The sequence below is a fragment of the Thermobia domestica genome, chromosome 16 (genome assembly GCF_964235325.1).
Source record: "Thermobia domestica chromosome 16, izTheDome1.hap1.1, whole genome shotgun sequence".
Lineage (NCBI taxonomy): Eukaryota > Metazoa > Arthropoda > Insecta > Zygentoma > Lepismatidae > Thermobia > Thermobia domestica.
Window position 1 is genome coordinate 86,686,469 of NC_137469.1, and position 72,089 is coordinate 86,758,557.

Sequence of the window (72,089 nt, forward strand, 5' to 3'; positions counted from 1 at the left end):
GACACCTTGCACGACACAGTCTTTCGACACATAGTGTTAATATTTCAAAATTCCATACAAGCAGCGTCACAGTCGATTTCTCACAAACACACACATGAGCCCTAGGCTACACTTCCGGAGCCGCCCTTCCCAAAAAATTAATGTAATTTCAAATATATTTAATGAATTCGAAGCTGCTGGTGTTGCTGTTGCTGTTGCTGTTCCTCATTCTATTTTGATACATGAAAAAAAGTTTTGACCGAACATTTAGACTTTATTGTAAGTTACAACGACTCAATACTTGTAGGTAATAAATACTCAAAGTTGCGACTACACGAAGTCTCAATCTTTATATATATATATATATATATATATATATATATATATATATATAGGGGAAAGGAGCCATATTTGGGGAGGGTTCCTAATTTGGGATGGTGGCGTATCTCAGTTGAGGAGATTCTGACACCTAGTATGGCGCACTGAAAGCATTGTACAAAGGCTTTGTGGTAGATTCCAGAGTTCAGGAGCCGCATGGCTGTTATAGTGGAAGCAGTAGTGTGAAGTGTGTGTTTTTGGACTATGCGAAAGTTTTGGACTATCGTCAATGCTTTTAATTTGCAGAACAGTGATACTTGCTGGGAAGGCGTGAAGGACCCTGAGAAATAAGTAAAGTCTGTAGAGTTGTTATATATTGCTCTATTGTAAGGAATTGTGCTTTCAAGGACTACAAATATATGACGAAAGGGAAAATAGGAGGGAGCCTTATTTGGGGAGGTCGTGCGGTGCCTAATTTGGGGAGCCTCAAGTTTGGTAACCATTCGCAACAGAGAGTATTACATGACCTTTTTACGTTTTCCAGATGGTTCCGAGAAGAGAGTGGGACCTAGGTCGTACGATTGGCCATCGAAGCAGTCAGAAAGGAAGAAATGGGAACGTTTAAAGCAGCACGAGTGTTTGGGGTGCCACAGACTACGTTTGAGCAATATGTAGCTATGAAGAAAATACCTGCCAATAGTAAGAAGACCGGTATTCCCTATAGAACTGGTAAAGGACTTAGCAGGTTATTGCAAGATAATGGAAGAGCATTATTATGGACTCACCAGACGGGATGTCAGACGTCTGTCCGATGAACTAGTGAAGAGTAATGACTAATGACATTCCTAATTCGTTCTCACAGAAAGATGGAGCAACGGGGGGAAAATGGCTGAAAAATTCATCGCTCGAAATCCAACACTTTCCTTTCAAAAACATGAAGGATTGTATTTCAATAGCTGTGGCACAAGAATCGGGTGCAGTAAACAGAGAATGATACAGTACAATTGTGTTTGATTTTGCATGTCCTAAAAGTTTATGTTCAATTTTTAGCTTCCTCCCCAAATTAGGAACCTCAAAATCTACTAACAAAAACTCCTAATCTGCTATCATTCAACATTTATCACAAAACCTTGCAACGATGTCACTGATTGGCACTTTGTATTTGTTAGTTAATTTAACCACGTACACCATTCGTATTTTGCTAGAACGCTGTTACAAATAGGGAATGTTTTATAGCTTCCTGAAAAAAATCTCCCCAAATAAGGCTACTTTCCCCTATATATATATTTCCGTGAGTGTCATTAGACCTTTTTCAATAGAGAGGAGTCGTAGGACCACCACAGTTTGTACATTGATATTTGTTGTAGGATCCAATCGTGTACGAAGCCGTTCTTTCAATTTTTTGACTTGAGGGGATTATTAGGGGTCAAAATTTATGCAAAATATAGCGCCCCGGAGGTAAGCAACTCAATCGTTTCTCCAATGTTCCAAGTTGCCTATCTTTTACATCTTTAAATTCTTTTACATTAACTTTAATCTCTCCGTGAAAAGCCGGACACTTCTGCTAATGTAGAATAAATTTATACGATAGGATCACTTGAAACAACACAATCATATTATTTATGATGCAGAAACGCTCACATGGGAATTTTCTGGTGCAATAAACTAAATGTATTCTCTAATATAGCCTATAAGGAGGAAGGGAGCTAAATTTAGCATCCCTAGACTGCATGTCACTCTAGGCTTCAAGCGATTCAGCTTAGACGCTTATCCAGGCTTACATCAATCGCCTGTTCGATTTAATGCCACTACATATATAGGCTCTGATTAAAACACATGAGTTTTTTTTTTTTTTTTTTTTTTGCCATACTGATTTATAACAACACCTACCATTTAGGTAGTTGTTAAATTGTAATTACGGTTTTTAAGGGCTGTGGCCAGCAATGCTCTGCTAATGTTTTACTGCACTTTTACTCTACACATTTTGCAAATGTGGTGCCAATCTGATGATTTCGTCTTGACGTTGCACGTTGCACATAATTAGCCATATGCAGAGTCTTTCTGACGCGTGATTAGGACCATACTAAAGAGTTCGACTAACATTTGTTTCCTGCAGTAGTCAGACATTTAGTATGATGCTAATTATACGTCAAAACGACTCTGTATAAGGCGGAATGTGTTTTCTACATACTAGAATAACGCTATCACGTTTTATATATATATAAAATAGGGATTTTCTTATCAATTGATTTGAAAATAGTGCCAAAATAGTAGCTAGTATTAATAATCGGAATCTTTTTTAAAGACGAATGAAGAAAATACACCAAAATGTTAATTATAGCTAGTAAAATACGACTTCCGATCCTAGATTGCATTCACAAATATCTAACATAATTATAATGTTCGTGAAAGCAATCACTGAGCAATAACCTACGAGAATTATACACATTAGAAATTAAACACATATGATTACGTTGTAAGTAATATCATTCCCCCTCTGTGTGCAGGAAATGCACACGATGAGGGTACAAATTTACTCATCGCTATGATCTTCTTTGATAATTAACGATGGGAATCACAGTAAAGCATCAGCCAGCTTATTATGTAGTCTCTTTGCAGTGCAGACGCGTCTGTTAGCTTAGATTATTCAACACCATTTATGGTATCCTCTCATTAACTAGCTACTACACGTTTAGTTATCTGTCGTTATACGAACGCACTTAAATTGGAAGCCTAAATGAAATTAATATCCCGTATTTATATATAGAGTTGTTATTTCTTTAAACATTCGAATTTATTGATTACATACAGTATGTTTAATAAATTGAGTTAAAGTAGTAATATCTATAACCAAAAGAATTAAATTTAAAATAATAAGCGTATCCAATATTGCTGTACAACGTTTATTAGTTTGAGACTTCGAGAACTTAGAGAAATGAGCTTTGTAGTTGAGTATCTCTACAACTACTAGAGTTGAGTAGAGTTGAAACGGCATGTTCTCAGTGATGGCTTTTGAGAGAAGAAACTTTGCTTCAAAAATTTTAATTTGAACGTTGTAAGCTAAGGTAAGAAAGATTCATACGGTTTCAAAAAGCTGTATACAAGAATTAGCACACTAGACCGGCTTTTTTCCTTAATTATAAGCAAAGGAAAGAAAGCTTCATACAGCTTTAAAAAACTGTATACAAAAATTCACGCAAGGCAAGGTTTATTTCCTTAGATACAAGATAAAGAAAGAAAGTTCCATACAATTTCAAAAAATTGCATACAAGAATTAACACATTAGGCAGGCTTTATTCTCATAACTATAAGCTAAGAAAAGAAAGCTTCATACAACTTCAAAAAGCTTCCTTAACTATAAGCTAACGGAAGAAACGTTCATACAACTTCAAAAAGCTGTATACAAGAATTAACACACTAGACCGGCTTTTTTTCCTTAATTATAAGCAAAGGAAATAAAGCTTCATACAGCTTTAAAAAGCTGTATACAAGAATTCACGCAAGGCAAGGTTTATTTCCTTAGATACAGGATAAGGAAAGAAAATTCCACACAATTTCAAAAAAACTGTATACAAGAATTAACACATTAGGCAGGCTTTATTCTCTTAACTATATGCTAAGAAAAGAAAGCTGTATACAAGAATTAACACACTAGGCAAGTTTTATTTCCTTAGCTATAAGCTAACGGAAGAAACGTTCATACAACTTCAAAAAGCTGTGTACAAGAATTAACACACTAGGACCGGCTTTTTTCCCCCTTAATTATAAGCAAACGAAAGAAAGCTTCATACAGCTTTAAAAAGCTGTATACAAGAATTAACACAAGGCAAGGTTTATTTCCTTAGATACAAGCTAAGGAAAGAAAGTTGATTCGGTATTTCATGTGGTACTTTTACATTCCTCACGCATTTCAGATGAAATGCAAAGATATTGACTCAACTTAAAACCTCCTAAAACCATCATGTGAATCAACGATGTTCAACACCAAGTCTTGATCAAGTGGTGCATAAACCAATTTTAACCTTGAACGGCCGATTTTTGACGTTTAGCTTCGTTGATTTTTGTTAGTCCATGTAGTAAATCAAATGTACTGAACTTCAAAGGTTCAACAAAATTCCTTGAAGTACGTTTAAGTTAGAGAATTCAATTTGGACTCGTTTACATGGACGCTTATTTGAACTTGGTTGGTGCACACAGTCGTTAGAGATACAAGTAATGAACAGAAAAGAAGCACTTTACAATTAATTATATATTATTAGATAAAAGTATTCTGTACATACAGAAAGTAGACCGTTTTACTTTTTAATATGGAAATTGTTTCCTTATAGCAAATAACTACTATCTCATAAATAGTTCAGGCACTTTATTAGTTAAATAGTATTGTATAAATAGTTGTAACGATAATTTGAAGAAATATGTATATGTTATTAAGGACAATAATCTGCATTTTGTGATATTATTTCCTATGGTCTGTATCATATGGTATCATTCCTTCTTTTATGGCCAAACGTGTAGAAACTTGTTCTTTCTGGATAGTTCTGTATGATCTGGAGTATCATGCTCCTTCAATTGTGCAATTGTGAACTCGTACATAATTTTAAATTTTGACAAAATTTAGTTTCTTTACAATTTTTATATATTATTACATCTTTTTCATATGTCCTGAGCCTCTAACCCCCAAGTAATTTTACAAATTGTGTGAAAACAAATCTACTTAGAACAGGCGAAGTCGTCCATGTTGGAACGCGCCATTTTATTCAAATCTACGTTTGCAAAAATAATCTAAAACAAATTTAGTGAAGCAGTCCACTGGGCTATAAGGCCGGGACTTTCTTTATAAATCTCCCAAACGGGAGCTAACTAGAACTAGAACTAGTTCTGTATAAGTAGGGTAGTCATATGTCCTTATTTTGTACGGACTGTTTGTATTTTTGGGTCCGTGTCCGTGTCCATATCATACAAAGCATGAAATAGGTAAATATCCGTATTTGACAGTTCTTTGGAGTTGCCCAAAAGTTTCCGAGTCGGGAATCGTTTAAAATCTCTGGCGAAAAGGATTGTGTTTTCATAATATATTTTAGTTACTATTAATAAAGTAGATTATATTTTCGAAAAGGTCTCATTTTTCTATTCCAAGGTTCTTTTGGTTAAATTTAATATACCTACGTAATTTAATGGGATGATTTATCATATTTGTGTTAGTGAAAAAAAGTATAAAATATGTTAGTTTCCAATAATGTTTTAAGTATTACAGTAAACAATTGTATGATAACCTAAAAAAGTGATTTTTAGGTAAGAAATTTCAAAATATTTGCTTTGTGTTTGGGCATAGTTTCTTTGATAGGTCGTCGTTTTAATGTTTGTCCGTAGTTTGGATCAAAAAAATTATGCCAACCCTATATATGTGTGTGTAAAGAAGGAGGCACGTAGCCAGGATTTCGTGAAGGAAGTGGGTCCGTCACATGAAATACTGCGGTCATCACACCAGGGGCTCGATCATTCTAAACTATTTTACTATCAATATACCGATATGTTGGTTTGTTATTACAATAAAATGAGAATATGTTGGTAAGTATTTTAATAACAAACCATGAAGAAATCTCGAGTAAAATAATAATTAAAAAAGTATTGAAAAAGATTTTACAATATTTACGCCTTCCTCTGTTCATTCAAATACAACAATTTTCCTTTCATTATGACCTCAACTATTACAAAAAGTACATATTCACTATTATAAAAAGTACATACTCAATAATGTCTTGTAAAATATTTTTCAATACCTGTATTCCTTAAGAATCAGATGTTAACAGAACTTTCTTTCCACATATTTTTTTATTATTATTATTATTCCGTCAACTACTGTTTGTTCCAAATGACAGGTTAAAGGAGCAGTAGAAAATTGTTTTTGAAATAACATGTTCGATACTGCAAGGAAACGATGACGAAAAATTATGATAAAAAAATGTCCATGCTGTTACACAACGGCACTATGCTTTCAGAAGCTTGAAATCTCCCTGACTAGTAGCAGAAATTCTGAGAATTCTGTAACTTTTTTAGAAATTTCAAATTCCCTAACTTTTCCAGGATATTTCGCTCATTCGCTACCTTGTATTGCAAGTAATACAAATTTCCTCATAAGAGAGAGTAACCAAAAGCTTCCTGTAGTTTTTTTATTTTTAACGCTGATCTTTCTTCTCATTTCATTTTGTTTCATCCTTCCTTATTTTTATCATTTCTGGTCTCGAAGGGGGGAGGGCTCCGGACATCCCCCTTGGCTACGTGCATGGAAGAAGCCATACTGGATGTATATACGTAAGTTCGTTCACAAAGAAGGTTAACTATAAAAATACTACGTTAATGCAGGAAAATCCACGAAAAATACAGTAGATTAAATAAATTCAATTTCTTGTGTTACCATTTGAACAATTGGTATATGAATTACCTTCGAAATAATTCTATAATTTTAATATAACGAACTCAGGGCTATTATATAACCTGAAACGTTATACAGGGTGTTAATGAACTATATCGACAAACTTTAAGAGGTGATTCCTTACATCAAAATAAGAGAAAAAGTTCATATGGACCTAAGGCGAAAAGTGCATAATTTCACAGCTAGGGCTGTCCAAATATGCGAAAAAGCCAAATTTCAAGAGGCTATATTTCGAATTCGAGAGACTGTGGATGGTGATCCTTATGAACGTAAAGGAAGTCACGCACACGCAATTCAAAAATGCATATTTAATGTTCAATGGGTGTACAGAAATTCGCCTGCAGGGTGAAATTGTAAGACATGCCATCAACCGAATTTTGAGATATGCTCTGATTTCATGATTGGTTCAAAGCAAGCAAACGGTAAGCCTTGGTGTCAGTGAACACGGAATCCTTTGGTGCGATGTCGGAAGTGTTAAGGATTGTCAGCAGCACGGTCTCTGGTACTCGGGAAAATGCATGCTGCGATGTTTTCTTTCACGCTTATAAGTGAGGAAAACGTGAAATATACCGTGACGAAATACATATCATCACACGTTATTTCTAACACAAAGATACATGGAGCTACCTGTTCCTAACACTTCAGCCTTCCCTCCGAAACATTGGATGTTCATGGTTGCGAAGGTTTACCTCCTGCCTACTTTGGACTATTCTTGAAATAAGGGTATATCTGAAAACTCTATTGAAAACATACTGTATCTGAGAATTACACCCTGTAGGGAATACCCTCTATACCTATTGACAATTGATGAAATATACACTTTTGGATCGTGTATGTGTGGCTTCCTTTACGCTGATAAGAACCACCATCCACAGTTTCTGGTATTCGAAATGGGGCCTATTGAAATTTAGCTTTCTTGCGATTTTGGACAGCCCTAGCTCTGAAACTATACACTTTTCGCCATAGGTCCATATGGACTTTTTCTCTTACTTTGATGTGGGGAATCACCTCTTACAGTTTGTCGGTATAGTTAATTAACACCCTGTAAAATTTAAACCTAATACATTAGACCATGTAATGATATAAAAGACGGAAGTTTAGGATATGACGAGGTTTAACGTCAGACATCTATTATTTCTTATCTAACTCCAACAAAAAATTAATTTTTCAGATTGCGCTATGTATTCCGATGGTGTTAAATTACACAGTAGGAAATAAAACACGATTATAATATCTAGATTGCGCGGCAGAAACAGATAAGTCAAAAAACACGAGTTTTAAGAGGCGATTTTTTATATTACCAATCATATGTATGAATCACATACTAACAGTACCAAGACACGATTATTGAACTCACGTTTAGAATTGACTTATACCAAGATAACCGGAAGTGGAGCATGACACATAGATCTCCAATTTTGACTTATCTCATTTTGGACAATTTCTGACTTACACTGTTTCTCCCGCACAATCTAGATATATTAAAATGCAAGATCTACATTTAAACTATATATGTAATATTTTACGTATCCTTAGACACTAAAAAATGTTAATTATACTTATAATAACTTTATCAATTTATAGTACGAGCTCCCTCATGGCTAAGCGATTAGCGTGTGCACCTTTGGCTTGAGAGACCCCGGTTCGATTTCTGGCGGGAGCTCATGTGGTTCGGACCCCACATTAAGCTCTAGGTCAATATCTCATATGGCCTTACTGCTGAAAAGAATACTAAACCCCAAAATTCAATTCAATTGATAGTTTTACACTACAAATCATTCAACACTAAAACAGTGTTTGAAATTTAAGCCTCGAGTCAATTACTATTGCCTAGGATACTTGTAAAATTTGTTGTCTTATCTCGACTCCCGTGTCGTGGTCAACACCACTTATTTGATGCACTCTACAGACGATTTATGTAAATTGAACGTTGCTACGCGGCCTTTCTTAGTTTAATTGCTGACACATTTATTAAACTGTTTCATGGTTAGCATTTATTTAGTTTCTTATTATTTAAATTATGCAGAAAATATACTTCTGTTAATACGTCTGTGAGTCATTTTAAAGTCATAAAATGTTGTAATGTATTATTTTGATATCGAAGAATTTAACATCTCTTAATGGAAGGGTGTTAGAAACGGTGGGGTAGAAATTAACAATTTTAGATATTATTAAGAGGAAGAGAAACTGGTTAGGATATTGGATAAGAAGGAACTGTTTCATAAGGGACAGACTAGAAGGTGTTGTGGCAGGAAAGAGAGGGTGGGGCGAAGGAAACTACAATTAGGCTAATAGACGATATCAAAACAGAAAAAGCGTATGTGAAGACGAAGAGGTTATCGGAAAACCGTGGAGCATGGTAACTTCTCAATTATAGCAAGTGATCTGCCAATAATGACAGAATACTATGATGATGATGATGATTTTCTTTTCACCTATAATAACAGTAATTAATGTAGTATTAACGATTTCTTATAGAAATAAGAATTAGTCATCCTATCAGAAAGTAATTTATACCATATTTTATGCGTATTTTAGTATTCTCCAAACCATTTATATCTATCTTGTTATTCAATCCAGTTAAATGATTTGTGGGTGAAATATTAAGGGAAAAAAGGAGTTCTTCAGGATATTATGTCAGTAGCGGATTCGCGGTTACACGCAGAGAGCACGTTTCTTCACTATACCCCAGCACATTCGATAACAAAGGAAGATTAAGTCTTCCATTATTCTAAGAACCATTTATCAATGTTGTTCCACTTCTGTATTTTTCCCCTTTCATTTTATTCTTACGATTTTACTCCTTACAATACATTTATCAAAGTATGGTTCATTGCATTTGATTTCTCGGGGAATCCCTTTGATTTCTTGTTGCTTTCGAATTCCCGTTCCCGCTCTCGTTGTCTCTCTTGGAGCTATGCCACTGCAGTGTTGCCAAATATCTAATGGCATTATAATCATTTGAGAGGTGCAAAATATCCCTGTCCTATCTAAAATATGTCTATAAAAGATAATGAAGAAGGGTATGCATAATGAAAACGGTATTTCGGTAGGAGGTAAAATGATTATGCGTATACGGTTTGCTGATGATGTGGCACTTGTTGCAGAATCTGAAGAGTAAATTAATAAGTTGTTTGAAAACCAGAGATGCAGAGAATATGGAAGTCAAATAAACGTTAGAAAGAAACGCAGTGTTGATTAGAATGAAGCGTTTGGGACTTTGGGTAAGAAGGGCTGAATCCTGAAAGACGTACTGGGAAATATGATGGCAGGGAAAAGAGCGAGAAGGCGAAAGAGGCTAGAGATGATGGACGGTATTAAAACAGAAAATTTCTAAGTGAAGACGGAAGAGTTCAGCTAGGAACCGTAGCGTATGGAAACTTCTCAGTTTGCCTGTCAATAATGGCAGAATATGATGGTATCGAAGGTATTACTTTCGTAGTTGTACTTCCCGTATTTTAGCAGAAATTCGGCTATCTATAATACTGAATGTGTCATTCACTACTTTACCCGGCATTTTATTAATAACTTAATCAGTAACGAATAGGACCGTTTTAAAATGGCGAGGGTCTCGTCAGCTACCGGGAATTCCCACTCCTTACGCTAGCCTGATCTTTTACTATTTCTATTTAATAGACAGCTTTACGGATCGCAGACGTGGACATTGAGAAAAGCTGAAATATCCAAGCTGGAAGCATTTGAAATGTGGTGTTGGCGCAGAATGCTGCGCATATCATGGACCGAAAGGAAAAGGAATGAAGACGTATTAAAGGAAGCTAATGAAGGACGACAGATCATGAAGATAATAGGAAAAAGAAGAAACAATATGCTTGGCCATCTTTTTCGGCACTCCGAATGGATCACCGTATTGATAGAGGGAAAGGCCAAAGGAAAATCAGGAAGAGGAAGACCAAGGATAATATCTAGATGCAGTTACAAAGAAAAGCCCTTATCAAAGAATAAAACAGCTCTCCTAAAAGGAAATAAAAGTTTTAACATTTCCATGTTGCCCAGCCCACAAACCTATGATTGAGGTGAAAAAGAAGATTTAATAGACAAACAAACAAAATTTCAGTACTCAACATGGAAAATATTGCGTAGCTCTAATATTACTTACTTATTCTAATATTTTGTGAAAGTGCCCTGATGACAGAATTTAGTTCACTTTGTTATATTTCTTTGTTCAAACTTTCGATACAAAAAAATTCGAACCATAATCGAAACAGGAGCAAGTCGTAATTCCTATGAGAAAATTTATCGTTTTGAAGTAAATCGACACCTGAAGAAGTTTTCTCATATTATTTATTTCCAAGCAGAAGGAAAGATTCTGCTCTTTGATTATTCAAGTGTTAGATAAAAGATTTAAAAAAAAAAGTTCGTTGAAACTAAGGGGTAGTTTACATAAAAAGTGATAGTGATAACTGAAGAGATGAAATTATAAAGATACCATTTCTTTATGTTGAAGGGCTTCATGTTATTTCTAAGTTTCATTATAGTCAGCTCTGAATGATTTACGTATGTGGTTCAGTTTGTAGGAATTTTGGTAATTATAGGCCTGTACAATATTAGCTAAATAATATACGCATTATATTGGCCCTATACTTATTGTTATACGTTTATTATGCAGGGTGGCGCAAAAGTTTGTTTACCAATACATAAAGTTTAAGTGCCATAGAACGGAGCATTTGTTTGAATATAACGAACACATCACAGCACAACAAACTCAAGTCTCAGCTGTCGCGAAACAAAAAATTGAAATGAAATCTTCGAGTTTTACGTCCCACGCTTATGCCGGCTAGGCTAAAGGAGACGGTGATGATGAGAAATGAATGAAATGGTGGAATGAAGAAAGTGGAGTACCCCGAGGAAACCCACGCACACGGTGTTTGTCCACCACAAAGTTCACTTAGCGGGAGCAGGATTTGAACCCGGGACCCTATGCACCAGAGGTGAACGTTCTACCACTGAACCACCGCGGCTCCCTTGTCGCGAAACAAAACAGCAAGCGCACTTTTTGCTACGGTCATACGACAATGTGACCAACTCTGTTGCATTATTTTGCACGAAATGTAAGTAACTCATAATATAAATGTCAGCTTTTTTGCGAAGGGGAGTGTGATACTTTGACTACGCCATTTTGTATTTCTTTTAGAAGTTTTGCAGATCTTTAAAAGGAAGTTTAATGAAATAGTTTGCATGTATTTCGTCAAGCTTCGTTTGAAAATATCAACGATAACACTGATTCAACTAATTTGAAAGTTCATATGTTGCGACACAAACTTTATTAGTAGCCCTTATTTATAACTAGAGAACAAAATGTTGATAATCAGTGGAACATAATTCGTGAGAGATTAATGTAAACGTATTTCGATTTGACAGACCTGAATACTTTTTATGTTTATCATGGTTAATCCCATCACATTTCAAGCCTTGCTTCTCCGAATAAATTCTCTTCCAGCAGATAGAATTCCTTGTCCGTTTCTACCACCACTGGCAGAGAACTATCGTTGTTTTACAACTTTTGGTCACGTTAATTGTTCTTTAATTTGTTTCTAACCATTAGTAGATGCAATGAACAAAAGGAAAAGGGCGTTTGTGAACCATATGGTTCTACTCTCTGTTTCATAAGTTCACTTTTAGTTTCACTTTCGTTCCGCAGCATGGAATTATAGTCGGCGTTACGGATGCTCAGTTATAACTAATTTTTAATGAAAAGTTAAGACTTTAATATGTACAGTCTCAAGATTTATATGTATACGCACAAATAAATTACATACACATAACACACTTACATCCCTATATATATGTATATATATGGCTTGAAAAGCCCTGCCTACAAGTACTCGCTAACCCAAAAATCTACTACTCAGACCATTTTGCAATCACAATGTTTATACAAATAAAAATCACTTTGCATCACTGTAAACACATCAATATATCCTTTTGTTTATTGGCATGTCTTTCTTAAATAAATAAATCTGCTATTTGCTATCACAAATTGAATTTGCTATTTATCCTTGAATTCACGTTTTAGATTGATCGGACTTTATTCGCCAAAGGTAATAATAATAAACAAAAAGAGTTCTCGCCACTAGCGAGCAGGCGAGTGGATTTTTTTCAAGTCCTGTATATATACTAAATTCCAACTCTCCAACTAAGGTCTCTCCAACTCTTTTCCACAGCTAACGTATCTATTTTAGTAAATTATACTCCACAATGCTTCTTGATTTCGTCACACCTTATTGTACGTTTTCATATATCCATATATCCATGGTTATCAAAAATCTACCGAAAATGTGAAAACAATCAGTATTCGAATAATCTTACTGAGGAAACTAGGGACCTTAGAATAATCTGTGCGACTAATTATATAGGCAGCATTTTACGATATCTGAATCTCGATGTTCGGAAACCGTACTGTATGTACACAGTACACATTGTAGAGGAAATTGGAAGATTAAAACGATAACAGGCCTGAAAACAAACTTTTGTTATGTGGCATAATGTCAAACAGGTTTCCATATCTAATTTCATTTTGTTGATTTCAAATCTATTCCTACTATTTTGCCGTATCATGTAAGAATTTTCTACAATTTACAGATTAAATATTTAATGACATACTGATTCGTAATGAATATTTAGTATGAATCACGATATTAAGAAATTTAGAAAGTTTACTACCAACAAAGAAAAATAATGAAAACAGGTATAAAAATCATTGAAAAAAAGTTTGAAGTTATTTGGAACTCACTAAAGACAAATTACTTGCTCCTTTGTTTAATTACAAATGTGTTCTGTGTCGACTTGCGTTTGTAGTCTTTATGGGGTTATCTCATACTAGGCACCAACACTCAACAGTGATCTGTAAGCTCTGTCGTTCCCGATACCTCGTTTTATCTGTTCGATATCCTTGTTTTTGCTCAGTGTACCTAGGATTAATGGAGAGTAGAGAGCAGAGGAAATCTAACTTTTAACTTGTGGCATCGAGTGTTTCCTTTTTTACAATCTGTTCGTATTTTGCATTGGCAACTTTGTTGTTTATAATATCGAGAAACAAGTCCTGTATCTGAGGCTCCCAGTTGTTCATGGTACTTCTGATCGAAAAATCTCTTATGAGCTAGTAAATCTAAAGGATGACAAACATGTCCTCCTTAATCTTTGCATTGGACAACAAAGAAAATGTTGGAACTAGATATTATATTGGAGATGAGGGCAATCTTTTTCCAATACCTCGACAAGTTACTTTATTGTTCTTAACTTAATATGTAAGAGATATAACAGAACATTATGGGGGTCAGTTAATGGTTAATGCACTATATTTTTCGTTTCCAGCATTGAAGTACCTAGTTTGCATCAGCGCTCGACTTCGGTGCCCAAATTTGAAAACATTACGGTGATTAAGATTCTATTTTAAACCGTAGACTGTCTCATATAGCATCGATACGGAAAAGGGACGCTAAATTGCAACTAAGTAATTAATTTTAAAAGTAAATATTTCCATTTATTCTGGTAATAAATGTAACAAAAATTACCTAGAATTGGTTCTAAGAATAAAACACTGAAATAAAGAATTAGATACTCATTTACCTTAAAGATTCTCTATTCAAAAATCTTTTGATATGAAAATCAAAATCTATTAATATGACGTAGTATAATTAGTATTGAAATGTTCTTGGACGAGATGTCGTTAGTAATCTCAAATCTAAAGGAATATGAATCTCAGCGGGTCAGGTCTAACGTCCTTTATCAGTTGACATTTGAAGTTAGTAGATGTGCATAAGGTGTTGGAATTTATGTAACGTCCTTTATCAGTTGACATTGGAAGCTAGTAGATGTGCATAAGGTGTTGGAATTTATGTAACGTCCTTTATCAGTTGACATTTGAAGCTAGTAGATATGCATAAGGTGTTGGAATTTATGTAACGTCCTTTATCAGTTGACATTGGAAGCTAGTAGATGTGCATAAGGTGTTGGAATTTATGTAACGTCCTTTATCAGTTGACATTGGAAGCTAGTAGATGTGCATAAGGTGTTGGAATTTATGTAACGTCCTTTATCAGTTGACATTTGAAGCTAGTAGATTTTCATAAGGTGTTGAAATTTATGTAACGTCCTTTATCAGTTGACATTTGAAGCTAGTAGATGTGCATAAGGTGTTGGATTTTATGTAATCAGACGCAGGGCATTGCGCATGAAGATGAGTGGACATTCCGTTAAATTGCGTTACATTTTACAATTCCATTTTGATAAAGGCGCAAATGCTAAGAAGACCAGTGAATACATTTCTGCTGTTGTAAAAAGCAATAGCCAAAAGACGGTTCAATCACCTGCATTCTGAAAAGTTCGATGTCCAAGGTGCTACTCGCAATGAGCGACCAATCACAGCAAAACTCGATGCTCTTCTGGCAAAGCTCGAGTAAGGTAAGCAACCATGACGTCTCAAATGACCTAACTGTCACCAAGCAGTGTTAAATTTGGAGAATGCAGGCTTCAAAAACAAATTCGACAGTGATATCACTACCTGAATCAAAATCATTTACTCTATTGCAATTCTATCTGTAAATCTCTACTGAAACGTATAAAACTCGAGCCACTTCTGAAGCGGATGATTATGAATGATGAAATATGGATGACTTTGAAGCTGGTCGAAGCTAGGATAAGCTACAAAAACTGTGATAAAGCCCAACTGACATCCAGGAAGGTTAAGTACAGATGTTCAAATTATTAGACGCACTCTCGAAAAATGCAAAGTTGATGTAGTAGTCCTAATTTCAGAGTTCTAGAACATTTAATTTAATGGTTAAACCACCAATGTAGGATCCTTCATTTGTTTACTGTACAGTTAAAGTGGTGATATTAAGGTTGAACAGCAGATGGCATTAGTGCGGAGGGAAATAGTGAAAGTGGTGTTTCAGTTGTAGGTAGCTATTGTGATTTCTATCAACAGGTTACAGTCTGAAGTGTTGTGGTTGCTGTTGTAAGAAGTTACAACATTCAAAGCGTTCAACAGTTCGAATGGGCCAGTTTAAAATGATCATGACGTGTTTCGCGAATCAATCTTTTATTCTGTGAAGTCCTGTAATCGCAGCATAATGGGAAAAGCAAAAGGACCTTTCTCCGCTTAAAGTGGAAGTTAACAAAATACTTCTGGTGGGAATAAGATATACACGGCAATACATTGCTAGTAGAGTTGGGATAGAACAAAAATCTTTGAGTAGAATCTCTGTTGAAATGAACAAGAGCCAAAAATAGGGTTGTGAAGTGTGGGCAAAAATCAAAGCTATCGCTAAGAGGTATCAGAAAACTAAAAAGATTGGCTCTGGGAAACAAAGTGCAACTTCTAGTAGACTTAAGCATAAAAATGGCTGAGTATGGTGCAGACATTTGGCCTGAAAGTGTTCGAAGGATTCTTTGTGCCGAGGGAATAAAAACACTCGGTCAAGAAAGAAAACAAAAATTAGAGTCTACTCCAATCATGGCAAAGAAGCGCCTCGAATGGGCACGAGACCTAAAATATTGGACTGCTGACGATTGGAGAATAGTGTGTTTCAGTGATGAATCATGTGTCTTCGTGTCAGATGAATGTTCACAATATGTGCGACGTCGATCTGGGAGGAATTCAAGTTGGAATGTCTTTAATAAACCGTGAAGCATCCTATTTTAGTCATGGTCTGGGGTGTGATCTCTGTCTTTGGGTCTGGAAGACTATATATAGTAGAGGGGATGAGGAAGCATGACCAATACCTACAAATTATTTAGGAAGAACTGCTTTCTCAGACTGCAGTCTGGTTTGATCATGTACAATTCATCTTTATGCATGATGAAGCCCCACACCACCGTGACAAGGCTGTGACAAAATTCTTTCAGGACAACGAAATTTGTGTTCTTCCGTGGCAGGACTAGTCCTGATATGAACCGATTGAAAACCTTAGGAGCTTCATGAAGGAAAAGCTAAAGAAGAAGTACATTACAACTAAATATCAATTGTTGTTGAGGAGATCAACAATTTGTGGCATCATGATGCTGAATTGAAGGCAAAATGTGTTAAACTCGTAGATAGTATGCCACAAAGGATAGAATAGTTAATAAAGAATAAGGGATTTCATACGAAATATTAATCTTCGTGTGTGAGAGAATTTTCTTGTAAGTAATCCACTTCACTCTTTGTTTCCAATTTGTATATACCCACTATATAGTAATTATATTTGAATGCCATGTACGCATTTGTTTTATTGATATTGAAAAGCATATGTCACACCCACTAGAAATTAGGACAGAGTTACAAAGTAGTAATTTGGACTAAGTTCGAACTATTTTCTCACGTAAAATTGTAAGAACAGTAAAATATTCAGAAACTGAATGTTGAGTCTAATAATTTGAACACGTCTATATTGCGGCTAGAAATGCATCGTGCATAGCAAGATACTGCTGCCGGGCAGAACAATAGACTTGCATCTGTACTGTCAAAAATTAGCGCAAGTGCATCTAGCAATTCAAAAGAAATGGTCGGAACTGGTCAAAGAGAGTGGGTGTCGTGTTTCACGGTGATAATAACAGACTGTACGAGATGTGGACCCACAACTTAACGTGGAACTCGAAACATATAAGTTCCAGTGGGGAATCGAACTCGGATAACCCACGTCAATGACACACTGAAACATATAACTACGAACTACTGAGTTCCTAACTTGAGGAACTCCTAAGATATTATATTTTAGTATATATTTTAACCCTATTATCTCTTTACCTCCCCTTCCTCCCTCAAGGTAAGTGACTATATTCTAAATAGTCTCTTTCCTACAGTTACCTGAAAGTGTGCAAACAAATAGTATGAATTTGTATATAATACAAACACACAAACAAACATTGAGATTTATATATAAGATAACAGCCTTTCTTGTGTGTTAAGATAACCTTTAATTAGCACGTAAGACGTTACAGTTAAAAAAAGATTCCTTCTGATGTAACAATTTTTCGAACAATTTCCCTTTTTCCCTCCATTTTCGCCAAATTCTCTCGCATAATTTCCCCGTTGCAAGGAAAATGTTACGTCAATTGGCAACTGTGCCACTATAGAAGAAGTCTTGAGATTTTTTTTTTTTTTTGAAAGAGTCGTCCTCTGCGTTGGTAATGCTTCGTCTTAGGAGAAAGATAACGAAGGATGTCTTCTGCACTTTTTTTTCTCTCTTTCTACTCTTTGGCCCTTTCAGCTTGCCTTCATTGTTATGAGTCAAGGCAATTTATTATACAATCAGCACTACACAATAGAAATTGTGTGTAATTTTTGTGCTCTTTTCATTGCCATATCCTTCGTTTCGTATTTCTTTTTCTTTACTTTTCTTCATCATTCTTTCTTTTTTGTTTCGTTTCGAATGCCTCATTATTTTCTTTCTTCTTCATGTGCGCTTTCATGGTGATGCGTCTTTTATGCCTTCAATTTTAAATTGTGCTTGTTAGGGTTCAAATTTCAGGGTTGCTCTAATTTTGCTATCTTCCAAGAAAAATGTCTACCTGCAGAGTATTTTTAAAATGAATTTCTTGAGTAACATGCTACACGTTATATTTTTTTTCTTTCTTTCATTATATAGGGTTAGCACAAATGATTTATCGGGTAACAAAATGCACTGTATTCAGAAATATAAAACCTACAAAGTCGGGTACTACGTGAAAAGATACATATACTCATTTCAGGTACACACCACACATGTTCAATGTCCGTATCTTGATCACACAGCACACGCACAAACAGTAATCCTTCTCGTTCCTTATGATCAATAGCATGATCTCGTCAATGTTCGTCAGAGTATTGGGATGCATTCCTTCAATTCTTGCAGTGGTGTTAGCATTGGATTCAGATAAACTGTATCCTTCACGTAACCCCACTAGAAGAAATCACGAGACGTGAGAATTGTAGACCTGAGGAAAGGGAAAATGTCCATAGAGGAACGTTATGCAGACCAGGAACCACATTCCATTACAGTCTTCTCAAGCTTTTTTTGAATCACAGCTCAATGTAAAACATGCAAAAAATACTTATAACTGCTACATCGCTATCGCAAATATAACTAAAACACAGCATTTGTTTTGTGTTTATCAAACTGCTACGGAATGAAGCGCAAGCATACCTAATCCAGCGTTGTGGCAGTACCCTGCATTGCTGTCATCTTGTCAACTGCGTCACAAGCCTGCCATCTAGTGTGTAAACGCTCTGTACGTAGTACCATATACACTAGATGAGTGTATGAGCTAAGTGTTTGTATGTTAACATTTCATATCATCCATCTTTATAGATCTTATACTTTTAAATTCACAGTGCTTAGTAACACAATGAATTATTTTTGCTAACCCTGTATATTTAATATTTGAAAAAAAATGCTAAGGAATTACTTTTGAAATTTTGCCTAGCCGAGCTGAGAAAATAATAGCAAACATCAGCATCGTAGTGTTCATGAATACTATTAAAGCGCTTTCTAACCATACAAAATAATACATTAAGAATAATACATTAAAATAAATAAAGCAATCCTGATTTGAGAATATTGCACAGTATTAAACATAATTTATGAAATATTCAGAATATATACATTAAGGTATTAAGAAAGTTAATGAAGAGAATTGTCGGACAAACTGTCATTTCTTTAGTTAATGTATACTGTGGTTGATTATCAAAATCTGTTGTCTACTAAATTGTAGTTGATAAATGTAGAGTTTAGCAGAAGAAAGATATGTATCTATGTATGGAGCTTCATGAAGTTATATATTTAAACTTTTGTAATAAATAGTCATTGTGGTATAAGTGTTTGTATGCTAACATAAGGATGTAAGTTTTCTCTACAACAAACAAACGAAAAACACGCTACACCACTGATTAGCATTAACAGACATGAATAAGTAAATAACTCCAGTTTGAGAAACTTGAGAATTCATCACCATAGAAGCAAGTGCTGTCCTGAAGCTATCCATTCTTTCAAAGTTAAATAGTTAACGTTTTCGCTTTTTGATGTGTTAGACTCCTGTTCAATTCTTGACACGTGTCCGTCTGTTTCATACATATCATATAATCTTGTGAGAGAACATTGAAATTTGAATCCATCATTGTGGTTTGGATTCCATCTTAAAATGTAGGTTCACATCTCGTATAGCCTGGATGCTGAAACGGAACACTAGTCTCCAACCGACATACAGAAGGCCCAACATCAGGAAACGGTAAACCAGCTAACTCCCAGTATGGGGCCCTGTATTCTAATTGGTAGCATTGCCAAGCACCTGCCATGTAAATTAATTGCCATTGTAGTCCTTGCGAATGAAGTAATATTGTGATTGGAGTACAAGGCCGAAACTCTCGGATGAATGATTGTAAATTATTGGGTGGCCAACAGATATTCCAAACTTTTTAAAAAAACTTTATTGTTGCAATTACCAATTGTCAGTGATATCGGTCATGAGCTATGGTGTGAATAGTATAATTCTCTATTCACTAACTATGTGGTGATACGTATGTTTCGTATATATATACACAGTTACACACACAGTTATTTTTGTGAAAATTGCACTAAGAAAAAAATTTCTTCAAATTTCAATTCTCTCCGATCGGAAATCGAACCTGGGGCCCCATATACCAAAGGTGTGCATGCTAGCCACTAGACAAGCGTGAACAGCAAGTGTCCACGTGCTCTGTACGTCTTGTGGCATCGAATCAAACAGGTGTTGGTTGTGTTCTTAACAGATCGCCTATTACGCTGTTTGTATTTGAGCCCACTAGGTATCGCCAATGTCTGCTGGAAGATCTTCACGAATAAGGTACCATATCCCACACATATGCAGCAGGCGATATATCAAGCAGCTTTACACGGCAGGGAAGCAGCGGTGACCAGTGTTCTTCGTAAAAAGCTTGAAAATTCAGTGATACCTGGGTCGGGCATTTTCCTGATGACATGCGTTCTGAGTTTTCTGAAAGAAGGGTATGACTTCGATCTACATCTGTAGAAGTTCTCTGATGCAGCGATTTGTGAAGTTGCACTGAGTGCGTATCAGCCAATATCACGTGCTCAATCATACAGATGGTGTCCCAAACATCACACCAGCCATTGGGTCACTGCCACTGGCAGGCCATGATGATAATAGGAAAACATAATTTTTCTCGTTGTAGTCGAACATCACTGGTGAATACTGTTTGTTCTGATAATTGCCGAGTAATCAGATCAATCAGGAAAAAAGTCTTCAAAGTCACATTACCTCCAATCATTGCATTTTCAGACCACTAGACTGAAACTTAACCTTATTTACCTAATCTTCTCAAACTTAAATACTACTACTACTACTACTACTACTACTACTACTACTACTACTACTACTACTACTACTAATAATAATAATAATAATAATAATAATAATGAAAGTAAGCATTAATGAACCATTTATATGTTCCTGTTAATGCATTTAATTATTTTAAAATATGTATCAAAGAAGAGTTAATTTTAAACAAAGCATTGATTTCTTTACTGACGGAGATTAGTAAAGTAGCAAAAAGCCAGGGACCATTTAATTTGAAAAGCCTCTGTAATTTTTAAATTAATAGATAGAAAATGTTGAAATTTTGTACTATGTAAATATTGAAAGGGGAACATTTTTTCACATACTCTGCAGTAGTGCTCTCAACGGGTCGGGTCGGGTCGGGTTGAAGACCGACCCGACCCGACCCGTGACCCGAATTGACTGACCCGACCCGATGACCCGACCCGACCCGACTGACCCGAACCGTGATCCGACCTGATTGACCCGACCCGACAACCCGACCCGATCTGACCCGACTGACCCGACCCGATAACCCGACCCGAGTGACCCGACCCGATAACCCGACCCGAGTTGACCCGATTGACCCGACCCGATAACCCGACCCGAATAACCCGACCCGACAACCCGACCCGAGCTGACCCGATTGACCCGACCCGACAACCCGACCCGAATAACCCGACCCGACAACCCGACCCGACCTGACCCGACTGACCCGACCCGACAACCCGACCCGAGTGACCCGACCCGATAACCCGACCCGAGCTGACCCGACTGACCCGACCCGACAACCCGACCCGAGTTGACCTGACCCGACCCGACCCGTAACCCGACCCGAGCTGACCCGATCCGAGTCGGGTCGGGTCGGGTCACGGGTCGGGTCGGGTCAACCCGATCCATTTGAGAGCACTATGGTCACAACACTGGGTGAACACCAAAATGCACTCCCATTGGGAATTGAACCCGGACCACGTGTACCGAAGTCTTACACGTTAACCACTAGCTAGATCAAGCGGGGATTTGTATATGCATCTTAATGAATATTTGGCACTTTTGAGGTTTGGTTATTTCTTTTTATAACTGATACCAATGTCCGACGTGGGAAAAATTTATTTTTATTTTTATTTTATTTTATTTTATTTATTTATTTATTTTTATTTTATTTTTTTTTCTTTAGTTCTATGTGACGAAATTTTTCTTCAAGGTCAGTGTTCTCACCTGCTGGGACGGCAGGTCGTCTTCTCGGAAGGCAGTAGCAAGAGTCTATTGGCGGAGACAAAAGGAAATCATTTAACTACAATGATAAGGGTTGAGGAAACAGGAGAACACCTGTGGTTTTTTCCAACCCTTCAACTTTCATTCCAAAATAGGTTCTTATGATTCCGGGACCCGTACCACTTTGATTTTTCTTTCTCGGTAATTAAAACGTATTTTACAGTATATATAGTTGCACGTAAGAAGATACATAATAGGAATTTAAAAATACAGGTTGATATTTAATTATAAAGCACTAATTTTATTTCATCACTTTCAGCCCAACAAATGAAATTCAAACAATTCGCTCCCTAGGTCTTGGTCATCAATACTGCGTCTTATTCTTTGTCTTGCAGTCAAGTCTTGGTCTTGCATTTCGTAGTCTTGGTGATCTTTCATGCTATACAAGAGCCAAGAATGCTCACCTCATCGGTACAAATGAAGACCAAGTGTGATTTTGATTATGGTATTTCATACTATACGGAAAGCTAGAAAATACGCTCATCGCTACTTGGTGATCACCAAAACAAGGCCAAGAGCAAGATTACTATGCAATTCGTCTTGCATATCCAATCTTTATCTTGTTCTTGTATCGATGTCCTTGGGCTTGGTGAAATAAAATGAAATATTCACTTTAAGAGGGGTGTAGCCAGCAGGTTCGTGTAGGAAGGGCCCGTCGTTTTTGAAGGGGCCGGCTACAATGTACAAAGCAAAAAATGTGTTGCTGCTAGTGTTTTTCAGGCCTAAAAGAAAGGAAAATTTTGGTTTCCTTCTGGAAAACTAAAAACACTATTTTATCTTATTTATTATTATTATTATTATTATTATTATTATTATTATTATTATTATTATTATTATTATCCATAAATTAGTCTATATTCAAGATAGTTTTTATTATGCTTAATCAAGAACTACTGCCCGGGACCAAACGCTATACTTTTGTGCATAACTATAAAAATAACCAGAAAGTTCTGTCCCTTTTCGTGGAGGTCTGTGTTCAATTGGACCTCACACCGTGAGTTGAATGCGAGTGGAGATAAGGCGAACGTCAGTTGTTGGTGTGGGTATATCCAACATACTACCTGGTTGTGGCAATTCAGATACACAGTGAACTTGCGTAAAGACAGAGGGAACATGGGACATCCACAGAGCGTCATAAGAGCATGTATGCTGAACGAGTTCAAATGGAGGTCAAACGCCGCTGTAGCGGGACAGAAAATATGCCAGGCCTTTGTTGAGGGTGTCGTGACGACGCGGACAGTGCAGCGATGGTTTAACCAGTTTAAGAACGATGACCAAACACCTGAAAACACCACATGCCAGAAGACCAACACATGTACGTACAAAGAGGAACTGGGACTACAATTCAGTGTGTGAAGAAACCATTCGGCAGCACATCCATCAAGTTGGGAAGCACTACAAGTTGGGTCTCACATGTTTTGACTCCGGGCCAGAAGGCAACGCGGCAGTCCGAAACGTTTATTTACTGTTTCGGAGCCATTTCTGGACAGGGCGTTGACATGTGATAAAAAGTGGGTCCTATACGAAGCTCCACGGCGCCGTCATCATTGGTTAGCGTCCCATGAACCGATTTCAAAACAGCCGAAACCAGCACTGTACCAGAAGAAGGTCCTTCTGTGTGTTTGGTGCATCGTGCATCGGAAACTGCTACCAGCTGGTCAGAGTATCAATGCAACTGTGTAGTGTCAGCAGTTGAGCTGTGCTCAACAAAAACTCAAAACTCTGGAGCCATCACTTCTGAATTGCAAATGGGTCCTTGTTTACGGGACAACGCTAAGTCCCACGTGGCTAGGATGACTCAGGACACCATTCTCCGCCTTGGATGGGAAACAATATTGCAACCACTATATTCCCCGGGTATTGCACCGTCCGATTATTACCTGTTCCATTCTTTGGACAATCACCTTAGAGGCCGCCAATTCAAATCCCTAGTAAAAGTCCAAAATGCACCTGATACCTTCTTCGTTTCACGGCCCACCAACTTCTACCGCGATGAATTCCATGGCCTTCAGGAACGTTTTCAGAAGGTCGTCGATGTTGATGGGGACTATTTTTGATCTTCCAGGTTAGGTGACGTATCGATGTTCGAAGGTGGTGGGTGAAAAAGCAACAAAACTTTTCTTGGTTACCTTTTTATTTAAATTTAAGACCTTGTATACAGAACCTATGTACACAAGATTGATTTTCTTTAAATTTCACTTAATTTCTTTATAGTTTCCTGACAAAAATATTTATTTATTATTCGTGACTAAAAAAAAAAACAATTATTTTATTACACTGAGTAGAAATAAAAGAGAGCGAATGAAATCCAAACTGAATAAAAACATTGTTTCTCACCAAATTTTCCATTCTCTGTCTTTTAAAATACTTGTTAAAGCATATAAAAATATAATGGACTTACAAATCAGTTTAGTACCTTTGTTTTATGGCTGTATTTATAATATCTTGTTAAAATGTTTGTCTTTAAACTGTCAAATATAAATCGCAGTAAATTGTGTAATCTGCTGTCACAAAAATGTATCCTATTTTTCGATCGGTATGGAAAAACAATATTTCTCCATACTATTTTACCGTATATTATCAATTGTCAATAACTTTGTTACTTTTAAATGAAGGAAGCGAGATAATTTTACTATGATGTTTTTAAAGCTGGTCATTTGGGGGGGGGGCAGGAAACCATTTGGGGGGCCTGGACCCGATGGCCCCCCTTAGCTACACCCCTGAGTTTAAGGTCCCTCGATTCTGCTTCGAGGCTAAGGGATATGGTGACCATGAGAAATGAATGAAATGGTGGAATGAAGAAAGTGGGAGGAAACAGGAGAACCCCGAGAAAACCCACTACACGGTGTTTCTCCACCACAAAGCCTACTTAACACAAGCTGGGATCGAACCATGGACACCATGCACCAGAGATGAATTCTCTACCACTGAGCTACCGCGGCCCTGCTTGGGCTTGGTCGTCCATATCCAATCTTTCTTTTGACCTTGCTTAAACAACTTCTAGTTTTGTTCTAAATCCAGACTCCATATTGGCGTAGATATTAATATTACAGTCGATTGGTAAAATCAATCTTCCACATTTAAAAATTAAAGTACATACAACTACAAAAATAAGCATTTACCATAAAAACACTAGCTGCAAGTGTTCAAAATACATTTATGGCTTCTATAAAATCAATTGAAAATTGCTATTTTTAATTACGCAGGTAGTGTAAAACAGCAGTTTTCGACTCCAGCCGAGTTTAAGCTCAACCTAAACTTAGTTGACCAAAGTGAACTGACCCGACTGACCCGACCCGACAACCCGACCCGACTGACCCGACAACCCGACCCGACTGACCCGACCCGATAACCCGACCCGAGTGACCCGACCCGATAACCCGACCCGAGTTGACCCGATTGACCCGACCCGACAACCCGACCCGAATAACCCGACCCGACAACCCGACCCGACCTGACCCGATTGACCCGACCCGACAACCCGACCCGAATAACCCGACCCGACAACCCGACCCGAGCTGACCCGACTGACCCGACCCGACAACCCGACCCGATAACCCGACCCGAGCTGACCCGACTGACCCGACCCGACAACCCGACCCGAGCTGACCTGACCCGACCCGACCCGTAACCCGACCCGAGTTGACCCGACCCGACTCGGGTCGGGTCGGGTCACGGGTCGGGTCGGGTCAACCCGACCCGTTTGAGAGCACTACTCTGCAGTACCACCTGAGTGTTGGTAACTTAAAATGAAGTTTTCATTGACCCACGCCATCTCTGTCATAAACAACCATGAATGTTTAAATTTTAGAGGTTTCTACAACAGTAATAATAACACTAGTGAGACGGACAGAGCAATTCACATTAAAAACATGAAGATCATAATTTGACGTATTTTGAGTAAATAGGAACCAACTTACGAGAGCTGAGAATTTTACTTTTTATGAAAGGCTTTATTTCGAAAAAGTGTTGAAATAAGCATCAAATCTAATCATGTAGATAGCTTTTAATTAATGTAAACAGTGACAAAGACAGATTTAATTTCTTGGAGGACAAGCAGACGGACAGAAATGTGTTGGGAGCAGTTTTTTTTTTAATATTACATATAGTTATATATTACTTAACCTACATTACAACATCTGGTGCAGACCCGTAGCTACGGAGAGGCACACGGCGGTCGGAGCCTACCAAAATTTAGTTCTGAACCACAAGTAAAAGATAAACACAAGATACTTGATATGTTTTATATCAGGTTTATTATTTTAGAAATATCGTTCATTTATCGGTGCTAGAGTAGGTTTGTTTTATCTTGGCACGCTTCCCGCCAGTGCACTTGGTTGGATTTTAAAGTACTTTCTGCTAGCACTCACGGGAACGTTTTAATCCAATAGTCGTCTTATTGGCTTTGTCGTATAGGTGACGTTGGTTGTCAGCCAGCCCATCAAATGAGGTCATTGCCCTTTGGCGGGTATTTGAAGTGCTTAGTTGTCACACGCGAACAAGTGTGTTACAGGGATTTGTGAGTGGTGTGGCGTATAGCTGTTTCCTAGCCTATTGTAACTCGCAACTTAACTGTGGCGTGACAAGAACGCGTTGCAGGCAGATCCATCCTTTATGCGGGAAGCATGCCAAGATAAAACAAACGTACTTTAGTTTTCATCATTTCGGGGCTCAAAAAAAAAAAAAAAAAAAAAAAAAATCGAAAGTCAGTAGTATCATACAAGACCTTGGATAGGGGTCTAGGAAAATTCGGTGTAGGAAAATTCGGTGTAAGAAAATTCGGTGTAAGAAAACTCGGTGTAGGAAAATTCGGTGTACAGAAAATTCGGTGTACGGAAAACTCGGTGTGGGGAAATTTTGGTGTACGGTAGATTCGGTGTAATACATATTGAATATTACTACTTACAATAATTTACGACATTTCATATTGTGAAAACGAAAACCATATAATGTAACGAATAAAATGTTATTACCTATTTCAAGAAAAGCAAATTTATTTTTCTGCCTTGAGTCCAATACCTCTTGCATGTCTTTTGCGGGGTATTACTATAAACTACTTTTCATCACACAATGAAGCTGACACTTTTTGTCAGAAATAAAACAATTACAACTATAAGTTCAGAGAATAGTTATAGGAACAACTAAAAACACCTTTCCTATATAGTACATCATAGAACATATACAGGGTGATTCTTTTAAAACTCACGGATTTCATTTGGGGGTCTAGATTTTCTAACTGAAGTCCGATTTTCATGCGGTTTGTGGCAAATGATCAAGGAACGTTGGAAGATTGATGGAACTATGCTTACTGGTTTACATTCATTTGGGGCAATATAGGCCGCGCCTCTAGAAAAGCAGCAAATATTCGCCACTGTACCGAATTGGAATTAGGTGAGGTGCGGTATGGAGATTTGAGTTTCTTCGTTAGATGGTAACCTCGCGACGGTCAATAAGAAACAGGAAACTGGGCCTTCGTATTGAGAATTATGCTGTGCTACTGTACCAATATGATCAGGACGCAGTTACAATAATGTACTCTTTGGAGCAACGTGATTTTATCGTTAAAAAGATTTTAGAGGCCGGGATCTGTTGTTGCTACGCAAAGGGCAGCTACACGCAACTTTGCCTCACGTTCTACCCCAAACAGGAACATAATATGGTCGCTAGTGAATAAATTGCAGGAAACAGGATCTCTTCTGAGTAAGGCAGGGAAGCATCGGACACCGCTGGCGGATGTTGTTGGACATAAAACTTAAAGATTTCATTTCATTTCACTAACACTTAATTTGTATTCTCACTAACACTTAATTTGTATTCTTCAATTTCGCTTCAAATATCCAATATCTCATTCGAACTGTAACGTACAATGGCGAATATTTGCTGTTTTTCTTGCGGCCTGCTCGATATTACCCCGGATGAATTTAAACCAGTAAACATAGTCCCATAAACCTCCCATTCTCCCTTGATAATTTGCAACAAACCGCATGAAAACCGGACTTTAGTTGGAAATTCTAGAGCCCAATGAATCCGGGAGTATCACTCTGCATATACATATGTAAGATGCAAAAATATATTGATCAAAAAAGTCTTAGTGGAAAGGGCAATATAAAGCAGGATGGTTTTATCATATAATATTTGTACAAATAGTTTAATTCTCCTCCAATCAGACACTTTAGTTTGTTTGCCTTAAGGTAAACAAGTACTGCAACCCTATTGACTCCTTATTGACTTCTCCTCCAATCAGGCGTAGATACTTTAGTTGAGGCATTTATTTTTACACCATTGAGTAACATAAATAAACTATGTCGTTTTTGAAGAATTTAAATTTAAATATTTATTTATAAAATATACATAAAATCGTCAGAACATTTTTGAAAAATCTACAATTTTCAACTTTACCCGTCAAGTAACCTACTTTTTTTTTTTTTTTTGAAATATAAAATTCTAGGAGACATCCTCCAAAACAGCATAAAAACTTAAGTTTTAAAAGAAATGTCGATTGGTATCGATGATCGCTTCGCTAAATCACACAAACGGACATCAATAAACAAATTTCTCGTCATGTAAGGGCCATGAAATGCTAAAATCCGTCGAAATCTAGAATTCAAATTATTTCACGATCACAATTTTTCAAAATTTGGTATAGCAGACAGTAAAAGTACGTTCTACACAAAGTTTGAACTTAAAACTAATACGCTCATTTATGTTCAAAGTTAAGTTTTTAATAAATACTACTGTCTACTACAACGAATCTTTCTTTACACCGAACATTCCCCACACCGAGTTTTCCGTACACCGAATTTTTCTACACCGAGTTTTCTTACACCGAATTTTCCTACACCGAAATTTCCTACACCGAATTTTCCTGCTCCCCTTGGATAGAATATTTCATTTTAAGAGACTGCTATTCTGCTATCATTGTAGGAATTTTTAAAGAACAATGTAGGGGATCTACTGTGACAGGATTTTGCAATTTGGAGTCAACATTGGAGATCTCTCTGAAAAATCTCGCAACCCTACCTGAGGATTTCAACATAGAACACATTCTAAATAGATCAATCTATATAGAGACAAGAATATGCACAAAATCATTTCGTAAAACATGTGAAGACATTAAAGTATAATTTATAGTTACAGACTTCCAGGAAAATGAAAACACCGTTGGACATATGTCCTCCTACGCTGGAAAGAAGCAGCAACAATGCTTAATATCCTAAAAATTAGGGCATTCAGCATCAAATATTATACTAAGAACAAAGACCTGTTTCTGTAGCAAGTCATTTAGTGTGAAATATATTAAGACCCTTTTACTGATTTTACTTAGTTCATACTTTTTATGCAACTCAAAAGGCTTAATTTGTTTGTTTTAAGGTTAGCAACGAGGTTATATGAAGTATAGACTAACTGTTTAAGATGGAATCCGAACCACCATAACGCACTCTAATTTCAGTGCTTTCCCACTGAAAATCGAACGTGGAACCATGTATACTAAAATCACACATGCTACTTACTACACCAGCTGGGAGGGCAAATATTTTATTTGAGTCATACATTTCTCTTCCGTGTTTCTCTTATCCATATTTATTTGCTCTATTTTATCATATTTATTTTTTCTGAGTTTAAATCCTACGTCATGCATCAAGGCTAAGGGAACAGATATGTTAATAATGAACGCAATGGTGGAATGAAGAAAGCGTGAGGAAACCGAAGACATCACGGACGGTGTTTGACACGAGAAAGACAATTTTGCGGAATCTGAGATCGAACCAGAGATCCATAGACCAGAAGTGAGCATTCTACCACTAAGCTACCGGGTGTCCGTAAATTGGTTTCATTCAGACATAATGTTACTGAATTTAAAACTTTTTATACACTTTCAACTCTGTAAAGAATACCAATTGGTACAGTCCGCAACATGAGCATGTAAGTTTATTGTGAAACTACGCCTAACAGCCCAGGGAATCAACATAACGTCTAAGTGCCACTAATCACGCCAGGAGAAAACTCGGCGTCCTCCCCTGCACACTTATTTTGGAGCAATAGACTTCGTCGTTTCACAATAAACTTACATGCTCATGTTGCAGGTTTTTTGCTGCGGACTGTACATATTAATGCGTAAAATACTAGTTCGATAAAGAGATAGCTGCTCTCAATCATTTTGCCATGATTCGATTCGCCCTCTCTCACTCACTCACCCTCGTTGCCGTACATATTGAGGACGAGTGAGGGTAAGGGTATCACTGTTATTTGAGAGTGAGAGCATAAATATTGTTTGTAAATGAGTAAAGTTGAAGACATCAATATTATTTGAGGTTATAATGTAAATATTGTTTAATTGTAAGTGAGAATGAGAGCAAAAATATTATATAAGGGTGTGTTAACGAATTGAATGAAAGTGAGGGTGAGTGAGGTTCAGGTAATCAATATTATTTGAGATCATAAATATTGTTTGAAATTAGGTTGAGGGCATCAGTATTATTTGGGGGCATGATGACTTAAATAATGTTTGAGTGTGTGAGAATGCGGTTATCAATATTATTTGAGTGTGCGGGTGAATGAGTGTGAGGGAGTTTAGTTGGAGTTAGAAAATATGATCATATCTGGTTTGATGTAGTAATAATAACTTAGAAACTGTACGAACTATACTGTCGCAAGTGAGTAGATCATAGTATTCAGTAGTGCCTAGGTCTTGCTTCAATTTCAAACAGATAATAGTAGGCCTACATCGCAAAGAACCAAGTTGGAGTGAAGAAACAATTTGTTTTAGAAATTAGTTTCCTGAGATCAATGTACTATATGTAATATGTAACATCAATATTATATATATGTGAAAGCTATTGTTTTTTTTTTCCTTCTTTCTTTCCGGGGAACACACTTTTTCTATCTTGTGTGGGCGTGCAGTAGTTACGAGTAAAGCTCTGACCGTATTATGGAAACAAAGGAAACATGAGGTCTATATTTTGGATCAAAAGCGTGTAATATAAGACGAATATGCTGTAGGGGTCATATTTTTGTTTACCTTATGTTAGTAATGGATCTCGGTTCACCAGGTTATAACATAATATTATATAACATATCGGAAACTTCGAACAACCGAATTGACGAGCTGAAAATTGATATTCCTGATTATAACTATTCTACCTTTTCTGGAAAGTCACTGCTTTAAAAGTTTCTATTTAGCACAAGAATAACTATTCACATCGCCCATCAAGTCTTACCGTAATTCTTTTTCTTATTTATTTTACTTCATTTTATTTCTACTTTCAACGATACCTCCTATTGTATCTACAAGGTAATTTCTTTCAAGTAACATCTTAATCATATCCTCTGTTTGCCAGTATTGTTTTCCCACTTTCTAACAATTCCTTATTATTTCTCCGTTCTACCTGTTGTAGTTTCTAAAATTCCAAGATTATTTATTTTTCTCTCTGCATAGCCTTCTGTTACCAATGAAATTGCTCATAATAATTTTTTACCATAGTATCTAGCCATTAGAAATATAAACCCTTCTATTCATGCGTACCTTTAATTTCCACATTCATGCTTACTTCACATTATTGTTATTGCATTTCTGTGTAAAACACTATTATTATTATTATTATTATTATTATTATTATTATTATTATTATTATTATTATTATTATTATTATTATTATTATTATAGTTTATCATCTCACGGTTACGTCCTTTAGGCCAAAGGAGATGGATGATTCATAAAAATGAAAATTTTGAGATTAAATTTTTGTGACCCCTACTGGGAATCGAACCCGTTACCATATACAGAAAAGGTGCATGTACTAACCAATAGTCAAGCGCGGAGGACTTTAAGCACCGTGCATGGAAGCAAATTTCTTACAAACTCTACTCGTCACGCGTATATTACTCTTTTACTTCCATACTACTATAATAAATAACATTTTCAGAATTTCTATCTTGGGTATTTCAGTCCCACCTCAAACCCCTAGCATTCCATAACGACAAAATAAAGAAAAAGTGTTCTCTAAATGACGGCAGCCATTAAGATGTCAAAAGACATTAGAGATAACATATAGCATAAATTTCAATGCTCGCAGCTTTGTGTACAGCTAAAGCCATAACGTATTCAAGAGCCCGACAAAACTAATCTGACTTTTCAACTATGAACATCAATGATTATAAAATCTGCATATGTATCGTAAAACGGTTTTACTTTACACATCAGGGGTTACTTTGCACAAAATATGAAAAGGGTTGCACAGTTCTCTGTAGGTAAAACCATGAACTGTAAAGAGAAAGTTTCAACTGCCACCGTAAGATAGAACATCTAACTGTATTTTGGTTATAATATTGGCGGTGAACTTCAGTTCTAATTACCCGAGGGTTTGTTGTAAGAGTATGGAAAGCAGGCACTGTAAAGGCCCACAAAATTTGAAAGATGTCACGTACAAGAATTTCCGTCAAAGTTAAATCAGTTTTATAGAATACTAGTGTGCATATTGGGACTTTGAAACAATAGTTGAAGTGTGAAATGTTCAATAAAATAAAATAAAGTAAAACTAAAACTGGGAGAAGGCGTTTGAGTCTTTAATCGGGATTACTTTGCACTGGTCCAAATAACCTCTTAGATGGGAAATTATTACTGCTGGTACCTTCTGCCTTTTAATTTTAGGTAAATTTCCTATTTAGGTAGATGCTGGAGTGGGTTTCTTGCTGGAATATAAATTACGAACAGTGGAGGATCCAGAAAATTAGTTTGAGAGGGGCTTCACTCAGAAAATCTTAGCTTTTTTAGAGATCACTAGACTTTTGGGGGGCTTGAAGCTTATACGCATAGTAATGACTAACATTATATTAAAAAAAAAAAAGGAATCATGCAATTTCGGTGGGCTTCATCCTAACAGTCTCAAACCCCGTAAAAATTCCACTGATTACGTTTGGGATGGTATTCTGGTACATAAAGAGCAACCAAGGAAAATCAGTTTAGGGGGATATTTTCTGTCCCTGAGTTGGCATTTTAGTGGATATCTGCTAAACTATCAGAATGTGATTCTTTGTGTTCCTTGTGCCGATACCAGAAAATACATAATTTTCTTTGCAAAACTCGATAATTCGTACTAAGTACTGGTATCAGTACCATCATTCTAATATCAATAGTTGTAGAATGCATGTAGTTTTGTGTAGGAAGTGAACGTATAAAAACTGAAGGGAAAGCATTGCACAGAAACATTATGTTCGTATGTTCAAAATGTGTTTTGTATGTTATGCAAAGTATCCCCACCTATGGTGTTACTTTGAACCAAAGTTTATATTTCAATAACTATACTCATAGTGAATGTTTACTAACGCACTTGCACAAATGTGTTACATGTAGATCTAGCTATTATGTGTTTAAAATACAGTGTTCTAAATCATTACGTTTGTGAGTTGCCTGCGAGCTCCCGCCGGGAACCGAACCCGGGTCTCCCGCACCAGAAACGCGTACGCTAACCGCTTAACCAGAAAGGAGCTCATTTTTTAGAATTATTAGTAGTATTGATATTAATGCTAGAATTATATGTGTCACTGTTAGGAGTGTGTGTGTCACTGTTAGAAATACGTTTGTCACTATTAGGACTCTATGTGTTAGTTAGGACTGTATTTGTCACTGTTAGGACTCTATGTATCACTATTACAAGTGTGTTTGTTCCTGTTAGAACTATATGTGTCACTATTAGTACTGTATGTGTCACTATTAGGACTATGCACCACTGTTAGGACTGCATGTACCATTGTTAGGACCTATATGTGACACTGTTAGGACTATATGTGTCACTGTTGAGTAGACCCATGTGTCCCTGATAAAAATATATTTGTCACTGTTTGGAGTTTGTGAATCAGTGTTAGAAGTATGTTTGTTACTGGTAGGACCATATGTGTAACCGTTAGAAACTGTGTCACTGTTAGGTTTAAATGTGTCACTGTTACGACTATATGTGTCACTATTCGGAATAAGTATGTCGCTATTTATAAAAATGAAAGAAAGATAAGTACAACCTGTAATCTAACAGTATTATTTTCCATATACGCACATAAACTAAATTGGCTCAACAACTTTTAGGGGCTAGAGCCTACCAGCTGGTTTGTGACAGTAATGATTTTAGGGTGATATGTGATAAGCACATTAACAGTCTTCGTCAATACAAACTTCCTAGATCTGAATTTACTACTCCTTTCTTACAAGTAGCTCCTCACTTGTCCTCACGACTCTGAGTGGACGCTGGAACGCGAAACGTCGTTTGGTGAATACGAGTGGTTATCTATCTTTTCCCTGAGCAGACAGTATGTAAATAAATAATATATTCTAGCATAATAAAACCTATGAAATGCGTTAGAATGGTAACCAACACCATACTTTATAATGCAATAAGAATATTTCTTTTTCCTCTACGCGGCTGGGTATAAGCTGTCGATCAATGTATGTCTCATCTTTCAAGATTTTTTCATTAAATGCAAGTAATATTGTAGAAATAATAGTTATGTGTAGATTTTTTTTTACTTGACAACAAAGTATAAGTATAAAAATGTATAAATGTATGAAGAAATTTGTGACAGTTTCTATGAAATGACTACAATAAAACATATTTTAAAATAATCGAGGAGATATAAAAAATAAGCATACCAAACACATAGTTTGACCCAAATACAATGTTGAATTCCCACCACACACATGCACCCATGTGAAAGAATAAGCCTAGACAAGTTGATTCAATGAATCAAATACAAGCATCGCATCATTTGTTTATCTATTAACAACACAATCAATCTACTGCAGTAATAACATGAACCCGGAGGGAATCGAATCCGGGACCTACTGAATAAATACGAAACTGAATTAGTGTAGTACTGTGTGTGAGGGGGGGGGAGAAAAAACTGTTATATTTTAACAGAAACCACGAACAATGTTTGTTTTGCCAGTAAATAGAGTTAGCCCGTAGGGTACGTCAATACATGTGAATCAAATTACACACAGAAATCTATTTACAATGCTAATATCACTACCCTGTATAATCTGAATGTTGTTGCGGCATGAAAAGCTATTTCAATTTAGACTACTAATAGAGATTCATTGCTACGTACAGTAAGACCTTTTTAAATTATAGTTAACCATATCGAAAGTGTATGAAACATAATAGGAGTGAATACAATACATTGCATACTGCCCAGTCTTCTGTCTGTCTGTTGCTGTGTATCTGTATCAATATTTTTCATATAATTAATTATAATGGCTTTCAGTCTCAGTCAATGTGCTTTGGCTAAGAGAGTAAGTACAAACGACATTGTACTCCAGGCCGTATTTAACTACAGGGTGTACCAATAGAAACATTAGAACTGCTATCCTTTGCAATTCATTTAATATTTCCTGAGTTTTTTTCTGAACTGGTAAATTAATTTGACCAATTGCAATGTTTCATATATAATAATGGATATTCAAAGTTAAAATCTACATTAAACCCCTCTATTGAAACAGATGAAATTGCCCACTAGATGTAGGAACAAAAAAATAATAAACAACTAACACTCAACATTGGACGAAATCAACAGCAAAAATTCACTCGACAAGGAACCGTATAGGACCGCGGTTAAAGATGAGACAGAATGAAAACTACAAGTGATAGGAGCCAAATCAAATATTTTTAATGTGTAAAGCAATCAATAACATTGTTTTGAAGATGACATTGTAATATGTGATAGAGAAACGCTATACGAGTTTTTCTCTTATCTTTTTATTATAAAAGCTTTTATACGGTTTTGTACCGAAAATTACAAAAAAAGTAATGTTTTTATATATTTTTTATAAGTTGAGACTCTTGTTGCCCAGAGCAGCGTGATGGCCTTGTGGTTGTTGTTAAGGAACCTCTTGTCTGTAGCAGCGCAGAGGTAGGATAATATATTCTGCCCAGTGTGGCGCGGAGTTGGTAAGGAACATTTTGCCCGATGCAGCGCAGAGGTATTTGTTTACTCAATGCAGCGGGGAGATCAGTTAGGAATTTTTTATCTGTGGCAGCGCAGAGATGGGTTAATGTCTTTGTCCTGTACAACATGGAGATTGATAAGGAACCTCTTGTCAAATGCAACGCAGAGATAAGGTTAGGGAGTTTCTTTCGCTCAAAGCAGCTTGGAGAGATAGGTAGGTTGTGATCAATTGGTGACTGATTTATTTATTTATTTTTGCCGCTGTTCGTCTTTTTAATAGCCTGTTTTAAGGTGAAGTCTATGGAGGGGTTGAAGGAGTCTTTTTCGTGTTTTTTAATTTTTTTTGTGACTTCTTCGTATTTCATTGAAGATGAAATCTGTCGGCTGCTTGGTGGTGTTTGTGTTGAAGCACGGATGTTGTTTACTAATATGGGGGATATTACAATCACTTCTTTTGCTTCAGTGAGTGGAACGAATTTTGAAGGTCTACTTTTGTTCCATTAATATTGTGTGCTAATTTCGCAATGGTGAGTCCACTGTTCCCTTTTGAGTCCACGAATTGTTTCTATCTTATTTTGATAAATCTGAGACTTGAGAGAACCCTATAGAAAACAACCCACTGGGTATAGATCACTTGATTTCGGTAGTCAGTTCATATAAGCATTTCTTGATAAGACGCATTCGGAAACCTTTTCATGCAGTAAGCTTACAGTCTGGTGACCTGCGTGGCAAGTTGTATCGTTCTTATTCGGTTATATATATATCTCACCATGTTAATTTGCTACAGGCTACTGGACACGGCTGTCGCAGTCTTATCTCTCTAGTTTGGCCAATGTTACCAGAACATGATTTGAAAATTCTAGCGTTCTTATTTGCAAAACCTACACATTTGTTTTCAAGCATGTTGATATTGACTACATGTGAAAATATTTTTTTTCTAAAGAAAGGGAAAAAATGTTTAGTTTCTTGTTAATTTTACACAATACATAGTTTAAATATAGTTTTACATAGTTTAAAGCTTCAGTTTTATAACTTGGATAGTAACTATAGCGTTAATATTAAGTCTTCTCTATGTTTCGCATTACTTTATGTACTTTAAGGAATAAATTCAATACAATAAAGAAAAAAGCCAATATGTACTAGTGGTGGGCACAAAATCCGGTTTTTCGTTTTTTAGGAAAACCGAAACCGGTCTTGAAAATTTTCAAGAAACCGGTTTTTCACGTTTTCTCCAAAAACGGATCGATTTTACAACGGATCCAGTTTCGGTTTTCTTCAAAACCGGTTCCGTTTTTTTTTTTCAAAATTGGTTCTATTTCTCACCAGAATAGTGTTTCCTTGTTCTTCGGAAACCGATTCCCTTTCCACAGAAACAGTTTTATGTCTTTTCCCAAAGTATTCACCGAAACCAGTTTCGGTGAAACCGAACCGTTTTTGAAGAAAACCAAAATCTGTTTCGGAGAAAACCGAAATCTATTTCGGAGAAAACCGAAACGGGTTTCGATGAAAAAAACCGAACCGGTTTTGCCCATTCATAGTGTATACACAATACTATTCAATAAACTACAACAACAATATTATAAGAGATTAACGAAAATGAGACATATCAATGCACAGGTCTCACCGAGCTCAAACAAAATATGAGTTAGTGTAAATTTTCATGCATAACTTTCGAGAGAAAGTCGAGAAAAGCAATTATTTTATAAATCTAAAGTAATAGTGCTATACGATAACCACGCTATCCATTCAGAAGAAGATTGATACAGAAGCATACCTTCCAGTGTTCGTAGTTTGAGGGAAAATTCTCTAATCTAGAGATATTTCATGGGTAAATGTATGTAGCAAAAAGGGAAAAGGGAATTTATCCATAAAACTTGAAGACCCAAGGAAATTCTCGCGATAATTAAATGACCAGTGTAAATGGGTCAATCCATGCGAAGTGGTCCAGAGCAGGTTGCTCGACCATCTCCGAAAATTATAGAAATTGGAGTGTAATGAACCTTGTGTATGAGAAGGTCAATAATGATATCCTATATAAAAGTCTTCCTGATTTGCGGCCATCTTTGTTGTCGGTGGGGTGTCATATTATTCATTTGCAAGCGTGTATGAAAACTACAGTTGCTCAGGACGTACGAATCAGACGAACACGAAAGAAAAACAAATGTTTACAGGGGGGAGGGACCGAACTACACGGAGAATATATACCCTTGCTTCTAAATAAATACGCAAGGTTGCAAACCAATACATGAAATCACTAGAAAAGGTACAGAAAATTGTACTTTTAAAGGGGCTGCATGTTGGAATGGCATAAAATGGGGGCGGGGGTCATAAGTTTTGTGCTGAATACTATTGCACGTAGAGAGTCTACAGAAATATTCACAGCTATGATACTACTTATGCCGTAGATTTATGGGATCCGAAAGTTGGAGTTTGTAATTTTGATGGCATTTTGGGGCGTAATATCTCAGGAGGGCAAAGTGCTAAAAATTGCAGCTTAGGTCAGAAAGTAATTCTGTATGTGAATAAACTATTGCAGAAAAAAATGAGAACTGATATTATATGAAGAAAAAAGTGAGGACACGGTAAAAACGCAAAGAAAGCACGTGTGTGACGGTAGTCGTAGCCCGGAAAATTTTAAATGTTTGGATATGTTTCATGCTAGATCTCTAAAACTAAACAGGGTTCAGCAATTTGGTCCGCTTTCGTTTGTGTTCAGTTGTGCAAAATCTTACGAGTTTCGTTTATTCCGTCTTTCTAGCTTCATGGTCATTACTCCGTCTATGTGGGAAAGGGGGTTACTTCCCCCTTGCACCTACGACACCCATCGTCGAACTAGACCGCGGTGTTAAGGCACTCAATGTATCAGCAAAGTGTCACTGAAATCCAATTCCAGTTACAGAAGTTAATGTATTCACAACGTTGCGTTATATAGCATAGATAGAGGATATAGCATAGATTCACCGATTGATCGTCACCTTACCACTCTCTGGGACGCCTAGACTTCGAGAATTTCCCTTTGCTTGGAGACGCCTAATCCTCAGAATAACCTCACCATTCTCTAAGATGTTCGGTCTGAGTATTATTCCCCTCTGAAGGACGCTCAATCTGTGAGAGGTACCTTACATGGACTCCTTGGCCTCAAGTGCCTATCAGCCTTGGACGCTCGGTCTCTAGGTTCCTACAATGTCAGCTACAAAAATCACCAAACATCTAAAAAGGACTTCGTATTTGGGACTGTAATTATTATTACTTTACATAGGAGGATTTTTATAATGAAAAGTGATTGGGAAAATCCAAAAATACCTGTGTACCATTATAAAGCTCTACCCTAAAGAGAACTTTACATGGTGGAGGCGCCAGGTGTGGTTAATTATTAGATGTAGTCCAAATTTAAGATTAAATTTTAAAATTTTATTTATGTTTAACTAGGTCATTGTTCAAAGGTAGGACATATGTTAATTGATAAATCACATCGAGCTGAACAAAATTACATGCTTCAGGGTGGATTCTCACTCATAGTTTTCGTTACAATCAAGAATAGCAAATATTTAAGACATTAAAAAGGCATGTCGTTCGTTGCCAGTAATATTTGATTTTCTATTCTGCTGGAACAAAATGCTGATTTATGTAATGTGTCGTATATGTAAAAGAATCTTTATAGTAGAGATTGCATTTATTGTTTATTCTCTTGAACGGTGGCACATAGTTGTAACAGTGAATGTTATTTCCTCTTATTTATTTCCTTTTCTTATAAAGGTATAAGGTAAAGCGTGACTCCAAGTTGTATCAGCCATTTTGGACTCTACATTTTCTAGACTTCTGTACATTCAGGACGTGATGTATAGTTTGCACACAAACAATACCAACCATTTTACCTTTAAGATCAAGACCTACGGCTGACTAAGTCAAGTAAATTGCAAATCAATCTTCTTGTTCTTCCTGGCAACAATGGCTGGCGACTAACCGTTTATGACGGTGGCAATATTTGACTCTTCGACACTCTGTGTGTAATCCTAATGACCTTTTGACAAGTTTATCTACTAATAAAAATAGTTCATTTAATATGTTATTATTCTATAATTATTACTACGCTTTAATCACCACCTTCTTTTTCTTCACAAATTATTGTTCTGGCCTCAGACGTCCTCCGGCCAATACAAGTTACAGAAAGTAGAATAAAGTAATAAAATTATAAAGATATAGAAGTATAAAAGATAATAAGTGTGTTTCGTTTCATAGTGTGAAACTACAGTAGATTCGGAAACTTTGGGAATTCAATATTCAGATTTGAAGTAGTATATCTACAACTACTGGTGGCAATAAATTCATAGTGTCAAAGGTAGATCTGGTTCCTCGGATGCTGAATCCATATCAGAAACCATTACTCGCTATGCCTTTCTTACCGTTTTTGATCTACGGAAACCAGTCTTCAAATTGGAAGTAGTAGTAGTAAATTTCAACCACTTTTGGCTACGGTAGTGTTCTGGGATGTGAATGTATGTATTTTTGAGACACTGAATTGTTTGCAGGAAACCATTTGTCACTATCTCTTACCGTTTGAGTTCTATGACGATAAATGTTGAAACGGGAAATCGTTAATTTGAACCACTTCCGAATTCGATAAAATGTTGAGGAAGAAGATAAGAGCGTACTCTTGGGAAGCTGAATCGATTGCAAACAAAAATGAATCTCTACATTTCTTACTATTTTTTCCGCTATGAAAATCAATATTGAAACCGGAACTAATATTAAATTTCAACTACTTTCGATTCTTGTAAACTGTTGCGCATTGTGATGGTATGTTCTCTTGAGTCCCTGAATCGCTTGCATGAACCTGCTTGTCGGTGTATAGGGCTAACATCATTTTGTTTTCTGACGATACATGTTGAAACTGGAAATTGTTAATTTGAACCACTGCCGGTTTGAATAGAGGTTTAACAGAGAAGATGGAACCTATTTCTGAGACGGTCAATCAATTGCATAAAATTGGATCTCGATATCCCTTACCATCTTTACTCTACGAAGATCAGTATTGAAACCGAACGTAGAAGTAAATTTCAACCATTTCCAATTTTGGTAGTGTGTTGTGCATTGTAAAAATACCCCCTTTTGAGACACTGAATCGATTCCAGAAAATCGCTTGGTGCTATTTAGCATTTTTCTTTCTAATTTGAACTACTTTCGGTCTGAATAGAGAGTTAATGAAGAAGATTCTTTAAGTGGAATAGATTCTTTAAACAACAATTCAATTACAGAAAACAGAATTTCGTTATCTCTTATCGTTCTTGGTCTGTGGAAATCAGTATTTAAACTGGTGGTAATAATAAATTTGTACCGCTTCCGGTTTTTCTAATGTTCATGTCAGTCAAAATACGTTGACTTTAGACGCTGAATCGTTTGCGGAAATCCGCTTCTCACTATCTGTTACCATTTTCGTTCTATGGCGGTTGGCGATAAACTGTGAAACCGGAATTACTAATTGGAACCACTTCCGATTTGTGTAGGGACGTGGAATCTATTCTTGGAACGCTAAATCGATTGCGAAAGATCACGTTTCGATATCTCTTACCGTTTTGGCTTTGATACTTGTCGACAGATGGACAGACATAGCCGTTCTATAAGACTTTGGACATTTATAAATAGCGCAGTTTAGAAGTCTAAAAAGGAACGTAGTTAAATGGGTTACACAACTAGTAATAGGGTTTAGAAGATAAGTATTTTCGTATTTGCCTCAGCACCATAATATGAAGCAATTATTTCAGTATTTAATTGATTACACTTCAGAACAATGAAATTAAGCCTTTATTTCTTGGTAGTTAGCTTACCACATTTTAATATTACTATAGTCATCACAACGAGTCGTGAAGCTTGACCTAGATCTACCAAGTTCAGGATCCAATAGAACGCGAGGGTGGGTCCCAGTCGTCAACATCCATCCATGAAATGTTGCCAGTGTTACCTCTCGTTCTATGCAGAGAGTATCTTCTGAGGATAGAGTGTTGTCATATTTCCTCTAAGTTTCATTTTGTTGTTATTGTTGTTGTCTTTTTTATATTTTTGCTATTATTAATGTTACTATTTAATTGGAAATCGTGTTATAGTTCTTTAAGTACTGTTTTCTTGTAGCTTGTTCGCCATGCCTTCTAAATTTGCAGTATTGTAAATGCACTTCTATTGTTTTACATTTCCTCAAGTGTGCGTTCGGAAGGCAGCTACAAGAATCGTACCACATTCTTTCGATGCATCACACAAGATGTAAAGCAATTCTGTGATTGGTCGAGAGCCCAGGCTTCATGAGTAGTTGCGATCACTATAGACATGAAAGGTAACTACGTTTAGAGCATCCCCATCATCTGATTGTTTTAAATAAAACTATTATTTCCTTTTGTTTTTGTTGTGTACCGAAATAAAAGACGAAAGGAAAATAGGTAAGGAAAGTAGAGTAAATAGAAAAGGTAAAATATTATTATTATTATTATATACAAAATGTATGTAATGAAGTAAGAAAAATAATTGGTTACCTGTTTAATCAATGGCCTGCTTTCTGTCAGTCTGACTAATTATGTACCGGTACTCTTATATAAATTACTGGTAAGGCCGCAAGTAGAATATGCATCGGTGACTTGGAACAGCCTACCAAATACTTTCGTGAACAAACTTCAAATGGTCCAGAAATGTTTTATTTGAATGCTTTGATTTAAGTTAGGACTGGACTACTACTCTAGCACACATGAATATTGGAAAATATACTTTAAATTGGAACAACTGACTGACAGGAAAAAAATGATTGAGTCTGTGTTTGTACAAAAGTTACTTGACAATTTAAAGTTACAACATGTGGTAAAAGGGTAAAAATTTTATTGGAACCACATGTAATAGCAAACATATTTTAATTTCTAGGATTTTAACAAGCTATAATAAATGCAATACCCTAAAACATGATTTTATTTTAAAACTTTTAATGTAAGTTAGTAGCTTTTTTTTTTAATTAGCAAAAATATATTTATCTGCACTAATAATAACTGTATACAAGCTAACAATATATTTTTTATATTTACATAAAATAGTGTATTTAACGTTTCATTTAAAATAAATTTCTGATTAGCATATTTGTTCCAAAATAAACATCGGACAGCTTGACAACAATATCTTTCGGGTCTTTAACGATTTTGAGCAACAAAGTAAAATCTGTAGATAATGTTGCTACCACTCCCAAATTTACCGGCATTAGCCATGTTAGTAGCTTTTGTTTTTACTTTTAATTTTTGACTTCTCATTGTTTTTAGTAATTGACATAGGCTACACTGTTAGTATGTTTAAGAAGTAATCAATTTTATAATTACTATTATAAATTATAACACTAAAATAATAATACAGCATTTTGTACAATAATACAAAATGCTGTATTCTTACTGTATTTTAGCTGTTCTCAGCACGTAAAATAAAGTTATTATTATTATTATTATTATTATTATTATTATTATTATTATTATTATTATTATTATTATTATTATTATTGTCGTAAACATTTTCAATTAACACACAACGAAGTCAGGAATTTCAATTAAGTAATATTATCCGTTTCATTCCTTCTTTTTTTAATACAAATTTTATTAGAAAACTTGCCATATTTAAAAAGAAAAATAAAATTGGCTCTACTGTGTTGCTTCAGAGAGAGAGGGACAGAGACCGAGAGAGAGAGAGAGAGAGAGAGAGAGAGAGAGAGAGAAAGAGAGTGTATGTGTGTGTGTGTGTGTGCGTGTGTAATTAAACTGGGGCAATATCATTAAATTTGATTTGCAGAATTTTGAACTCTCTCTTCAAATTACTTTCCTACACTACTCACCACCCTTCGTTCCTTCTGTTATCCAAGATATTTTTCTGCACACTCTTTCTCATTCCCTGTAGTAGCATTTTTTAAATTTTTATTATTATTTTTTTCCTCCCGAACAAGAAAGTTATTGGAATCTAATTTCAGCTTCAGCAAAAGTTCACGACTCGCAGGGAAAATGCGAATTATTAACAAAGCAAGGAAGCCGGAGGACATGGGGTTGCTAATAAAAAGAAAGGATATTTTTTCTTATTTTCTATCTTATTTTTTCTTTTCAGGCAGTTGCATGTAAGAATATCGGTTGCCATTTGTTTTGTATTTTCTTTTGATGTGTGCAACAAATTTTACGCTTCCAAGTTGCCGCCGGTGGTTCGGTGGTAGAGTATTCACCTCTGGTGTATGGGGTCCTTGGTTCGATCCCAGCTCGCGCCAAGCGAACTTTGTGGTGGACAAACACCGTGTGTGTGTGTTTTCACGGGGTTCTTCCGTTTCCTCCTACTTTCTTCATTCCATCATTTTATTCATTTCTCATTATCACGGTCTCCTTTAGCCTAGCCGGCATAACCATCGGACGTAAAACTTGAATATTTTTAGACTTCAGACTATGCTATACATAAGCTATGGAAGTCTAAAAAATCAATATGTCTGTCCGTTCGTCTGACGACAGTAAAATATTGGAAGAAAAGTCTTTATGATTCGATTCAGCATCCCAAGAATAGAGCAAATCTATGTCCATATCCTTACATCTTGCAACGATAAGGTTTATGCATATTTCGTTATAGAGCAATAAGATCAATAATCTGTACCTTATGACTACAAATCTTGTGGCTAGACTTGTTTAAACTTGTTTTATTTACAGTATGTTGCTAAAGCAGGAATGCAAATAACCACTCGCCCGGGGCGAGTGGTTCATCAGTGCGGGCGAGTATTTAATATCATGACCGAAAGGTAGCTAAATGATTTCTATTGTGGATGTGGCTTAGTAGCTTTTTTCTTGGGTTAGTAAAATTTTGTTACTTATTTACATCCCTGTGTTAAAGATATAAAAAGTGTGGAAGCCATAGTTGATTGAAGTATATTTTTAATTTCTGTGTAATTAATAAGTATTAAGGAAATACAAAGTTTAAAAGAACAAAGGTAGTTTAATTTATGAAAATAATTATCGTGATAAGTTTTGGTAATTATTAAAATAATTTTAATCCAACTGGAACCACAATATTTAATAATATAAATGTGTTGCAAATTTAATCGGAATTGGTAAAAATATTTGCTATTTTCGATTTCAGTGTTAGTCGCAATATCAAGAAACTTTTTTTTTTTTTTTTTTTTTTTTTTTTACATGTATTCAGCATATCACGAATAAACATATTATCTACCCTTATAATTATAGTAAAGCCGGAAGTTGTTGAAATCCTCGGCGATTTCCTATACAATATTGATCCTCATACAGCCAAAATGGTCATAAGCAGTGGCATATTTAGGGGGTTGGCTTCGGGGCTTAAGCCCCCCCGAAATCTTACTTAGTATAGTAAAGTAAATCTTGCAGAATTTTCACATTTCTAGGCAAAGCCCCCCCCCCCCCGAAAGTTAGCAAAGCCCCTCCCGAAACAAAATCGTAAATACACCATTGGTCATAAGTTACCTGACAAATTTTCTTTGATATGAATTCAGGGTCCACCAGAACAAGTTAAATCTCAATTCTTATGAGTCTATTCAATCCAGAAGTGGTAGAAATCTTCCAGTTCCGGTTTCAGTGTTCATCGCTATACAGTAAGAATGATAATGGATGGCAGAAACGTTTTCATATAAATTCAGAATTAGAAAAACAGATGGCATATCTGCTTTTAACTTTTCACTGAAACCAAAATTAATAGCAATTTACTACAACTTTTGATCTCAATATGATCCTATTAGAGTGTAGAATATATTTTTTTAAATGTAATTTTCTTTATCAAGAATAGATTCCATCTATGATCTTTTGCCTCTATTGAAACCGAAAATAATACAAATCTAGCACCACTTTCGGTTTCAACATTGTAAAGCTGTCTTGTTAAGGTAGAAGGTGTTAAGTAGACAATAATTAATGCAAAGGTATTTATTTTTAATTAACCTTCTAAACTACTGTAATTTCCAAGGAATGTCGAAGCAACTTCCAGACTACTTCAACCTTTTAATGCACCTGTATATCTCTGGGTAATTAATATACACAATACAGCCACTAAGGTTCAGATATAACTACACTTCACCGGACAACTAAACTCAGCCATCTAATGGCACATATCCAATCTACAAATAACCTCAGCCAGTTATGGCTCCATTCCAACCTAAACACAATTACACATTATTTATATTACATAGTTACACCAGTTACGCCCTTAATGTATTCTTACAATTTCCTAGTCCGATTGTTCAATAACAAACATCTTGCCCCAACTAATTGACATAACCTAACATTGTAAAGCTGTTAGATAATTTTTTATCGGACAGAGTGTTAGTTTTTAAAAGAGACAATTGAAGAGCGTAATTATATTTATATAGAATTATTGGTTGTGATGGAAGTTATATCATGTTGATGAATTGAGTATAAAGTGGCTGTAATATTGGTAATAGCTTTTGTGGAAATGTATGTAGATGGAAACAATATTGAATATTAAAGTTTGTGGGATTGTAAAGAACCCTAGGTTCTTTAAATACAAGGAAGGAGTATGTTTAGTACAAGGGGTCCAGAAGCACGTAAAAAAAAAAAAAAATTACAGGAGAAATGAATGATGCAAGTACTTAGACGTAACCAAATTTAATCTAACCTAATATAAACTGACTTAAGCTAACCTGAACTAACCTAAACTAACCTAATATTAGTAGAAATAAGCGAAATTCTATCATTTTTTTTTGGAAAATTATGCGGGACCCCTACACTAATTTAACATAAGGTAAACTAACCTAACCTAAACTAAACTAAACTAACCTAACCTACTCTAAACTAACCGAATGTGAACAGAAATTACCAAAATTGTAACATTTTTTTAGTGAAAAGACCCCTTCTGCTAAACATAGGCCAAAAGGGACAGTTCTAGTATAAGTGGTTAACTGTGCAGATACTAAGAATTAGTAGTGAAGAGTTATATACCCCTAACAGAAGGTAGAGTAATTTACACACGGACTCGGTTTTCTCTCATAACCTTTCATTATAAAAGTTTCTCCTTTAAAACAATATAACATAGAGTGGATTTTGAGTTAATGTCCCTTTCAGCAACGAGGCTATATGAGACGGGACCTACTGATTAACGTGAAATCCGAACCACATGAGCTCCCACTTGGACAGTATAACATAAAATCACTATAACTGTGGTCCTACGACTAATACTAAATCCACTAAGAAGTTGCGTAAACAATTGTTCCAAGGTCCAGGTAGCCAAGAGAAGTATTCCCACAAAGCTCTAGGCAAGCTGAGTGGAAGTAGGTTAGGATTCTCAGTGCTTCAGGCAAGCAAAAAGAAGTTGGAGTTCAGCAAAGCTCTATACAAGCTAGGCGGCACGTAGCTCCAAGCAAGATAGGTGGTTGCTGTTAGGAACCTCTTAGAGCTCCAAGCAAGCTGAGTGGGCAGGAGGCCTTAAAGCTCCAGGCAAGCAAGGAGGCTTGGGTTAGATTAGAACTTTCAAAGCTCCATGCAAGCTAAGAGAGAGGAGCTGATCACCCGAAACAGATGTCGATTGAATTGATGTACGAAGTTTAATACCTTCTTTTGAGAAGCGGTGGTGTTGGTGTTCCTCTTCTATCACATGATCAAGTGGTGACAAGGATTCCTGTCGTCTGCTTCACGTAGTAACTTGCATTAGGAGAGCAGTGGTGAAGCACATGTTAATGTGTACAAATAGAAACCACCTGTAGGATATTACAATATTGATTCCCATAGAGCTAAAACACTAATGGATAGCAAGAAATGGAAGCGGTAAGAGATAGGGAGAATTTGTTTCGTATAGATTCAGCATCCATCTTTCCCTTATCGGCTTATTAGAAATGGAATTAATAAATTGTCACTTTGCTTGTCATATGTTTGGTAGCCTATCGCAGTTACACAGTGTGACAAGAAAATTGTTTAGGGATTTATTGTCTTTGGTATATATAAGTGATCATTTGATCATAATAAATTAATATGTAAGGCAATAGCGATGATAAGAGCTTCTTTACTCTCTCCAGCGCAGAATAGCAAATGAGATCCGATTAGCGTGGGAATTCTCACTGTAGAGTTCTTAATCGGGACTACTGTTGCGAGAGCAGTTTCGTTGGAACACTTAATGTGTGTCTTCATAAGAAGACCCACACAAGAGATCCACATAATGCAAAATTAATTGGGGGCGATAAACCTGAGATTTAAAGCTGGTAGCAGCTAAAATTAAAAATGTATTAGCTATAGAAGAAACATGTTTTAATCATGAAACTAATCTGAGGGGTAACTGAAGGTCAAAGCCACTTAGAAAATGTAGAACTAGGCATTTCTTGTATATACATAGGACGTATAAGTACAATTTAAAAGGATACCTAACGGATCTTTAGGAGGGTAAATACCCCTTTCTTCGTAATATGAAGTGTTTCTTTAATATAAATTAATTTAAATGCATTTAATATCCTTATTTCTTTTAAAGTTCTGTAGTTTCATTATTGTGGCCAATAAATTACAGCTAGCAATCAGCAGTGGACGAAACGATGAGAAAATAAATTTTGAAATGACACCATGGCTTAATTCAAGTCATATGATTTAAGGGATTTCATAAAGCTTCACATGTAGCTCATTCTCTTACGCTAAATATGTTTACATATTTAAATTCTCCTAGGATTTCAACGCATTCCTCCTAATAATGCTTAGTATTTTACTTTGATACTTGAATTCGTTATTCATAATCTTAATGTAGAAGAACTTAAAACTCAGTTAATGAGTCAATCCTGTCAAGTAGATCCAGACCCGTATCCACGTGGGCCACAGAGGGTCGGGAACCCTAAAATTTTCACGGTAAGTTTGGAAGTGAAGTATAATATGCTTGGATCGGGCTCTCTAACTTCTCCCAGCCTCCTTTACATTTTGGGGCTGGCTACGGGCCTGAGTAAATCTATCATAAATAATGCGTCTTCCTTGCTTGTGTAGTTGGTAGCGCATATGCATTTGGTGCATGAAGAACCGGATTCAATTTTCGAAGGGAGAACGTCCAACGCCCTGCGGTAGTCCAGACCCCATTTTAAAGTTATAGGTCTTTTCGTATATAATCTCTCTGTTGACAAAATGGCTTAAACAGGAAATGAATAAACAATGTTACTAATGATAAAAAATGTTTTCTTCCTAGTTTATCGAAGTAATTTCTTGCGCATTTTTTTCCTTTTTGTTAAATCTCGTTCTAAATATATGAGAAGTCAATAAATGAATATATAGGAAATCTGCTTCAAGTGCCATTCTTCATCCAATTGGGACATTGCCATATCAAAAGAGCTTTGCAATTTAAGAATTAAGAAGCGTTCCTCGTTCAATTTCATGTACGAATTGCTGTAGATATTTCCATTCTTACACACGAATGCAGAAACTCTACATTATTGTACGACATGTAGTGTTCTAGAAACACTCATTTCTAGACAGTACCAGGCATCGCTCAGTAGAGACTTTTGAGCCACCTGCGAGTCATACGGTCTTCACATCGGCGCAAACTGTTGTCTACAAAGATATCCTTACATCAAGTCTTCCCCAATTCTGTACTTCTTCCCAACGAAGACTTATGTGTAGTCTCTCCAACTAACAACGACCCTTTAAAGAACCGTTCAACATTTTCTTGTAATGTTCCAGACAATTTAAAGGATTAGGCGGTCTTAAATATCTCTGCAACATCAGTATCACACAGAAGAAGACAGCGCAAGGATAAAAACGAGAGTCTAATAAAGAAAAATAAGAAGATAACAAAGAGGTCGACCAACAATAAGACAATGTGTAATGTATAGTCAAATAAGTTCTGCATTGAACCGTCAACAAGATTGGGTCATTGGGTCACTATAGTTTCCACAAGCACAAAAGTAGAACAGTTCCTGCATATCAAGAGTAATGTCTACAACAACACTTGCATTTCTTTAAAGGACATTTCATGTCCTTTTAACATATAAACACATCCAGTTACCACCATACAAGGAATTCAAGCACCACATTAATTGAAGGAGAGAGAGAGAACTCAGTTAATCACTATTCAATAAACAATTTTCAGAAGAAGAATGAGAGAAAAAACAATTCATCGAAACTATCTAAGAAATAATATATTGTGCTCCTGGGCTTACGTAGCAAATTCCAACTTTCTGTCAGTTTAGTGTATTTTTTAAAAGATTCATCAAGTAGTAAAGAAAAAAATAGCTATACGAAATGCACGGCAAATAATTATTTAAATACTATACTTTAAGAAGAATACAACATTTATTACATTGTTACTGTTATTAGAAAAAAGTGATTAGAAGTAGAATCGTCAGTAAATTTATTTATGGTATCACTTATTATTTCCTTGGACACTGTTAAAAGATAATTTTGATACAATATTCATAGTATTGCAGCGTGACCATTTGTTGCTCAGATATTGACATTAATTACTCATAATGTAGGAGCAGATGGTCACGCTTGTCCTCATTCATTTGAATTACCAAATCTAGCATAAGAAGAAAATTATGATGAACTCCAAATGAGAAAGACGAATGAAACACATAATATCAGATTAGGCTACATCCAAATCTGATGCTGATGTCTCTGTTTTAAACAGTACATGATCAAATAGCAGAAGTGTTATTCAGATGTGAAAAAAATATGAGTCGAGCTTATTTTCTAATGCATCGGTGGTAGCCAAACAGAAAGATTGTATTCACCATCAAAATATGCCTGTGGAGATGTCGATGTAGCTGTTATCACTGTTGTAGGAAAACGAACTTCAATTTTTACCCACGTCGGTTCTTGAGTGCTCTCTTCCTGTGTCGATGGTTTGATGTTTTTCTTTCGCCTTCCAGAACGCCGTTTAAGATGTGAAACCTTGTATGTATAATTTATTACTTTTTCAGGAGACGAGAAAAAAAAAACATTATACCTATTCACAATATTAATATTTCAGAACTATACATACCTTCTAAAAAGTGTGCTATATTTGAAAAATGCTGATACAGCTGCTCTCATCACAACACAAATGACTAACACACTACCATGCGACGTATCACCTGAAGTTTCCAACAACCGACATTTAAACCAACACTATAATCGATTGTTTCTCAGCAATCGATTTCTTGTTACGTAAGAGGGTTTGCTAGAACGTGGGTTAATTTTTTCTCATCAGGTTCATGCCAAAAAGTCAAAATCGCAAAAATTGAACATCACATCTTAAACGACGAGAAGTTTCTCCTGGCTTCGTTGTTTACAAGATGATGTCGGCGTCGGCTTAGTTGCCTGACTTGGCAAAGCGTTACGTTTTGAGACCTATTTCCTAGATGAAAGAATCATTAGTGTAAAGTACTGAAATGTAAGTTATTGAAGCTTCCTCATTCGTGAAGAAGTTGTATGACTGATCTGTAGCACCAGTGAATGATAGCAATTAATTTTCCAACTTAAAAATTGAACATTTACATATTATGCCAAGTATTGTGAGTGTGTAGCCCCCCTCACTCCCATTCCATTTTAAAATTTCCCAGTTACTGTTGGCTGAATTGGAATGAGGCTTCATGTACTGTTCGTCGACGCAAACTGTGTTTTGGTTTTATCTTTGTAAAAGTTGGCAACCCTGTGAGTGATGACTCGTGCTTCCTGTCCACCGAACAAAGGAGGTGCAAAGTGGTTATGACAATCTAAAAAATAGTCCCTTGAATTCAAATGCCATCGTAAAATACTTTTACTGTTTTTAACACTTTAATTATTTTGTTTTAATGGTGAACTTATTTAACGCCCCTTGATATTTGTATTTTTGATGAAGGATATTTATTATGAATATTTATAAAATCTTTTCTGGCATGCTCAGCGTAAACATACTGACGCTGAAGCAAAAAGGCCGCGAGAGGTACTCTAAGTGGTTATGGTGGTTGATTGGTTTTACTACAGTGACGCCCGAGAAGAATATCAAAGTTTTTCCTCGTAATCCTTCAAGATTTAATAAGTTTGACAATGAAAAGAATAAGCTAAATCTGCGCAGGTATATAAATATAAAATTAATACAAAATCTATGTTTGTATACCAGGACAACGTTTAATATGTGAAATCATGTAAGCAACGAGGCATGGTAAAGGAACCTACACAAGTAAAAGGGTGAATTCCACTTGGAATTGAAAAGTAATAACTTCCAAGGAAGCTAAATAATGACTGTCCAACGAGCAACAAGAAGCATGGAGAAATCTTCTTCGTAAGAATGACTACATGATCCCCCCCCCAAAATCCAACAATTTATAGTGTGGTTAAGTGTGATACCGAAATGGCGTGTGTTTAACACTAGTGCATTGCGTAATATAAAATTTAGCCGGCATTCGTAGTGCGTCATTTTCCTTAAAGAAAGGAAGAATAAAATTAAAAATATATAATAATTTCTTCGCATAAATTACACATTTATAAAGTTTTGGGCTCATGGTATTTTGGTACATGTTAAGTAAAAACCACTAACAAAATGTTGTAATATCATTAACGTAAGTACTATACATAACCTGTGTTAACTGAATAAAATTTACATACAATCAATTTCTTTATGTACAATTACCTTTACAGCATTTCTGCACAATCACTACCCAAGAATGGTGGATGTTTTCGTCTAGTAACTTGTACTCATTCCGCTATCGCCAGCAGGCGCGGCAAGGACGGTGGGCGCTCGTAGTTGCAACCTCAATGAAACAGTATTTTGGTTCGCGATCCAACTTGGAGGTTTGCGCACTCTCTATTGTAGTATTATCATTTTTGTTGCGAATGCCTTTTTCATGCCAATGGCTAAAATCCACCACAGGTAAGCTGTATTGAACGGGAGTTGTTTCCAGCAAGGTTATAAGATTTGGTTATCCCGAATGGAATCAGGTAAGGATCAGACTCTACCAGTCACAAAAGTGGTTAGCTCGAACAAGAATTAGACCCTGCAGGCCATAAGAACGGCTGCCCCGAACTGGAACCGAACCCAACACGATCCAATCGTGTTACAAAAATGGCTTATCCCGAACAGGGACCAATGAAAACCGAACCCATCGTGTTACAAAAATGGCGCTCCGAAACAGGAACAGAACTCCTTCACCGTACATGTAAAAAGTAGTGATTTATGTGTAGAAACGTAAAGGTATAAAGTATCTGACTCGTATTTAGAAATTTTATGTAATGGTACAAAATGGATGAAAGCAATGCCAAGTTGTTGGACGCCATCAAAGGCGAAATGCAAAATTTACGTGAATCTTTAGAAAACAAAATTGAAAGGGTTAGTGAACAAACTAATATGGTACGCGAATCATTAGAAAATAAAATAGCTGAAATAAATGAATCTTTGGAAGGAAAAATAGAAAAAGTTGTTGAAGAAACTAATAATGTACGTGAGTTTTTAGAAAACAAAATAGTGGAAGTTTCTGAAATAACAAAAAAGCAGATTGACGATAAGCTTGAGGTGCAATTAGAAATATTCAGAAAAGAATGCGTGGGTAGATATGAACAAATATCGAAAGAAATAGACGAGAAATGTGAGAAGGTAAATGATAAATGTGAAAAAATATGGGGGAAAACACTTCAGAATTATCAAGAACTTGAGAACATTACGGTCGATTTGGGTAAATGTGAAGAAAAGGCGGACCGAGCTTTTGAGAAAATTGAAGCAATTGAGGGGTCAGTAAATAAAATTGAAGGTAATTTAGAAAATAAAGAAAAAATGTTAGTGGGATTAAGTGATACGACCCACAAGTTAGAAAGAAAGGTCGCTGTATTGCATAGTAGGGTTGATACTCTATCACAGAACACTATCCCTCCCGGTATTGACGTTGTCAATATGAATCAAAATATTGCTTTGATAGGTGACAGGTTGTTAGGTTTAGAAATTAAGGTAGATGAAACCCAAACGAAGTTAACCTCATTGACTGAACATGCTAGCAGAGAGGGGAGTGAACGTAACTGGCGTAGATTAAGTACATCCGGTGATGATAGGAGTAGCCGTAAGTCAAAATACAGCAGTAAGGAAGAAATGAGTAGTGACAACCAAACAGATTGCAGTTCCTCGACGGCTAGTGAGACAACAAAACTAAAGAAGCGTATTAAAGTAAGAAAATCAGATAGGGGTGACGTAAAAAGGGCTAAACGACGAATATTGCGTCACGGTGACATCGAAATGTTCCCGAAATTTTCTGGTTTAGAAGATGATGAGTCACCAACTTCGTTTTTAGAGCAATTTAAGATTGCAGCGCACGCTGTAGACGTACCTGAATCCCAATATTTAGATGTATTAGGATTCATTTTTACCGGTAACGCTCGTGAGTGGTACAAGTCAAAATTAGGTACATTTCGTTCATTTAAAGATTTCACTAAAGAATTCAAAGCTCAATTTGGTTCTGAACAAGTCATCGCAAGCAAACTCTCAGTGTTGCAATCGCAAGCGTTCAATCCGAAAACTGATGGTACGGTTACCGATTTCGTTCACAAAAGGTTCAATAAGATACGGGGTTTGTCACCTAATATACCGGATACTTTCACTGTGAATACAATTAAACAGTTGATCCCTATTTCTTACCGACGACAATTAGCGTTGTTCCCAAATTTAGATTTCAGTTCATTTTTAACAGCCATACAAAATCTTGAAGCACTGTATTATGACAGCAGAAATACTAACGATAGAAACAACTTTCATGGTAGAACTGTACGTGTCAATCAGGTAGACGAAGTGCAAGGGAATTACGAGAATTTTAATAAGAGGGGAAATTATGGTAATGGAAACCACAAAAACTCAGGTAAAGGTAAGTTTGACGGACCCAGAAGAAAGGGAACTCCGAACAAGAGAAAGTTCCATTGGAACAAAGGTAAGAATAATCACAGAAGGAATAATGATCGCCATGAAGGTCAGGGTAATAATCGTAGTAATTACGAAGATGATCACGAGTATGAAAATTCAAACCAAAACGAAAGAGTGAGCTTTGTAAATAGTAACCATGATGAAGGTATGAACCGAACACAGCCAATGTCTACATATACTCAATCTGCACCACAATTTCCGTATTATAGTCCAAGAGTTGTGTTCCCTCAAAACAAAGATCAACATTTAAACTAAAGTTGCTCTCCAACGCGAGTGCGGTTGGCAGAGTTGGTAATGTAAATGGTAAGTTTGGTACTGAAAGTCAAAATGCACTCAATGATTCGCAATGCGAGCTTGTTGTAATTGGAAAAAATGTAGTGAATGTTGTAAGCTGGGACACTGATTCATCTGAAAGTAGTGATGAAGAACAGAAATTTAATAGTCAAGCTAGGTCAGCTGAAATAAAAGTACAGATCTTAAATCAACCAGTAGTAGCCTTGTGTGACTCTGGAGCTTCGGTTAGTATTTTGTCGTTAGAGACATGGAAACGTATAGCGTCAATCATATCACACCCTCACTTGCGACCAGCTCCACATATTTTGTTGGTGGATTTTTCAGGTAAGAAAAAGAAACAGGTGCAAGGTGAAACAGTATTGTGTATTGAAATAGGGAAAGTTAGTTTTGACGTACGTGTGCTAGTTGTCTCTGATTTGAATACTGAATGCTTATTGGGTAGAAATTTTCTCACACAATCCAAGGCAAAGATAGATTTTGGTGATAATTCTATTACGGTTGAAAAGGAAGGAGAAATTGTTAACATACCTATGCTAGGTGGTCAAGCTGACAACATGAAAGTTACAAAAATTCTGACTAAAGGTGATGTACAGAAGAAGGTAAATTTTGTATCTCAAGTTGGTATTGAAGCTAAAATGAATGTTACTAGCGACAGTGATGATGAATCAGAAATTTTATTTGAGATTGAAAAGGTAAATGTAGAGTGTCCCATAGTAAATAATTTGGTCAGTGAAAAACAAAAATTAGAAAAAGAATGGGTTAATCACGTTGTTCTTTCTGATCAAGCTTATAATAAAGTTCGTAATTCGTGTAGTAATGAAAAAGAAATGAGAGTGTTAAATCTAGAAGTAGCTAGCGAAGATAAATTTTTGTTTGATTACTATTCACAGCAAATTTCAGAAATAGACTGTGAGATCGAAAAATCGCATTGTAAATCGTTAGATAGAGCTGCAGTTTGTAATACATTTGATAGTAAAATCGAAAGTGAATTTGTTCCAATTTCAGAAATACGGGAAAGGGTTATGGAAGCACAATTGTCTGATTTTGAGAAAGAGAAATTGTTCAAATTGTTGTTGAAACATAGGAAAATTTTTAAAAATATTCCCGGACGTTGTACCAAATTTGAATATGAAATTGAGGTAGACACTGATCAACCTTTGGTTAAAAGGCAGTATACATTACCATATAAATTTAAAGAACATATTGATTCGCAAATCGATGAGTGGTTACAATGTGGCGTAATAGAATCTTGTGTGTCAATCCATTCTCACCCAATCTTTTGCGTGCCAAAGAAAAACACTAGTAAAATGCGAGTAGTAGTCGACTTAACTGTCTTGAACAAGCATGTAAAAATAAAACAATTAAAGGTAAATAAAATTGATGATTTGTTGTTAAAGTTTCAGGGTGCTAAATACGTATCAAACATTGATTTAGTAGGAAGTTATACACAAGTTCCAATTTCTGAAAATTGTAGAGATTATACAGCATTCTCATGGAATGGGAAAATGTATAGATTTACATCTATTCCTTTTGGATATGCAAATGGAGGTGTAGGATTAATGGCTTGTCTTTTGGTTGTCTTAGGTCATGCATTATTTGATAAATTAGTCACATACATCGATGACATTTCTGTACCAACATTTTCTTTCGATGAACAGTTAGAAATTTTGAATTTGTTGTTTACAAAATTGGAAGAAGCTAATATGACGGTAAATTTAAAGAAATCTTCATTTTGCAATACGAGTCTTCAATTTCTTGGTTTCGTAATCACACCTGAAGGCGTGAAAAAGGATCCGTCGTATGTAGAAACAATTCGAACATTGCCTCGTCCCAAAAATGTAAAGGAACTTAAGCGAGTGTTAGGTTTGTTCGAGTGGTGTTCGAAATTTGTATATCATTTCGCTCATTTAGCCAATCCATTGTTTGAACTTCTGAAAAAGAATAAAAAATGGGTTTGGACTGACGAATGTGAGCAATGTTTTACTCGGTTAAAAGCGTCGTTAGCTGAAGAAGTATTGTTAAATCATCCGCTGTTGGATCACGATTTTTGTTTAGTGACAGACAGTTCCTTGGTAGCAGTGGGGAGTATATTATTTCAAGAAGTTAACGGTGAAAAACACATACTTGGTTTTTACAGTAAGACTTCGAATAGTGCACAGCGAAATTTCACTATCACAGAATTAGAGGCGTATGCAATCGTTACAGCCGTACGTAAATGGGGACATTTATTATATGGCCATCATGTGAAAGTTTACACAGACCATAACTCATTAGTGTTTTTGAATAAAATTCGCCATTGGAACTCTCGTTTGGCTCGGTGAAGTCTTGAACTACAGGGATTTGATTTAGAAATAACGCACATTTCAGGTAGTGAAAATGTGGCTAGTGATGCATTGTCCAGGATAGTTTTAGCTCCTCCTAGTGAAATTTTGGACATAAACAATTTAGAAGTACTTCCATCATTCTTCAGAAATCTCACACCAGGAGAGTTAACCGAAAAACAAAAGGAACATCCTGAGTACAGTAAAATCATTAAATTCCTAGAGAAACCAAATGATCCCTATAGTAAGATGCAAAACAGAAATGTAGAAAAATTTTACAAACTAGAAAATGGTATATTGTTGTATAAGAACTTTCACTTTCCTAATAGTTGGAGAATTTGCATCCCACCATCTTTAGTAAATCTGGTAATTGAAGAAATGCATAATAACCGTGGACATTTCGGGTGCGAAAGAACAGTAAGTTTCATCAGCGAGATTTGTTATTGGAAATCTATGCGGCGAGACGTGATGAACTATATTAACGATTGTCTCGAGTGTAAACGAACTAAAGTCGATACTCGACCCCCGGCGAGACCTTTAGAAACCATACAGGTGAAAGGCCCTAGGAGATTAATTTCGATTGACATTATCGGACCTCTTGTGCCATCTCCCTCAAAGTGTAAATTTATACTTTCAGTTCTGGACGTCTTTACTCGCTACCTTGTTCTTTATCCGATCAGGAACGCTACTACGAAGTGCGTAGTCAAATGTTTGGAGACATTGTACTTTGTGCACTTAGGAATACCTTCAGCTATATTGGCGGACAATGGTAGTTGTTTTATCTCTAAAAACTTCAAACAGAAAATGGAGGAATATGGTGTTAAGATATTTTATTCAACGCCCTACCATCCGGCGTCGAACGCAATGGAGAGAATCCATCGGGACACGAATAGGTTGTTTAGACTATTTTGTAAAGATGATCATGGTTCTTGGGAAAAATTTATACCGCAAGTCGTTGTGTTGCTGAACTATTCTATATCTAGCAGTCTTGGCGCGAGTCCAGCTAGTTTACATTTGAACATACAGGCTGAAAAACCTATCTTCGAACATTTTGGCATTTTTACGAATGATACGAATGAAAACGATAATGAAAGTTGGGACAATAAATTGGTAATGGCAGATTTTAAAAGAAAAGAAGTGATCCGAAAGCGAAATGAAAGATATAACTCACAACAGGAGAGTAAACACAAAATACAGGTGAATGATTTGGTTTTTTTGAAACAGACAAACTTAAGTTCCGCAACAGACAAGAAAATTTCCAAATTTTTCAATGTGTTCAAGGGACCCTATCTTTGTGTTAACAAACCATCAAATTCAGAAAAGGTGTTCGAATTGTTAGATCCTTTAACTGGTAAATCAATTGGTTCCCATTCAGTGGATAGACTTAAGGTGTGGAGGCCTACGAAACAAACTCGTAAAATCTGGTTAGATTTAGCAGTAAAACATAGTTCTGAGAAATACCATGATGTAATTTCAAACGAATTTAAAAATTCAGACCTAGAAAGCAGTGTTGAAACTGTTCTTTGCAATGCATTAACTACAACACCAGTATGTTTATCTCAAAGTGTTCAATCCAGAAGTAATAACCAACGAATACATAAAATATTGGAGAAATTGCTAGATATTGATAAGTATTTGAATTTTCTGTACTGTAAAAATTTGTGTTCATCTGATGTATTGGAATTTGCGTTAGTAAATCTACAGAATCCATATGTGGCACTAAATGAACAAGTACAAGAAATGTAAAAAAAAAAGTCGTTTCATATGATATATGCAGGCATCTGTGACCAGCTATGCGACTTCCAGATGGCCGTTGATATTTCTTTTCCAAAGCAATGGAAAAACTAGCAAAGAAATATGCCAAGTCATGGAGATGAGGTTCCCCCCCCTTATGTGTATTGGGTAATGTAACATGTTTTTAATGCTCGGAGTAAGCTATTTTGGTAAATCCCATTCTTTATTATTTTAAGTTTTTAACCTTGTATTCTTTAATTCGGCCTCATCTCGGGGTGGTAGAACAAATAATTCATTGTGGGTAGGTTCCTTCGAAATTTAGCCAGGCAGATCCCGTCGAGTGATCAGAGAGAGTCATAACTGAATTATTACGTTGTAAAAATTTAGCTGTGAATCTTTAAGGCGCCAATAAATTTTATTAAATCTCGACAAAACGTATATTACTCAATATTGTGTGAAATAAAGTTTTAATATGTAATATGTTTTAAAAAATTTGTTTATGAATGAAAGATTCCATTTCATATATTCGTGTTACTGTATTATTGCATTGTGTTTGAAGTTAATTAACTAATTAATAGTGCTGTTTAAATGTTGTATTCTAAAGGTTTGAAGAATGGAAATATTACACTATTAGGAGTTATTTTGAGAATTAGTTATAAGGAAGCATATATTGATGAAAAGGTTATTTTTGCACTTTATGTGTCATTTTTCTCATAATATTGAAAAATTTCATGTTTAGTATGATAAGAATATTTAGTGTAAGATGTAATAATACGAGTCAGATACTTATACAATCAAAAAAAAAATTGAAAATTTTATGATTTAAGTAATAATGTAAGAAATATATTGGTTTGATGTTAATAAATAGAATATGAATAGGATATAATATAAAATGAAAATATAATAGATAATTAATATTATTCAACTTATATTGAAATATTGTATTATGAAAACACATGTAATCTTATATTTACACATACAAAAGGAGAGCCCATTTAAAGTATATAGCCCATAAAATAAAAAGCCCATCTACGTTTGTGTAAAGTGTTAATGAACCATAATGCATCTAATGTTAATAATGGAAGAAAGAAGAGGAATAATAACCGGAAAAATAACTCTAAGAAGAGGAAACCCAAGATCCCAGGGTTCTGATAATCTTCAAAGAAGATCATCGTCCATGTCGCACGCCATTTGTGAGTGTGTAGCCCCCCTCACTCCCATTCCATTTTAAAATTTCCCAGTTACTGTTGGCTGAATTGGAATGAGGCTTCATGTACTGTTCGTCGACGCAAACTGTGTTTTGGTTTTATCTTTGTAAAAGTTGGCAACCCTGTGAGTGATGACTCGTGCTTCCTGTCCACCGAACAAAGGAGGTGCAAAGTGGTTATGACAATCTAAAAAATAGTCCCTTGAATTCAAATGCCATCGTAAAATACTTTTACTGTTTTTAACACTTTAATTATTTTGTTTTAATGGTGAACTTATTTAACGCCCCTTGATATTTGTATTTTTGATGAAGGATATTTATTATGAATATTTATAAAATCTTTTCTGGCATGCTCAGCGTAAACATACTGACGCTGAAGCAAAAAGGCCGCGAGAGGTACTCTAAGTGGTTATGGTGGTTGATTGGTTTTACTACAGTGACGCCCGAGAAGAATATCAAAGTTTTTCCTCGTAATCCTTCAAGATTTAATAAGTTTGACAATGAAAAGAATAAGCTAAATCTGCGCAGGTATATAAATATAAAATTAATACAAAATCTATGTTTGTATACCAGGACAACGTTTAATATGTGAAATCATGTAAGCAACGAGGCATGGTAAAGGAACCTACACAAGTAAAAGGGTGAATTCCACTTGGAATTGAAAAGTAATAACTTCCAAGGAAGCTAAATAATGACTGTCCAACGAGCAACAAGAAGCATGGAGAAATCTTCTTCGTAAGAATGACTACATGATCCCCCCCCCCAAAATCCAACAATTTATAGTGTGGTTAAGTGTGATACCGAAATGGCGTGTGTTTAACACTAGTGCATTGCGTAATATAAAATTTAGCCGGCATTCGTAGTGCGTCATTTTCCTTAAGGAAAGGAAGAATAAAATTAAAAATATATAATAATTTCTTCGCATAAATTACACATTTATAAAGTTTTGGGCTCATGGTATTTTGGTACATGTTAAGTAAAAACCACTAACAAAATGTTGTAATGTCATTAACGTAAGTACTATACATAACCTGTGTTAACTGAATAAAATTTACATACAATCAATTTCTTTATGTACAATTACCTTTACAGCATTTCTGCACAATCACTACCCAAGAATGGTGGATGTTTTCGTCTAGTAACTTGTACTCATTCCGCTATCGCCAGCAGGCGCGGCAAGGACGGTGGGCGCTCGTAGTTGCAACCTCAATGAAACAGTATTTTGGTTCGCGATCCAACTTGGAGGTTTGCGCACTCTCTATTGTAGTATTATCATTTTTGTTGCGAATGCCTTTTTCATGCCAATGGCTAAAATCCACCACAGGTAAGCTGTATTGAACGGGAGTTGTTTCCAGCAAGGTTATAAGATTTGGTTATCCCGAATGGAATCAGGTAAGGATCAGACTCTACCAGTCACAAAAGTGGTTAGCTCGAACAAGAATTAGACCCTGCAGGCCATAAGAACGGCTGCCCCGAACTGGAACCGAACCCAACACGATCCAATCGTGTTACAAAAATGGCTTATCCCGAACAGGGACCAATGAAAACCGAACCCATCGTGTTACAGTATACTAAATAAATATTGAGTTTCCATTGACCAATTTTTTTTAACATATTGCAGTCAGTTCATATTATATCGATTCAGCACAACACTCGGAGTTAAGACACGTTGACGCCTACCTAATCACTAGAGCAACCCACATTATGCTTTATTTTTTGTTTAATTATGCTTTATTTTTTTACAAATTATGCTTTGTTATGCTTTATTGTTAATTTCAATCATTGTTTTACATTAATCGTGTATAATGTATAATATTTATTTTACATTAAATATTCTAAATATCTTGATCTATTTATTACTATGTTATGCAATCAGTTTCTTTCATATTTAATGAACTTTCTACTCGTACTTAATGTACTGTACAGAGATATGCTTTAATCAAGTCAGTTGTTTTATTACTTGTGCGTACCTTAGAGGTGCATATTGGGGGGAGTTCTCCACTTACACCGAAAGGATTACACCGAAAAGTTTATACACAAATAAAAAATAAGCTTTTCATTGTTGCGTTGTTATGTTTTCGAAGATTTTCCAGTGCAAATATTCGTTTTAAAAAATATTAATACAATATATTAAACTTGCAGTTAAACAGAATTTTCCGAGAATTGTACTATATATTTTAAACTATGCTTTATTTTCTAAAATGATGCTTTATTATGCTTTTAAAATTAGTTTCTTCTGGACCCTTAGACCACTACAACCATGTTCAAGGTACCAACCATATGTGTAAATTGCTGTTATGCTTTTGGGTTGCCCTACTAATCACTATAAAATAAATATACGTATTTATTTCAATTATACGTTGTTTAGAAGAGTTAAAAGTTAAAGCATTGGTCTGAGAAGAGTGGTGGTTTTAATGTTGAGACAGGGACAAAAAAAAAAAAAAAGTTCCAACTTCTATTTCCCGTAGCGGATGATGAGTTCGATTGATCATTTTCCAGTTTCTCTTTGATTTTAATTGTTTCTACAGAACAAAAGGAAACAAGCACATTTCCGACATTCCTGATTTTCATTTCTGAACGACCGCAACAAATTAAAATCCCTGAAGAGTTTTCAGATTTTAATTTGTTAGAGAGTTTTAGATAGAGAACACACACACACACACAAAGAGAGAAAGAGAGAATTGAAAACAAATTAGAGATCTGCTTCATTATTTCCTTGTAGTATGTTTTCTCTTACTTTTAATAACAGCTTTATTTGAAGTAGCAATGAAATCAAATTTCATAAGCAGTTACTGTGGGTTTCACTTGTAGAAATAAATTGCAAATTATTTGCATATGGATTTATTGAAAGAGATACAGAAAATGTAATTAAAAAATCGTATACAGGGTGATTTGTGTTATGTGCGATAAAGTAGGAGAAAGAAATCAACACTGAAATAACATACGGGATCTTTTATTATATACATAAAATGAGATATTCCGTTTATTTATTTATTTATTTGTGTACTTCCAATAATTTTATTACTTGCCTAGTAGGTTCTTATATTGAAATGCATAACACTTATAATGTTTCTGAGAAGAAATAATTGTTTCCTCTCCCAATTTTCATAGTGAGACCTACCGTATAGCTCATATTTAAATTATGTTGGTCTGATGCAAACTCGTTGTAGCATTACCCTTAATTCATTATAAATCTTTGTTGTTTTCCTCGTGAAGAAAAACATCACAATTTCAATTAGAAAATTCATCATCAAAATGACGACGATAAATATAGTGGGTATTGTTTAGTACAAAAAAGTTGATGTATTTTTAAGCCATTCCTATGCCGTAAACGTCGCTAACACCTGGTCCACTTACCGGAGAATGTCGGTCGTCAATATAACCACACATCGAAGGATTACCGCTAGTGTGCCACTGGTGGCAGGGATTTGTCGAGTCCAAACAGATATCTCGAGTCGGGGCGTTAAAGTTACCACCGCGTAGCAGCGAGGACTTCATTTTGGTTCGCGCTCCTTCAACTCCTCGCGAAGAATCGCGAAGGGACCAACACGAACTATCGCCTTCATATCCACGCGGTTATTATTATATATTATTTCTTCCTGATGAAGTTCCTAAAGTGAGCTCCGGAGGCCAAGAGTAAACCCTACTTCCACATCATGAAGTGAAAAATCTTGAAATGAGTGCGTATAATTTTATGAATTTAGATGGCAATTGCCCCCGTTTATTAGAAAGTGAATATGGGAGAACCTGAAGCTCACTATCAAACTTTCTAAAACGCATCGTAATGTAAATAAATCACATTTATAGGCGATTTAACATATTTTGGGGGAGTAATTAAGTGGTTCATTGGCGTTTTGTCACGTCTTTATTGCTGGTGGTATAATTTTCAAAACGGAAGTGGGGCCACTGTGGATCGTAGCTGCGGGGCGCCAATTTTTGGCTAAATATCGCTAGTGGTCCACCGAAGGTTACGGCAGAGGGATAAGAATCCCTAAATTGAAATATATTTTTAAAGGAAAATTTTAGAAAATTTCCCGAATTTATTGTTATACATGTATGAGGTATTATTCAAAAGTCTGTATTATTCTAAGAGTAATAAAGTGCACCATTATCCTATGGCATTTAGGATATAACCAGAAACTTAAGCATCGACGTACTTTTTATATTTCAAAATATCGCAATATATTTTAAAAGCTTTTCCTGCCTTCACACCTCATAGTTATACTTCAACGAACTTGGCAGAAATGTAGTCTGAAACATGTTATAATGTTTGTGTGCATTTGGTGTCAGTACCTAATTCCAGTTGATAAGAGAACATGGTTTTCTGAGACACTTCTGAAATTTTCTCGGATTTTGCCAAAATTATGGATCTTGGGGTATTATTGTATGATGCCATTCGAAAGCACGAATAATTACCAAGACAATGATTACGTATTAACCATGAATCTAATTACGGAAGAAAGCAAAGCTTCCTAAGAGAAACTCTAAAATTTCCTTTGAAATAAAACATGATTTTCAGAGGATTAATACTATTACTGCCATTATTTCTAAATTGGAGGATTCCTACTGTATACCAAAACTAAATTTAGATTCGCTTTTAGAAGCTCGAAAGCTACAATGGACATCTAGTGTATCAAAAGTTTAAAGGCGATATTTCAGATGTTGCAAAGAGCTCACTCGACAATAAACTGTAACGATACTATGTCTAATTACACAAAAATTAACATGGGAATTTGTTTTCAAGCAATTAGAAAATTCAAAATTAGCGCAATAAAACCATTGGCAAGCATGCATGCATCTGATATTTGTTGAACCTATATATATATATATATATATATATATATATATATATATATATATATATATATATATAAACACATTATGTATTAGTTACAACGTGTGCATAATTTTCATATGTAATCTTGCCCAGTAGTCATTTATTTTTAGGTTGAGGCTGAGTGGTAAGCACATCACAAGTCTCATAGCTGTTGGTTGTGATTTTAATCAACAGAGTCAAATTATATGTTTCTTTCAGGTAGCTCATTAATAATTGTCGTCCAGATTCTGGGTGAACTGCCAACGCCCTCTCATTTTCTCCTAGTGATCCTCCTTTCAACGATGTACATGATATACGCAGTTGCCAGATCTCCCTCAATGGTTTCTCTGATGTTTCATGAAAACTGGTAGACCAGTACTCCTAAAACATTGACGTTATTGTTTTATTGTCTACTTACAAATAGCATAAGAGACATTGTTTGGAATACGTGTCACTGTTAGGAGTATATGTTTTTCTATTAGAAGTATGTCTGTCGCCTTTAAAAGAGCTGCTTAATAGTGTATTTTTTACACATGCAATACATCAATAAACGATAAATATGCTTCAACTGAATATAAAAAAAATCATTATTATTGAGAACGAACTACACAGAAATAATTGTAAGTAGCAACTTAAAAAGATAGGTTACATGCATAATTCCTGTAGTTTTTGGACTTAACGTACAGCATACGTATAACTGAAAACGCATGTTTTATAATACTTTCCGTATTAGTGTTCCATCTATACGTATTTTCCGTATGAAACAATATAGGCTGTCAGGATCTCACATGTATGTAATATACGGAAAACTGTTAGACGTCAGTCATCTTGCAACGGCATGATGTAACATCTAAAGGAAGTGCCTATGTAGTATAGGGATAATGCATGCTCTGTTCTGATTTCTGTAGTAAGGAAGAGGATACCGTATATTTGTGTAATATACCACTGTCCGGAGAACGGATTTTTTTTTAAGTGTACATACCTTTCAGTAACATAAAAATATGTTTTCTCTATTTTCTCATAAACAACTGATGAGAATTAATCCCCATTAACGACACATTGTTTAGCAAGATGCGATCTCTCGATTATATAAATCTTATTTTTGGACAATATTATGGTTGAACAAACATTAACATTTCAGAGTTAATCTTAAATTTAGATCCATAGTGTGTACTATCATCACATTAATAATAATAATAATAATAATAATAATAATAATAATAATAATAATAATAATAATAATAATAATAATAATAACTTTCTGAGGATTGTACTTCAGTATCGCTTTTATCATATTTTTTTTCTAAGAGATGGTGTGGATATCGCACAGTGTCAATTTTTAGATTTACAAGAAAATTTGTGTTCCTTGTTTTACACTGAGAAATATCCGTTATCCGGACAGCGCTATATTGTACAAATATACGGATCCTTATATTTACTACAGAAATTTGTACGAAACTTACGTTATCTATATGCTACCTACGTACTGCAGTTTTTCCACTTAGATGTTACATTATACAGCTGCAGGATATGTGACATCTAACAGTCTTCCGTATATTACATATACGTCAGCTATATGTTGTCGTTCTCTATCTGTATGTGAGATGCTGACTGCCTATATACAGTTCTTTCTTTCATACGGAAAGTACGTATAGATAAAACACTCATACGGAAAGTATTATAAAACATACATTTTCAGTTATACGTTTGCTGCAGGATGTTACCTATAGTCGTATGTTACGTCCAAAAACTATAGGATTTACACAGGTAACCTACGTTTTTACGTACGTCACATACGTTTCTCTTACCCGCTTAGATGTTACATCATACCGTTGCAGGATGTCTCACATCTACTGTAACAGTCTCCCGTATGTTACATATGTATACGTATGTTACATACATAAGCTGTATGTTATATACGTCCATTTCTGCGTGAGATCCTTACTGCCTACACACAGTTCTTTCTTTCATATGGAAAGTACGTATAGATAGAACACTCATACGGAAAGTATTATAAAACATACATTTTCAGTTATAGGTTTGCTGCAGGATGTTACCTATAGTCGTATGTTACCTATAGGATTTACACGGGTAACCTACGTTTTTACGTACGGCACATACGTTTTTTGTCAGTGTACGTAAAAGCCATGTGTTCCACTTTTGAACACGTTCTTTTTCTTTTTGTTGAACGTTAATAATATTGTAGAATATGTATCTGTCATATGTAATTATCTTGCAATGTAACTTTAAATATGTGTTACAAACTAAGTAGGTTTATCTTGACTAATATCCGGCAAACAAAAGCTAATAAGAAATTTTGAGAATGATGCACCAGTGATGATAAACCATATAAAGAGGATAATTCTTATCACATCATAATTAATGTACATATTACTGGCAAAGTAGGAAATATAGACATTATTGAGAATACCTAGGCATTACACTCAATGCCTAAGTTTCAGACCTAACGTTTTTTACTCACTTTTTCTAGACAATGTGCATAATCCCTATTCATTTTCTATGATACCCAACAAACTTTAGGCAAACAGGTAACAGATATATAAATCAGTTTTAATCTTTTTTTAAAAAAAGAATATTTTTGGTGATAGCTTTCTAATCTCATAAAATACAAAAAGCATAATATTAAGTAAATATTTTTGACAACTATTTTCGGAAATTAAGAAAAAGATAAATTGTTGGAATAACATTATTTATTAAAAACGTTACATGTAAATAAATAAATAAATAAATAAGCAAATAAAGAAATAACGAATAACAGAAGGACATCATCAACTTGATAATTGTTTCTATATGTTCTAATCATAAGAAACATTACTTTTTCTTAAGTTCTCTCTGCTGATATAATGGTTAGTGCTGTACCGCACACGTTTTCCTGGGTTCGATTTTATCTGGACATGCACAAAAAACAATTTCAATATCATTCACTTTTGTCAATCATCCATCTTCATTAGCTTAAAGAGCATACGTGTAGGACGTTAAACTAAACAAAAAGTAATTTTTCTCTACTCTCCCTTAACAAATCGCATTATAGAAGTCGAGAAAAAAAACAAATAATGAATAAAACATGAATTTATATGAAAGAAAAATGTTCAACCAACAAAGAACAAACAAAAGAAATACAGTAGAGCGTCGATTATCCGAACGTCGGTCAACCGAACGACCGCTTAACCGAACTGTGTACTCGCTCGCACCTGTTACTCTCCCACCCTACCGTCCATCATCCCCCTCACTCCCAAACCAAGTTTCCCACAGTAATCGCCGCACTGAGCCACCGCTGGCGGAACATTGCTTCTAATGGGGCCTTCATAAGGCGCTGCTGACCGGCCAAGCCGCCAGTCGCTGTGTTTCAACAATCAGCACACTTCTGTCGGTTTGGCACTGGCTGTAGAAGTACAGTCCAGTACAGTGCAGCGCAGTACAGTACAGTACAGTACAGTTCGATTATCCGAACAAACCAGTTTTCCGAACACCCATGTCCCCCAATTACTTCGGATAATCGACGCTTTACTGTACTTTGATACAACAGGTCAGACCGTAATGACACTTAGAACAACAAACCATCTTGTTTCTAACACACAAGATCGTTCTACTTTGACACATGTTCTTACACATACATTTTACAAATTGTTGACCAGGTCCAGAGGCTTGTACAGCCAGTAATACTGTAAGAGATAATGCCTTATCCCTAGGAACATTCCCACTATATCTAACAGCTTTTTTAACATGCGGAAAATTGTGACCTTACATACAACTGTTTAATACATCTTCTTTAGTACCTAGCTGATAATAGCCGTCTTCTGTAAACTGTAAGAATATTTCGGGATCCGACCAATTTCTGTTCTGGTAATTTTACACTGTCAGTAGTAGCTCAGTAACCACAGGGACTTTTACTATTGACTTTTTTATGGAACGTCTGGCTTTCTCGTCACTTACACAAATTTGGCACAGTACATCTTGTCCCAAACTTTATTCGTCAAATGGGTTCCCATTAATAATGTGAAGATTCCATTCACAATGTTTGCACTTGTGTACAGCAAATGTAAGATTGCAGCAGTGGAACATTATTGGATGTAGACGTTGAAGGTTGATTTAATATGTCAACCAGGACTTCATATAAATCATTATTTGTTGAGGGTGATCACTTTCTTGGAGTGGAATCCAGAATCATTTCCAATTCTTCTTCAGTGCTAATAGTGTCCACTACTTCTCCGAAAGAAGATGAGATATAAAGTCCAACCTTCACTTTACATACAAGTAGAAACTCATATGATAATCTCTTAAAGTCTGAGTGCACTGTGTTTCATTATTTGGATGAATCGAAGGCCTTCACTATTACTACAATGGAAAGTTTTTTTTCTTGCATCCATGTGATAAACACGTTTTATGCGTTTTGATTAATCCTTTCAACACTAGCTTGGCTTTGACTACGTTGCAGTTTTTCATGTATAATTTTCAGTTCATCCCAGTGCTCTTTCAAATTTGACATAATATGATTTGAAAATTCTAGACATTTGTTCCACTGAAGAATGATGGTGCACTCAGAAAAGTAAAAATGGCAAACTTAAACTCATTATCTGGACTGAATAAAGATTAAATGAACTTGATATCTGAAATTTAATTCAAATGATGTGGCAGGTTTCACAACAAAACGATTCTGTACTCTCTTCTTCTTTTGCTGGCAGGATGCAAACAATTGTACGGAAAGCTTCACATTCACACGAGTTTCTGTATTTTGTGGACAATTCCTTAAACATTTTGTCACGGGCACCATGCCAAATAGAAATGTGTCTCTCATTAAAAATGTTGAAAATCTGACGGTTAGGAATAAGAACTTGATAGAACTATTCTCATACACTGAAGAGTTTTGTTGCACAACAGTAATAACATCGTATCTTTCTAGCAGCTTTTAATGTTTAGGTTCTTCTTTCTTAAGGATTTTGCAATACTCACTTCATTTACAACGTGTTAATGCCGTTCATCAATTAACTATACACTGTTATTAATACTTCATTCTCTTAATTTTGAACTTACTAAATGAACTTACAATTATAAATGTTGTTCATTATAAGTTCTTCGTTTTCCGATTGGACTGTACAACAGGGCGCAAACTTTCAAAGTCAGACGCACTCGCCAATCCAAAAATGATGCTCGCCAATATCTCTCACGTACAAATTATGAGAGCCCCCACCTCCACACACACGGCCTTTGATTTGACAAAGAAAGAGATTACATCAGGGCATAAAATTTTAAAGAAAATAGACAAATTCAGGATAATCAATTTGGATTGGACAACTCATATACATGTTAAAAAATATCTTACCTTAAGACTTCACGTTTGTGTAACGATCTCTCTCTGCACAGAAGTACCAACTGTCGATTGCAGTTTTCGGGTCAAAGTTCTTAAGTGAAGGTCTACTGATGGAAACTGTAAGCAAATCATCCAGTGTGTCAGTCTTAAGTGGATTCCTGTAGGCAGTCTTAACTCTGTTGAAATTGCTGAAGCCTCTCTCATGTGAAGCAGTACTCACAGGTAAAACTGCACAAAATGTGACCATTTCAATTGAGGGTGGGAAAGGAGGGGCAAATTACAACGTTGTAAAGACTTTGCTTTCTATGTCCGTTGAGTTTTGCCCCCACTCAGTGACAATTATTTTTGTGCGAAACATAAACTGCGCAGCCCTATGAATTTAGGCAGAAATCATTCCTATTGAACACTGATCGCAAGCTCTAAATTTCTAGTCGCCAATGGCGACCTAGCGACCGGTAATTTTGCGCTCTGCTGTACAATGTTTACTTTCCACATTGCACCGCACACTGAATAAAGAAGACAGCTACTGACCAGTGTTGTCAGGTTGAGAAAATAACAATTCATTTCAAGTAAGTATAAATAACTACATTTCGTAAATGCAGAATAAGTGTATAAATGAAAGAGTTTTTCACTTTTATGGATATTATCTCATAGGACTGTGAGTGACACAGAATAACTACTCGTATAAATTTATTTGTAAAATAACATCGTAAACAAATAAGTTAAACCAAATGAAATAATATCCAATTTATTAACTGTTCCCCCAAAGTTTTGTCGTTTTGTAACTAACAAAATCAATATTACATATTTGACCGTACTCCAAAGAGGAAACAATACTCTTACTGACCAGGAAACTGTTATCACTTAGCTACCCGTGAGAATAGTCGAATCTATGGTTTAATACAGGGAAGTAATAATTATTACAACTGAAGTATTGTTCCATTTCGCCGGAACACTGTATTCCCTACATTGTGTAGTTCCTCTTACTGTTAGACATTATCACCAATGCCTAGGAAAAGTACGTAATGTTAAGTATTTCCCACTTTGTCTAAAAATTTCATATATTGTGTGTAACGCCTACGCCTTGTCAACAATACTGATTTCCTACTTTGCCGCTAACGTATATACTATTCTACAGAACTACGTGGAAAATTGAATTTTGAATTTATTAATAATAATAATAATAATAATAATAATAATTGTTTATAAATTTGGTACTTTAATGAATCATCTTAATTAGCATTAATATTGTTCGTTGTACTCCAAACACACACATTATAATATCTAAAATAGTTGAATATTAACGTATCGTTCTATCTTTT